Source organism: Hibiscus syriacus, unplaced genomic scaffold (genome assembly GCF_006381635.1).
Source record: "Hibiscus syriacus cultivar Baekdansim isolate YM2019G1 unplaced genomic scaffold, ASM638163v2 tig00002919_pilon, whole genome shotgun sequence".
NCBI classification, from domain to species: domain Eukaryota; kingdom Viridiplantae; phylum Streptophyta; class Magnoliopsida; order Malvales; family Malvaceae; genus Hibiscus; species Hibiscus syriacus.
In genome coordinates this window covers 42,719-103,686 of record NW_024061957.1, presented here as the reverse complement: position 1 = coordinate 103,686, position 60,968 = coordinate 42,719, and the positions used below count along the sequence as shown (strand labels likewise).

Genomic DNA, 60,968 nt, shown 5'->3' with positions numbered 1-60,968 from the left:
GGTTTAAATGAAGAGCAACTTTTATAACATGGCCACACGGATAACCAGATGTTTGCCATTTCATACAACTACACGTCTTTGCATTTAGATCGACTAGCCCATTTAAGTTATTATCCAGTACTTGAAACAAAGTGTTTGAACATGGTTCAACTCTCCATGACGTTGACTTCACAACACGTTTCGTTATCTTTTTTTCAGTCCATGGTGTAACACGATGTTCCAATGTTCCTGTAAATTTAAATAAACAATACTTAGTAAAATATAAATATGATAAGTTACGAATTCAAAGAAATAATACCTGCATGGTTTCTTTTCTTGTAGTACCACTGTTGAATAGAGGCTCGAAAAAACTCCATTAACATAGTAATGGGTAATTTCCGGGAATGACGACTTAGAGCGTTGATTGATTCTGCACTATTAGACGTCATGAAACCATATCTTGCTCCAAGTTGATGTACTCTTGACCATCTTTCAAACCCGACATCTTCTAGTGTTTGAGCACACTGAGGCAAAACACGTCTTAAACAATTATATGCTTATTGAAATCCACTTCCCGATAAGCTTTTACAGCCTTCCAGTATGTCCATTTGTGCTTTTTTATACCAGCAGACCTTGATTTTAGATTTCTATACAAATGAACACCACAAAGTCCATGAAAAGCATCTGGGAAACACCTTCTAACAGCGTTGTCAATTGAGTTTGCCCTATCGGATATGATTGTCAGATTGCTAATAGGACCTATGTAATCCCTAAGATGCCCATAAACCATGTCCATGAATCAGAGGTTTCAGATTTGCCAACCCCGTAAGCTATTGGCAATATCCCATTGTTAGCATCCATGGCTACTGCTAATAAGTTTACTCCAAGGTATCGACCTTTCAAATGTGCTCCGTCAACTATAATAACTGGGCGCATGCAAGTAATAAACGAACGAATCTACAAAAAATATACACAAGAATATAATCATTTAAATGTGAAATGCATGTAACTAACAAAAATGAGTCAACAAAATTATATTGATTTACTAACCGTAGCACCAATGGCGATAAACAGCAACTCAAAGCGTCCATCTCTATCTGTTTTGATATGAGTTACCGACCCAGGATTTTTCAGCTTTAAATTGTGACAATAAGCCGGCAGTTGGGCAAACGATGCTTCTGGCGACCCCCTCAACAATTCCAAGGCATAACATTGGCTCTCCAAGCTTGAGAATATGATATACTAATCTTGAACCGAGCATTCATGTCAGTCATAATTTCATGTCCCCGATATACCTGCCATTCAAAAACATTAACTCAGCCAGAAAACCACCCAACACCTTTTTGTTTGCCTGTCTATGGTGAGGAAAAACTTGGGTTCTTGAACATGTATGTTTATCAATAAAAGTCCTAACTTGAAACATTTCGCAATCTTTTATTCTCTTTGCAATCATTCGCCACATACAGTTTTTGTCAATCATACACCTTGTTCGAAACGATCTTTGCTTGATTTGTTAACTTTTAGTTGATAGCCATATTCCACACATTTCGTATACAAAGCTATCTTCAAGTCTTCCTTTGTATCAAAACAATCATCTTTCTTGATACGAATAACTTTTGTGTAACAATCAACTGCTTTCTTTACCAACTCTTCTTTCGGTATCTGAAGTAATTCTGGCATATTCCAGTTATACGCCCGTGGCATTTTCTTTTCTTCGGGGATTTTTTCTTCTTCTTTTTCTTCTTCAGGATTATATGAATTACAGAATGGATGTTCAACATGTTCATTCACAGTCGTAACTTCCTCCTCATTATCATCAACATACATTCTTCGGCAACGGCTGTTTCATCATCAAAATTCGGGTATTGACCAATATCAAAATCATTACACGCAGGGTCTGTTTCTTCTTCTGAAACATCATCAAATCCGTGTATTGACCAATATCAAAGTCCGGATATTGACCAAGACCAAATTTCGAATACTGACTAGTACTCACAATTTTTTCTGTTGGCTCATCATCGTCTAACTGGTCAATACGAAAACCGGAATTTGGTGCTGAAAGTTGATTGGGATTTGGATTAGAGAAAGGTTGTGGGTTTTGAGAAAAACTTAGTTGATTACTACCCGCTACTGACCCAACAATACTACTTCTAGGTTCAACAACATACAATGTAACATCATCTTGTGAAACACTAATGTAAGCAATGAATCGTTCAACATCTTCATTGTCGGTTAACAAATAAACTTTACAATTTCTCTGATAAGATAGCCTAAATCCACTTAGGGGCTCTAAATTCAATTTATTTGAAACACGTAGCATTAGAGTTTCATAAGTTAACTTTTGTAAAGACAATTTTAGTTGAAGATTCATGGGTAAAGGCATATATTGTAAAACACCATGAACATTATCCCATGACCCTCCAAAACACAAATCTATCCAAACATGATCAACATTAGATGATTTCATGGTTGTAAATTAATTTACTAAACAGACGAGCTGCGAAACTAAAACCTGTTGCCGGATTTGGAAGGATGTCGTTGGATATAGGAACGGATGTCGCCTGAGAGAGTGATAGATGGAGATGGAATGAGTTGCGATTTAGGGATTTAGTTTATGATTTCAGTGTTATATACCCAAAATTTCAGTGTTGTGATTTACAGATTCTCGTTGCGATTTACGGATTATCGTTGCGATTTACAGATTCTCGTTGCGATTTACGGATTATCGTTGCGATTTACAGATTCTCGTTGCGATTTACGGATTATCGTTGCGATTTACGGATACGCGTTGCGATATACGGATACGCATTGCGATTTACGGATACGCGTTGCGATATACGGATACACGTTGCGATTTACGGATACGCGTTGCGATTTATGTGTTCGCGTTGCGATTTTCATATTCGCGTTGCGATTTTGGAAAATCGCAATGCGAATTTGTACTATCGCATTGCGATTTTCAAGAATCGCGTTGCGATTTTGGAAACTGATTTGCGATTCTGGGGATCGCGTTGCGATTTTTATTTCGCGTTGCGATTTGTTTGGTCATTTTGGCAAATCCAAAAAAAGTTGGTTAAAATCGTATATTATAACTTTTTTTTTGTCACTGAGGCGATTTTCTCTAACAAAAATGCTAAATTACTCGGCCCTACTCCACGAGAAACCACCTTTCATAAGTACACACAACTAGGGTGTTTGAAAATATCCGATCCGTCGATCTGCCGACCTGTAATTTCTTTTTTAGATTTTTATATTAAGTTTAGATCACAAAATATCATTTAATTGGGTACTTGTCGACTTGATATTCAATTTTTTTATATATTTGAACTTTTATTCATAATTTTCAAATTATTTCATTCTAACCTTCTAAATTTCTAATTCCTTAAATTATTTCACCACAACAATTTAAATTATTTTTCAAAATATTTTTTAACTTCAAAATGGTTTATATTTAATTGTTTTTATTTAATTTTATTTTTAATAATTTTATCTTTAATTATATAATTTAGTTTTTAAAATTTTATGGGTGGTTTATGTATTATAGATTTTTAAATTTAAATTTGAGATTCTTTTATGAATTTTTTAAAATAATATAGTTTAAAAAATAAAAATATATATAAATCAGATAGCTGTCATCCAAAAATATAGGTACTCGAATTTTAAAGTTACCCAAACTTAACAGGTCAAGACACATCAATATTTTTGATATCTGATACTTCAAATACCTAAAAATTCATGTATCCAATTTTAAACAACTCTACACATAATACAATAAAATGTTATTTTGACGAGATATGACGTTTCAATTTGATAAAACAAACATTTTTAGAATTTGACTTTTTAGTGCACAAACCAACTTATCTCAATGGTTAAAGGAACTGTTGTTGTTTCTAAAGGACATGAGTTAGAGCACCGGCGATTGAAAATATAATTGGACGTTCATTGTCAAATGATTGAGAGTATTTAGAACATGTTCTACTTTGTAATCAACTTAGCCTAATTAAAAAAGAATTTAATTTTTAATTGAAATTTTAAATATTTTATAAACAGGTAACGTGATCGTTGATTCCAACTTAGATTTTTAAATATTTCGATATGAATTCGATTATCTCCTTTTCAAAACCCATCTGTACTTAAACTTGAGTTTCATGGGAGAAAACTAAACCTTATAATATCATGTCAAATCAAAAACTCATCGAGCTCTGAGTCCCATATTAATATAAAATGAGAGTTAGTAATCATGTATATAAATTCATCAAGTGATTTCATTAATATTTTAACAATCATGTCTATGAATTCATCAAGTGATTTTAGTAATTAAAGAAATTATTATTTCTTAAAATCCTATGTTCGAACAACTACACATGTAAGATGTACGCGTGTTGTCAATAATTAAAAAAATTCTAAACATATATTATTTTTATAATCGTCTCGTGTTATAAAAAAAATACAATCATATCTATAAATATAATTAATAAGTGTACATCGAAATTACGGTAGAATAGTACACGAACAAATGGAAAGGACAATTACAACACTATATTCCTAAACAATGGAAACAGAACAGGTTGGAACCTTGTTGTCCTCAAAATCTTTGACAGTGATACTTCGGTTGCTTCGTTTACATATTTTTAGGGTTTCAGAATTCATTGTCCATGTCTGGTTTTTGTTTTTGCCTTGAAAATCAGTATGCTTATTCTATTAAAAGTTTCAGATTTTTATCTAAATTATTCTAAAATAATTTTTTTCTTAGCATAAAAATCAAATAAAGGAAAAATAAGTGAAGACGGATGAAATAATATATTTATTTATATTGCAAAAAACTTTTTTCTTCGGTGCAAAAGGTTTCAAGAAATTTTAAAATGTAATGGATTTCATCATCTTAATTCTAATTTTTCTTTGGGTTAATGTACATATGACCCCTGGTTTTGACTTTGATATACGATTCGAACCATGACCATTTTGGGTGCAATTTGGCCCCTGACTTTGTCTTTGAGCTGCAATCGGGCTCCTAACTTTTTGTGGGTGCAATTTGGCTCTCGAGTTTCGTTTGATATGCAATTTGGTCCATGACTTTTTCTGTAAAATTTTGAAATAATGATTAAGTTTTTTATTTATAAAGTAAAAGTTATCTGACGTGTTAAGATTAACATTACAAGTTTTAATTTAATAAAAATTTAGATATTTGATTAAGGATAAATTTATATTAAAAAGTTTAGGAGTCAAATTGCATATCAAAAATAGAATCAAGAGTCAAATTGTATCCAACAAAAAATCAGGGGCCAAATTAAGAAAAATGAAAACAAAATTTAGAGATTAACTTATAATTTCGTAGTAAACTTGAATTTCCCTTTAGCCCTTTGGGCCGTAAGAGAAAAATCTATCATTTCTATAACTCGGTATGCTTAAATCTGATTCGCTAACTTGAATAATTATTTGGGCTTTTAATGTATAAAACCATTGCTATTTCATGTTAAGACATTTATGCTTTTCCAAAGTAGAAGCTAAATTTATTCACGTGTTGAGTAAGTTTTCTATTAAAATAATTTAATTTATGAAAGTATAAGCTAATAATATATCGAAATCAACGGGATTGATTCAAGTGGTAAGCATTTTTATATCACTTAAATATAAAAACATAGATTTTGTTCGTTCTCTGTGATTTCTCACCAATCCCACTACATATTACACTCAAATCTCACAACTAAAGTTTTTAACAGGTAAAAGCACGTTATATGTGAATTCATCGAATAGTTTCATGAGAAAATTATATGTTATCTTGTAACCATTTAGATTATTTAAAAGAAAAATATTGTTACCTCAATTGTTATTGAACGGGTAAAATTTTGATAAAATATTTTTTAAAATACCTAATTTGATTTATATAAATATGAAAAAATAGTCAAAAAGAGAGGATTACTTGGTTTAGAGTCGTATTTTTGAAATAAAGAACGTAAAAAAGTGTTGAAAACGAGATTCGAAGATGGTGGTCTGTCAGTCTCTCCCGAACAGTGATCGCACCGTAGCTGTGTCGCAAAGCTGATGAAACCTTAAGGGTCGGACATGAAATTAATACAATGCCCACAGTGCTTGCTTAATGAATTATCTACTTTTCTATTCTATAATTTCGTATCAAAGCTTTAGAATATTATTATACAAGGTCATTTAGCTTTAGAACCAAGAAATAATATCAATTTTTACATTATAAAAAGTCGTAAATTTGGATTTAATTCATTAGGGTTTAGATACGATGTCCTTTTGTTTATTGGTACTGTATACCAACTCTTCTACGTATATTCCCAATTATACTCTCTCTTCCCTACATAGATCATTATATTCATATACGATTTCGTCGTAAAATGTTTTCAAATGTTAAACAATTAATTGCCACAGTTTGAATAATCATTAAAAAATTCCTTGCTGACATTTGTAGTATCATACAAATTCCTTTGGAATCGGACAATACATATACTTAGGTAGATGTAGAAAGTGGACCAGTTTTACTTACTTGGAAGACAAGGCTGTAGGTAACATCAGACAAAAGTAAGCAAAACCCTATATTTACATTGCTCTTCAAGCAATAAAATCAATGGTAAAAAAATGTAAATAAAAACCAGTAAAAAATATGAATGTATCGTTCTATTAATACAAGAAAACATTCTATAAAACATAAAATACCGAATCTACGTTGAAATTGAAACAAAAGCAAAAATAGACATACAAAAATATTTGATGAATTAGAGCATTCCCAAAGTGGCATGCCACGTTTGCCTCATTGATATACACGTGTAATAGCCGAGACAAAAAGTAATAGTATTTAAATAAATAAATAAATAAAGTGGGCAGAGCTCAGGGGCAGGGGGTATGGGGATGAATCGTTTATAATATAAAGGTGGAAACTTGGTATTGTTATCACTAACTTGAAAGAGAGTTCCTTTCGTTTTGAGTTGATTTAATAATCAAAGATGGGAAGGCAACCCTGTTGTGATAAGGTTGGGTTGAAGAAAGGTCCATGGACTGCTGAAGAAGATAAGAAGCTTATTAACTTCATCCTCACCAATGGCCAATGCTGCTGGAGAGCCGTCCCTAAGCTTGCAGGGCTGTTAAGGTGTGGCAAGAGTTGCAGGCTGAGATGGACTAATTATCTCAGACCAGATTTGAAGAGAGGACTTTTGTCTGAATTTGAAGAGAAAATGGTGATCGATCTCCATGCTCAACTCGGCAACAGGTGAAAAACAAACATTTTTTTTTCATTTGTAAAGTTGCTTTCTTTTTGTTCTTTTGGGAGTATTTGTCTTGTTTTACCAGGTGGTCTAAGATAGCTTCTCATCTCCCCGGAAGAACTGATAACGAGATCAAGAACCATTGGAATACACACATCAAGAAAAAGCTGAGGAAAACGGGGATCGATCCTCTCACGCATAAGCCATTATCCCCTGCCGAGGAACATCATCGTCCCCAACAGCAAGAGCAAAAGAAACAAGATGACAAAACAAAGGAACCTGAAACATCATCATCCTTAAAGTCCACAATAACTAAACCAAAGGAGGAGGAGGAAAACCACCCAATGGTGAAAGACGTTGAAATCAATGGTTTTTGCACCGATGAGGTTCCTTTGATGGAACCCCATGAAATTTTGGTTCCTAATTGTCCACCATCAACATCTTCATCCTCACCGTCTTCGTCTTCCTGTCACTCTTCCATGTTCCTTGAAGAACTACAGCACTTCCCTGGTTTTGACTGGCCATCTGATGATTACAACGCAAGCAACGGATTGAGCTTGTGGAATGATGATTTCAACATCTGGGATTTGCTAATCAATGAGGAAAGTGACAAAAGGCTACCTCTTGATCATTCATTATCGTCTCCTCAAATGGGATTTGATCAAGATTCTCGCCAACATGAACTTTTCTGATTAATTTCCACTGTTTTTTTCCCTTTTAATTTCAATGTGGCTATTATTTGTTGTAATATTCCTTTTCGGTTGTCACGCCTTGTAAAAGAGAGGAAAATAACAAGTTGCGAAAAAACCATCGCTTCTTTTTAGTTATATATATATATATATATATACATATACACACACAATTTGTATGTGATGAATGGAAGAGAAGCATAAATCAATATTCATGTGATTTGAGTTCAAATCTTGTCCTATTTAAATAAGACTGAGATTTTGTGATGAAATTGATTTTAATGATCTATAAGATTATTTTTGAAATATAGGTTGTGTCCAAAAAAAAAATTCTCCACCAACTTAAATTTTTTGATGAACTTTGCTTTGATTTCTTGAATTTTTACTTGTAATAATAGTAAGTTGCTTTAGAATAACATTCTAAGATTTAAAATGTACTAGAAGAATCATTAACCGTATCTGATTCAGATTAATTAATCAATAAATCATTATTAAGTTCCTAAATAATACTTAAAATTTAAATATCAATGTTATGAATAAAGTAAAATATTTAAAATAAAAATCACTATCATAATAGACATATGTAGTATTCGATCTTGATGTAGATAATTATCATAATATTCATCGGCTAATAGATAAGCATTAATTTTTTTTTATATAAATTATGCATAAAGTTTGTAATTAGTTGGAACTCATCAAGTCTCCTCAATAGTAAAAAAGAGAATAATGTTATCTCTAGAGGTTCTGGGTTTGAGCAGTTGTATCTGCAGGGTATGTACGTTGTCAATTGGTTACGAAAGTTTCAAACATGCATTACCTTATAATCATACTTAGACTATCAAAAAAATTGTAATAAATTAACTTATTGATTATTCAATTCAAGTAGTTACAAAAAATAAAAGGTAAAAATTTTGTAAAAGTATTCTCAAACTTTTTTTAAGTGTAAATTATACATTTTATCATTCATTTTTTTCTTACTCATATTTTGATCATTAAAGTCTAAATTTTTTTATTTACTCATAATTTGATCACTCTATCGTTAAATACTTAACAACGTTATGACTAGGCATTTATCTTTTAAATTTTTTGAAATGGCCCCAAAACTTTCTTCATTTTGTATAAAAAAATATTGGTTCCAAATTCCTTTGATTTCTCGATGATTGAGCATCTTCTTCCAAATCCCAACAGTGGAGAGGTGAAAAAGGAGAAAGCAAGATGTATATCTTGAGTACACATTGATTAGATGCTGGAAGTTGTACCACTTACTGGTTTGGAGTTTCATGATTTTTTAGATTTTGGGTTGAGTTTCACAAATTTTAAAGTAATTTTGAGAAAATCTAAACTAAAAGAACGGTAGGAGATGATGAGACAAGTTCATTAGTGTCTAAAAAAATGTCAGAGAATGGTGATTCCAATGTCAATGTGATACAAGAATAAAACAATAAAACATTTTTCTTTGAAGGAAGAAGATAAAAGATAGAGAGAGAGGAAAAAAAGAAAATAACGTGAACGACGGGTGAATGACATTTCAACAAAAAACAGTTCATGTTAGTACATGTGACTATCATGTCAACATTTAATTTTGTATTTAACACCTAAATGACCAACTTAGGAATAAATCAAAAGTTTAAAGAATAAACTAAAAAATTTAAAATTTTAATGGTTAAATTAAGAATAAGAACAAAATTAGGTGATAAATTTGTAATTTATCTTAAGATATAATCTCACTCCTTCCTTAACGCTCTCGTTTTCACTTCCTTTTCCAAAATGAAATTGCATATACGATAATTAATGTAAGTCCGTACTATTTGTATTGCATTTATCACTTTGGCTTAACTTGGCAACTACTATTTTAAAACATTGCTTTGTCGTGTAACCCAAAACCGTAGACTATTAGTAACAATGACGACGGTCCAATCGTATTTATCATTAAATAATATACACACGTGTCAAAATCTATCATTTAACTTCAATATTCCTCTCACTGTAATCAATTATCTCTTCTTTTAAGCCTGCAACCCACCTCCTTTTAAGATCATTATAGTTTACATTAAACTATTACTCGATATATTAATAATAAAGTGCTTTTTATCAAAGTTTGGAGTGAATTTCATCGGCCAATAGTTTGGAGTATTGTGGCCAATGAGCACCGTATTTGTTGCACTATATATTTCAACATCAATCTCATTATCTTCAATCCAAATCACTTCGGACCAAACTAAGAACATTCACTTTACCTGTCTTGTAAGATATTTCATAATATAAGGTTACCACATAATAATATTTTTTGTTTTATTAGAAATATGAATAATTTTATTCCTGGACTTGAAATGATATTGAACCTTAATTAATTCCGCGATTATTTTTTTTGAAAATGCTGATATTTAATATTTTGAAAATATAATGAGGAGGAGCGATATGGAGGCGCGTGGAGATACCGATCACGAATCACGATTGTCTGGATAACAATGATTAGAACGAAATGACATTGAATTGAACAAAAGTCTCATATAGAACCTTCATTTGTCCAGTCGCTGATGAACTCGTGGAATGGCGCAACGAAACATTAAATTGACTAAAGCACAGGTGTCGACTTAGCAGCAATAAATTCATAATAAAAGTCAACAAACTCTTTTTTTTTGGATATTCATAATAAAAGTCAACAAACTCTTTTTTTTGGATAAGTAAAATTTTATTTATCCAAGTAAATGTCAATACAAAGAACCCAGTCAAGGATCAAAGAAAGCTATGTACAACAAAAGAATGCTAACCTATACCCTAATTGTTACAAAGTAAAGAGTTAACATGATCGATCTATTGAGGTCTCTATTGCTAAGTTGAGCACCTACAATGTCTTTGATGGAGCTTAATAATTCTTCAATAGTTCTTGCTCTTCCTTGAAAAATCATGCGATTTCTTTCCTCCCATATAGTGTAGATGAAGGAACACCAAGCAATCTTCAATATGGTAGTATGAAGGGATTTACCTTTCCAAGATGAAGAAGCCCATGAAAGCATTTCATCCCATGACATTTGAGACTTGGATAGGTGATTGAGAGTTAAGATATCTTTCCACAAGTTGGTTGCTATTGAATAATCAGCAAATAGATGGTTTCTGGATTCATTTGAATCAGTACAAAGAACACAAGAGACCGTAGTGGTAATTCCCATGCGAGAGAGTTTGTCTCTAGTTGGAAGTCTATCAAGGATAGTCATCCAAGAAATAAGCCTTAGTTTAGGAATGTGAAGGGGAAACCAGATAAGCTTGTGACATGGGACCTTAGTATGTTTAATTCTTATCACCTCCCAAATGTGTTTAGTAGTCAGTGCACCTGCATCAAGAATAAGGATAGCCTCTGCTTTTAATTTTAAGAATCTTTTGAAGCTCCAACTAGCAGTGTGAATTTCAGTCATAACTCTAAAGTCTTTGTCTTTTATAACATAGCTGTAGATCCAAGCTATCCATAAAGAACCTTCACCAGCAAGAAGGTTTCTAATGAGCTGAATCATAGTGGCTTTATTCCAAGATTTGAGGTTCTTTAATCCCATACCACCTTCAGACTTTAGACAACAGATCTTCTCCCAGCTAACTCTTGCACCAGAAGTTGCAGAATCGGAACCCTTCTAAAGAAAGCGAGAGCATAACTGATTAATATTATTAATGACAGTCTGAGGGAGAAGAAACTTCATACACCAGAAATTTGCAGTGTTAAGAAGGACTGTTTTAATCAGTTCAAGTCTTTATGTGTAACTTAGATGTTTCCCAGACCACTGATAAATTATGGATTTAATTTTGTCAATGAGGCCAGAGTAGTCTTTAGCATTAAGCTTTCTAGTGACAAGAGGTACATCAAGATATCGGACAGGGAGAAGACCATGAGAAAAACCAGTAGAAAGCTTGATAATCTCGATAGTTCTATTAGGAATACCAACAGTAAACAGTTCGAATTTAGCTGCATTAATTTTTAGTCCAGACATGTCATAAAACTTTTCAAGCACTATAATCACACCAGTCACAGATTCAAGATTCCTTTACAAAAAATAAGCAGGTCATCAGTAAAAGAGAGATGTGTGAGACCAAGTTTTTTACATTTTGGATGAAATCCAAACACACCTCTTATTGCAGCAATATTAAGAAGATTAGAGAGGATGTTCATAGCAAAGACAAATAAGATAGGGGATATAGGGTCTCCTTGTCTTATGCCTCTTTCTCCTTTGAAATATCCGATCAAAGAGCCATTAAAAGAAATAGAATATCTTGCTTCAGAGAAACAAGTTTCTATCCATTTAATAAACTTAGTAGGCAGCTCAATAGCCTTGAGAATATAAGATATGAATCCCCAATGGAGCGAGTCAAAAGCCTTATGAAGATCTATCTTAATAGCACATCTAAGGGATAAAGAATTCCTCTCATAACCTTTAACAAGTTCTTGGGCAAGAAGGGTATTATCAATAATGGATCTACCTTTGACAAAGGCAGATTGGTTGGGAGTAATTATGTCAGCCAGCAGAATAGAGAGTCTCTTCACAATGATTTTAGTGATAGCTTTATAAACCACTGAACAACAGGAAATTAGTCTATAATCAGTAACCTTGCTAGGATTAGTGATCTTAGGAACCAAGGTTATAATGGTGGAGTTAAAAGCATGAGAGGTGAAAGAGTTTTGAAAAAAGAATTGAACAGCTTTACTAACATCTTCCCCAATAACAACCCAAGACTTCTTGAAGAATAAAGGAGAATAGCCATCCGGGCCAGGAGCTTTGTCATTACCTTGAGTAAAGATAGCTTCTTTTATCTCCTCATCATTAATGTCTTTGTCTAAATCTGCTAGAATTTCTTTAGTCAAATTAAGATTAAACAGATTTGTCAGAGTAGCCGGGTCTGTGTCTTTAACATTTGTGTCGGCAGTACCCAATTATTTTTTGAAGAAACCAGTGATTTCATAAGCCATATCATCAAAGTTTTCAAGTATGGTTCCTTGATCATTAGTAAGACTCTAATGGGTTCTCTCTTGTACTTTGAAGCAATTATAGAGTGGAAAAACTTAGAACATTTATCCCCCTCTTTGAGCCACTGAATTTTGGATTTTTGCTTAAGGAACATGTTTTCAGCAGTTTCAAGGGTTAATAGCTCAGACTGAATTCTCAGTTCAGTTTCGATGGGCTGCTACCCTTAAGGGTTAAAAGTTGAACATGCTCTAGCTCTTCTTTCTTTTTCTTCACCCTATCAGAAATGTTGTTAAAGTTTTCCTTGTTGAAATCCCTTAAGAAAGATTTAAGACGTTTAAGTTTAAGGAAAAGAAATTTCATATGGTTGCCTTAAACAGGCTGCTGCCAGGACTGGTGGATTTCATGCAGAAAATTTGGATGAGTAGTCCAGAAGTTAAAAAACTTAAAAGGCTTTGGTCGGTTAATGGGAGGATCTTTATTAAGCCAGGTAAGAATCATACAATGGTATGAAGACCAGGAGCAAGAAATTTAACAAAAGAATTATGGAAAGAGTTTACCCAAGCAGAGTTTATAAGAACTCTATCAAGTTTCCTGGCAAGAAATGAATCTTTTTGTTTGTTGCTCCAAGTATAAGTTGACCCAAAGAACGGATGATCTTGAAGAAGGAGATCATTGAGAATTTCCTGAAAGTCTTTCATTTCAATATAAGAATAAGGTCCAAGCATATCATGATCATATCTTTCAAGAGAGTGAAGGAAAATGTTAAAATCTCCCCCAAGAATCCAAGGAAAAGAACCATAGATAGAATCAAGGTCTCTAAGATGCTACCAGAGAAGTCTTCTTTGAATTCCATCATTTTTCCCATAGATAGCAAATAAGATAAAAGGGGAACCTTTATAGTAACCTTTGACTGAGATACATTGATCAGAAGCATGACAAAAGGAGAAATCAAGTTATTTTTTTTCGAAAGGATCCAAATTCGACCATTGGGAGCAAAATCATAATTAGAAAAGATATTTCAATCCCTGGACTTGTTATTGAAAATGACTTCAGCATTTTCGTTTTTGACTCTAGTCTCCATCAAACAAAGGACATCGATCTTATAGAGATTAGCTCTAAGAAGAATTTTATTTTGTTTCTAAGGATTATTTAATCCTCTAACATTCCAAAAACATATAATCATTAAGAAGAAGAAGATCAACCACCTCCAATAACTCTATCAGAGTTACTTTTAACTTTAATTAAATGTTTCTTCTTTTTGGCTTTATGGTCTTTGAGTAGCAAAGTCACACCTGAGGCAGCAACCCGAGGTTTTTTGCAATGGTCCTCTAGAGATGGAGAGTTCTCATCAACTGTGTTTAATATTTCAAATCTGTTAGCAGAACCTTTAATTGCATATTTGGTTTTAATCTTTACAGGTCTTTCTCTGCCTCTTTTTGAAATAATTGGATCTTTGTTATCTTTGACTTTAGAGTCTGAGTGAAGATGGATAGATGGAAGACCTTCTACAGGGGGTTCATAGGGAATTAATGGAGAAGGAGAGTCATTGCACACAACATTTGAAGATTCAGGCTCCAAGATCACATTTGGAATATTTGAGATAAGGTTTGTAGAGTCCTCTTTACAAGGAGATGCAATGATTTCAAGAGAAGAGTATGAATTGTTAGTATCATTAAGAGAATTATCAGCACTTTTAGAAGAGTCACTCTTTTTCCTCTAAATCTGTGTAGAAACAGATTTAGCAGTCGATTTAAGGAGACATCCTTTTTCATTATGTCCAAACGAGTTGCAATTCTTACAGCACTTTGGAAACCAAGGGACTTCCACATAAATTGTAGTAGACTGACCATTAGCCATAACAACTTCTATAGTTTGGGGAATATCATCGTTAACTCCTACCTCAACATATATTTCTGCAAATTCTAGTCTAGTTCTAGAGGCAATAACAGAGTCCATAGTTAAAGGATTTCCAATGGCGCTAGCTATATAACTTAATCCTTTTCTCGAAAATAATTTGAGAGGTACATTATAAATATGCACCCATAATGGAATTTTAGACAAATCGAAATGTAATCTTTGAAGGTTAGGCTCCCATTTTCTTAAGATTAACGGCTTGTTAAGAATGTGCCACAGACCATTTTCCAATACCCAATCCCTAGCTGTATCAGAATTGAATGAAAATAGATAGAGGTTGTTACCAGCGAAACTGACCTGGACACGAGCTCCCTTAGAAGGGTTATTCCACAGGTTTTCCACTATTTTCTGTATTGTGGAAAAGTTTGGAGCTGCCCCGAGGAATTGCCCCACCAAAGAAGATTTCCAATCAACGATTCCAGCTTTGAAGACTTCTGGGAGAGGATGAACAATCGAGTTAGGGTTCTTAGATTTAGGGGGAATTTAGCTCTTGTCCAGAATAACAGACGGATAGCTTCCTCCAATCCATGCTTCGGAGAAGCGAAACCCAGATGAAAAGAACCGTAAGGAGAATAGACCAAGTAAAACGAAATACTGAAAGTCACCGGAGGAACACCATAGAGTCTCCATTTCGTTAGACCAACTAACGTACGCCTAGAGAAAACCGCTATCGTGCGCCTCGAGAGAAAACCTTACTCCCTTGGTCTTTGCATACGTTAATCCGTTTCTTTTTCTTGTTTTGTCAACAAACTCTTGGTGTCTGTAACAGTATAATAGTTGGAATGTGTCTTCTCTGTTATTTATTTATGGGTAAACTACTAGAATGGTCATTTACCTTTTATGTTTGTACATTTTTCTACTAAATTCAAAACAGTTAAATTTTGGTCACTAATATTATCGTCTCATTAAGTTTTGACATGATTTGTCAGTAAAAGAATTTAATTTTTATATCAACCCTGAATTTTAAATAAAATGCTAATTATAAAACTTTTTGTAAACTCAAAATAATTTAAGAACAATTTTTAATTTACATATTTTTTTCAATATGCTCTCCTCACTCATGCCACGTATCCAAAATTCATATTGTTCATTTTTTTTTGTCGTCAATCATCTATATCTGACAAACATAAAGCAAGATGTATGCTTCGAGAAATTATTTCATTTTTAACTGATTTTTTTTATGAAAATCCAGTTGCAAATATTGACATCACATTTTAAATTACTTAATAATCAAATAAATAATAATAACGACGTGAAAATTAGGCATGGGGCGGTCGGAGAATAGCCCCACGCGCATGTGTGTAGTGGAAAATAGGCCATTTTTGCCTTCCACTTTTATTTTAAATATTCTTTTTTTTTCTTTTAGTTTTGGGATCATATTGTAATTTATGAATCAATGATCCAATGAGTGCATCATATATTCTGTCCATTTCATGCAATTATTATGTTTCAATTTTCTCAATTCAACCAATGCTAACATTACAGGTCATTGTTTTGTAACGCTTTTGTCATATTACGTAAAATAAACTAAAAATTAAAGTTCTCAAATAAATAAAAATTAAGTATTAGGATGGAAATCATAGTTTAATTTGTTTTACTTGAACTTATTTGATCAAGCTAATGATTTAAATTTGTAATCCAAATAAAGAGATACCCATCACTCGATCAAATTAATTTTATATTAAAAACTAATGTTACAATCTTTATCATATTTATGTTACGGATAAAAGGGAATTAGTTTATATAAAAATAATTATTAGATTTAGTTAAAAATAATTTTAATTTGAATGATTTTTTTTTAAATTTATTAGTCTTATGTTTAATCATTAATTAATGATTATTATTTTATTTTAAAATTATATAAAAATATATCAATATAGTAACATTAATTGTAATTCAAAGTAAGGATAATTTTATAATTTTCAATTGAGTTAGTGTTCGATTTTAAATATAGTCTAGATAAAACCCTCAATTAATTTAGTATTATGAGTTAATCATATATCGTTTCGATTGTCAAATAACTTAAAAATTCTCTTTGTAAATCGTAATCAATGTTATTATAATAACATTTTTTATGGATAATCAATTTCATTACCCAAGAAAGCAGGAGATTTGCTACAAAAACCAAATTAATACATTACTGCAAATTAGCTACTGACTGAACTCAAACCATAGAAACGGGAAGTAGAATACAACAATGCTTACTAAAAGCCCCAACTTACACAAAGGGCAGTATTCCTCAAGTACGGTCTACTATTCCTCTCCTTCCAGACGTTGTAAACATACCCAGCCAGCGCTAGCTTCAACACTCGCACAATAAGTGATTTACCTTTAAAACAGTGGTTAGCCCAAGCCAGCTCCCCATTCCAGCTACTCGCACCTTTGTTGATACCGCATAGGGAAAGAACAACCTCCCATAAAGCTTTAGCCTGTCCACACTCAAAGAAAATATGATTTCTAGTTTCAGGCTCAATGTCACAAAGCAAGCACTTATCGCTTTCAATAGCTAATCCCATCAGCATAAGTCTAGCTCGAGTAGGGAGCCTATCCAAGACAGTCATCCATAGGATAAGACTATGCTTTGGAATGCGACCAGAAAACCATACCAACGGTGCCACAAGACTTTCGAAGCCGCAATGTGCATATCTTCCCAGACTTTCCTCGTGCTAAGCTCTCTGTATGGATCATCAAACAAGTGAGAAATGGTTGGTCTCAAATTTAATAAGCATTTAAAACTCCAGCTAGCATTAATAGGAGTGCTCATCTGCCAGAAGTCAGCCCCCTTGATCACTAGGAATGGGTCCAAGCCACCATAAGGATCCATCCTCGGCCAGCAAATTTCTTATCAACTTCACTAAGCAAGCTTTGTTCCAGTCACCTAGATCAAAAACACCCAGGCCACCCTCAGATTTTAATAAACAGATCTGCCTCTAACTGACTCGGGCTCCCTTTGCAGACACATCAGCTCCTTTCCAGAAGAATCGAGAACAAAGTTGCTTGATTTTCTTTATCACCACTCGAGGAAGCATAACCTGCCTACACCAATAATTTGCAATGCTGAATAAAATAGCGCGAATCAACTGCAACCTGCCAGCAAAGCTTAGGTGTCTGTTAACCCACAAATTCAGTTTGTCCCTTATCTTCTCAATGAGAGAGCGACAGTCCTTTTCTGTCAGCTTCTTAGTCACCAAGGGAATACCCAAATATCTCACAGGCAGTTTCTCAATCTTGAATCCAGTGGTCTCTCTTATATCATCACACAATGCACTCGAAATTCCATCAATATATAGCTCGCATTTACTAGCATTAAGCCTCAAACCCGAGAGAGAGTAAAACATGTCTAAAACAGATTGGACACACATGATGGAATCAAGATATCCTTTGCAAAAGATGAGCAAGTCATCAGCAAAACAAAGGTGGGTGAAGCCAATTTTCCTATACTTGGGATGAAATCTGAAAATCCCTTGCTGAGCAGCTATATTTAATAAGCTAGACAGAACATTCATGACAAGGATAAAAAGGTAGGGAGATAGGGGGTCTCCTTGCCTTACCCCTCTGGAACCTCTATAGTACCCCACTAAGCTGTCATTAAGTACAATAGAGTAGCTAGGTTTAGTGAAGCAAGCCCAGGTCCAACCAACGAATTTCTCAGGCAAGCCTAAAGCATACAATACAATATCAATAAAATCCCAATTCAAGGAGTCAAATGCCTTTTGGAAATCTATTTTCATGGCACACCTATGGGAGATGTTCTTTCTATTATAACCCCTGACAAGCTCTTGGGCAAGCAAAGTGTTATCAACAATGCTTCTTCCTTTAACAAAAGCAGTTTGGTTTTTTAAAATCATACTGGGGAAAACATCATAGAGACGCTTAACTAAAATCCGAGTAACTGTCTTGTAAATCACAGTGCAGCAAGAAATAGGCCTGTAGTCCTTTACCATGTTAGGATTAGGAATCTTAGGCACAAGAACAATAGCAGTAGTATTGAAAGCAGAGAGGATAAATGAGTTTTCAAAACAGTACCTAATACCAGCTTTGAAATCTTCAGCAATAATAGGCCAAGCTGCTTTGAAAAAGAATGGGTTATAACCATCAGGACCAGGAGCCTTTTCATTCTCTTGTCCCCAAATGGTCTCCCTTATCTCCATATCAGACACTCCCCTACATAAATCTTCAGCAGCCCCAGTGGGAAGAGTATACTTCAGGAGTCTTTAACAGTGGCAACATTACAACCAGAAACATTCGAATCAACAACCCTAATTGCATCTGAAAGAACTGGACCACCTCATTAGACATATCTTTAAATGAGTCAAGTCTAGCTCCAGCCTGATTGTAAAGTACCCTAATAGTGTTATTTTTCCTATTCCTTGTCACCATAGAGTGAAAGAATCTGGTCCCTTGGTCTCCCTCAGTAATCCAGCTTACTTTGTCTTTTAGCTTGTAGAAAAATAGCTCAGCTTCTTCAAGAGCTTGCAGCTCCTTTTCAACATCCAGTTCAGAAATGATGTTCATACCAGTATGAGCAAGCTTAAATTTGCCAGCTGAATGGTTGAAAATTCCTCCCTTTTTTGCTTTACGCGATTAGAAATATCATTAAAACAAGTTCTATTAAGATCTCTGAGGTAACCCTTCAATCTCTTAAGCTTATTGAAGAGAGCTTGTGCAGGATTGCCAACAACTGCAGACTGCCATGATTTCTCAACAATGGACAGAAACTCAGCATGCTTCGCCCAAAAATGGTCAGAGCTGAACAATGGTCAGAGAAGTCCCCAGGAGTTTGGAACTCCACCTCTGATTCAATAAAGTATCAAGCCAGTTTGAGTTCATTAGTACACGATCCAACTTGCGTGCAAGGTAAGTACCCTGTTGTTTATTCGGCCAGGAAAGAAAGGACCAGAAAATGGGTGATAAAAACCCCCAAATCCCCTATACAATTTTGAAAGTAAAAAATGTCAGCACTAACAACCACGCTAACAGTAGCTGAGCTTTCCTCAGCCTTCAAAATAACGTTAAAATCTCCTCCAATTAGCCAAGATAGATTCCCTATTGCACATCCCACATAATTCAGTTGATTCCACAGCTTCCTCCGTGTGCAGCTATCATTAGAACCATAGACTGCAGAAATTATGAAATCCTAACCCCAGAAAGCCCCTTTCATAGAGATGCACTGATCAAAAATAGAAAGAACCATACAACTCAAACTTTTGTGCCATAACATCCAAATACGACCGTTGATTGAGTAACTGTAGTTGCAGCAATAATTCCAGTCACTAAAGAACTAATGTAAAATTCCCCCAGCGTTGTTCTCCTTTACTCTAGTTTCAAGTAGGCACAGAATGCTGATTTGAATATTTGCAACCCATCTCAGCACTTTATTTTATTTTAGAGGGTTGTTGAACCCTCTAATGTTCCAGAAACATACTAGCATGGAAGAATGGATGAGGATGAGGCACCACCTCTATCATATGCTTTCTTTACCTTTTCGATATGCTCCTTCTTTTTTAACTTTAAATCTTGAACTATCTTAGCCACACCAAGGGAAGCAGCTCTTCTGCCTGAATCCTCAGCAGGTAATAAGCTTTCAGGATCAATAGAGCTTAAGATTTCAAATTTGTTTTTGGAACCTCCCATAGCATTTTTACCACCAACTTTTATTGGCTTTCCTTTCCCTCTTTTTATGGGAGGGTTGCTACCACTCTTATTTACAACTTCCTTGTTAGGCAGAACTTTATCCTCTTCCTCACAACCCTGAACAACCACTTCCATATTTAGAATATCCTGTTCAGACTGAACATCAACAGAGCTCTCAGTATTTTTAACAGCACTGGATACTTCCATATTACTTAGTCCTTTCTGTTCAATAGAAACATTGTCAGTAATCCCTACAGTGACAACCTTACTAATACTACCAGTAATAGTCTGCACCCAAAATCCTGTAGACCCCTTGACCTCCAAACTTGCTCCACTTTCTTACCCTGTGGGCAATACTTTATAGAATGGCCAAACCTACTACACTGGTCACAAGAGATCGGTTTCCAAGGCACAAAGACCCTGATCCTGATAGTCGATCCGTCACACAACAAAACATCAACATATTCTGGAATCCTAGAGTCCACAGAAATTTCTACACAGACTCGAGCATACTCAAGCTTTTCCCTAGATGTCGTTATTGAATCCATGTGTAAAGGCTTGACAATTGTACTTGCAATATAGCTAAGTCCTTTTTGCGAGAATAATTCTAAGGGAACGTTGTACAATTGAACCCAAATCGGCATACAAATCAGATCAAAGCACAACTCCTTCAAATTCGGTTCCCATTTTCTAAGAAATAAAGGCTTGTGTTGAACATGCCAGGGACCATTCTCTAAAACCCAGTCCCTGGCAGAAGAATTGGCAAAGAAAACACAAATAAATTCGAACCTGCCAAACTGACCTTCGTCGGAGCAGCTCTTCACCACATCAACTCGACTGCTTTTGCAATGCACCAATAGTCGGAGTTGAACCAATAAACTGCCCACTAACGCAAATCGCCACTCCAGGATCCCTTCCTCAACATAATTTTCGGAGGCTTTACAATACAGGAGCCATCCACCTCTGACGGGGAAAAAATAAAGTCCTGCTCGCTCCCCGCCGCGAAGAGCTTTCTCTAGTCGTCGCTGCCTCAGCAGACATAGCCCGATGTACCCCTCAAAAACAACCAGAATCCAGAAAGAATGAGACAAATAATCAAGAAAATAAGGGTTCATCTTCAATCGCTGTTAGGCCTGCTAACATGCACCGAGAGAGAAGACGGTTTCCTTTTTTAGTTTTCAATCGTCAACAATAAGAGATAATAACATTTTTATCTTTTCATATTATATAATAATCTTTTGACTAACAACTCGTAATTACTTTATTAACTTCCACCCTGAAATTAAAATCATTGATATGCCAATGTGAACATGATTTAAACCTCTCTTTGGAATAGAACTATAATAGGAAAAAGGTATATGTTTTTTATTAGATCCAAAAGGTGGAATTATAAATATATATATATTGCTTAAGCATTTTCTTGACACCACGTCTTGAAATTTAGAGATGAATGGTTATCAAGGAACCCCACTACAAAGGGGATGGGATTAGTGTTTAGGTGCCAAAAACCAATCCTTTTCATTATGTCTTTGACATTATAATGATTGGATTATAATACATAAGAATTATTATTAGTTATATTGTCATTTTTCACAAAAAATAAAATAAATATATTTAAATGAAATATATCATCTTGTAAATTATATTTGTAACATTTTACTGATAGTATATTGAATAATAAGATACATATAATATCTTTGAAATCATAGCTTCAAGTCACATGATGTCAACACATGTTCATATAGTGAATCAAACTAGGTCAAATCTAAAATTATTTCATTTCCTTTTTCTTTTTCTTTTTTGTAATTTACTCCAGATCAATTAACATAATTTATTATTTTATAAAAATGAATTTAGTTATAAAAATAATTTCAATAAAAAATTTAGTATTCATAATATATCTAATCCAAAATTCCATCCATTTTTATTCATGAATACACAAAAAGCTTCCACATTGTTCTTGAATGGAGTAGAGTTGATATCATATTTTAGGGAATGGGGAGGAGACATGATGTTTTTGGGGACTAAATATTATTTTGTGGTTTTATTACGATTAGGATGAGACAATTCACCCATTTTGTATTTGGGCTGTTTCTCATCGGTCTTTGAACTAATCAATGGATTTTGCCGGCAGCTCTACCTGTATCAATCATCTTGCAACGCATTCTTTTTTCTTTTTCTTTGCAATACATATACATTTGGTTTTGCCGGCGATTTTAACCTAATCGATTTCTCTTTCTTTTTGGAACAAGCCTCAGTCGTGTCACAGTTCCTTTATTGAAGCTCAAATATGTACTAATTAATAAGCAATCAAAAGAAAAAGAAAACTGATAATGCCACGTGTTCTTGGTTAATGTTACAAAATAATCATTTAAAAAACTATAATTAAAAAATTATTTAACACATTGACTATATAGTTGTATCATAATTAAAAAATTGGCAAAATAATAATTGTCCCTGTAATAGACTCAACTTATCACTTTTACCTCTGTTGAATTTTCGCATCAATTCAACCGTCGAATTTTTGCATTGATTTAAATATCAAAATTGCTCACTTACATCATTTTATAATCTACCCCACTTAAAACCCTAAATTGAAAATTTTAAATTAGAAATTAAGATTTAGGATTTAGTGGTTACGATTTAAGGTTATCAATTTAGGTTTTAAGTAGAACGCAAGACTCTTAACCTTGTGGTCGTGAGATCGAGTCCCATGAGAAACAATTCATAATTCTGACTGCCGGAGGTCTCCCACGAAAGCTGCTCTCAACCTGACGTTGAGAGCAACCTACTATCCTACCTCTCCCTTATCCCATTACATATGGGAATAGGGTCAGTTAATTTTTAATTTAGGGTTTTAGGTATAGAATTTAGGGTTTACTCCTGTTGAAGTCCAAGGCCCAACCCGTATTTTAAACGGGTCACGTACTTTTATCAAAATCCGTTTTCCAGACCTGTTTGCTATTTTTGAAGTTTGGAGCAGACCTTCGAGTTTAGGAGTAAAAGCAAGATGCCAAAAAGGACCCTAAGACACAGACTATTTGGATTGGAACCCTAATATCTACGTATGTGGTAGAAGGTTTCCTCCCTCATCATTTTTGCACAACTGATAAACCAGAAAAACTAAACCCTATCCGTTTGGCAACCTAGAAAAGCAAAGCATGGGAAATATAACAGCTACAACAACATTACGAGAGATGCATTTGCAAAGTCAATATCCAAATTATAGTAAAATTATAAACAGGAAGATTCATGTTTCTATTCCTACATTACATATTAAACCAAAAAGCATCCTACTGTGTTTGTATCAGTGTCTCTGCCTAAACCTAATAACTTGCACCTCAACTTTACAAAAAGAGGAGAGTTAAAATTTATTAGTTAAATGAAGGCATAGCGTAGACAAGAAAACCGGAGGATTCACAATTTCCTACCTTGCTGATTCCATGACATGACCTATTCTGAGAGAGACAAAAAACTGGGGTTTGAGCTCATTCCTTGATTGCGTAAAAGCTTTAAAAGTTCTCTTTTTGCATGGAAAATATTTCATGTTCTAGGGTCAAACCTCTAATCAAAGCTCGTGTTTAATCTCTGTATTCACACCATCCTGTTCATTGACATCCTCTACGGGACAGCTTGAGACGATAGTTCCACTGTTATATGCATCTACCAGCAGCTTTCCTATTTTTGATCTCCATTCCGACATGTCACTTTCGTTTTTTCGATCATGGACAACTCTGTCACAGTAATTGAGCAGTGTTCCCAAGCCAGTATTCGGAACCCAACCATACTGCATCAACACCTTTGCCTCACCTTCACTCAAGTCTTCTCCAATCTGAACAAAAAAAAGATGAAAATACGCAGGTGAACATCTCATTATATCAATTGAAATAGAGATGCACTCAGTGCAGCTTCCCTACTCTCCAAATTGTACCAAAAAACTGTTTGAAATTTTACATCACATACAAATAAAACTATAATCATGAGTTTACACATAGAAGAAAGGAAAATAAACAAGCAAACAAAAATACAGCCCAATTATCCATGAAGAGTTATGACTAAAAAAAATACAAGAATTACTTACACATTTGACCACTTAATAGTGTTAAAACTTGTCCCCTTTTCATAATTATGATAGTAAATTACAAATTGCTCTAAAAACAAGCAAAATTTATAAAATGAATAAATGAATTTGCCAAGATATCCAACTATTCTGACCTAAACACTAGCAACCATCTAAATAAAAGGAATTAAATATTACCGATAATGGTTTGTTCTCAATCAGCGTTATCCTGCCACAGCTAGTAAGCTTCATGGCAGTCACCAATCTCATGACCTGCCAGCCAACGGTTAAGGAATCTAACAGCTCAAAAAAGTATGTTGCAAAACCATATTCTGGACGTTCAAGTACAATTCTACATTAAAGAAAAAATTAAATATTTCATCAGCCAAAATAATAAATGGGAATTGCAGACTTATAAGCATCATTCATGTTGAAGATCATTCACCTATGATGTCTTTTAAAGACAAATATAAAAGATTGAAGATCTCGGCACCAACCCCATTCAACTGGCCATTTACGAAACTGCAGATAACGGGTCTGAAAGAATAGGGAAAATAAAGAAAATCATTATTCAACAGAGATGCGAGACATTGACGTAGTACAAAGCTTTTTACCTGCTCCACAAGTGAGAATAGGCAAGCCAAGCAATAACTAGGTCTTGGGCCCTTTGGGCATCGTATAGAGGCGAACTTAAAAAGATGGCTGCGCTGAGAGAATAACTGTAACATCCCAAACTATGGGTTAGTGACTTAATTGTAAAGTTTTAGAATTTGGTGATTAAAGTAGAAGAATGGATTAGTTCAATGATTTATCTGGAAATAAATCCTAAAAGATGTTAGTAATTATAAAAGGTATTAAAGGGCAAAAGGGTCATTTGACCAAGAGATGAATTAAATAATGATATATATATATGGATAAGGATGAGAGATTTTTCAGAAATCTCTTCTCTCTTTTCTTCTTCATTTTCTTTTTCCTCCCGTGAAAGCTCCAAGGCAAAGGTAAGATTCCTTGTTAGCTGATGATTTGTTGATTTTAAGAGTGGAAAGCTTAGGTTGTCCTAAAATCAAAAGATAAAGGAGATAGAGAAGATTAAAGATTAGTGGTTCTTGAATGAAATCTTGAAATAGAGTTTATAATAAGAATTGGAAGTTGGATTTGACTTGTCATCAATCTAAGTAAGAGATATGAAGTAATATAATTGGATTTGAAACATATTGCAAAATTGATGTAATTATTGAATTACATATGGAAGATAGGATTTTGAGGTTTAAGATGAAATAAATGAGTATAGATTGTTTTAAGTATGTGTACTAGAGTTAAGAATGAAAAAGGGGATGAAACATGAAGGATTTAATCCAAAATGAATGATTTTTGGGTTCAAAAAGAAGATTCTGGGCAGAGTGCATCGATGCATATTCATTGTGCATCGATGCATCAAGGTTAAAACCCAGAAATTTGTTTGAAGGTGTATCGATGCACAGGTAGTGCATCGATGCACTCTTTTAAAATAGAAACATCGAATGCAATTAGTGCATCGATGCATAAGGCATGCATCGATGCATCCCAATAATAATACAACATCGAATGTATTTTATGCACCGATGCATCAGTAGTGCATCGATGCATACCCTTATTGAAAGAAGAAATTGACATTTATCTTAATCTAAAGAGTGAACCGTTAGAGTATATTAGTTATAATACTAATATAGATCTATGTATGATTATGTAGATATAGAACGTGATCCCATTCAGAAACAATTGAAGGATTAGAATCGAATCAAAGCAAAGCTAAGGTGAGTGCATCTTATTTTATAGAATTATATGGAAATTGGACTTGTGATAAGTTTATTTCCTATAGTTATAGTGCATGAAGTCTTGATTATAAGTATGTGAATGACATGAAATGTATGTATGCTTGATTATATGTGTTGACATGTTTTTGTATGTAATGATATGATGACAAGATATAAGATATGCGACAAGATATCTGTAATACATAAAACGGTGATATAAGTTGTGTAATAAACCATGTGAATTGATATAAATAATTTGGAGAATAAATAGAAAGGTGGGATAAAATAAGTAGTATTTACTTATAAGGTAAAAGGAGATTATATGAACAGATAGTATTGATAGGTCATATAAGACTACATGTCCATCTTTTAATGTAATAAAAGTGTATATGTGAAATGACATGATAGGTGATAAAAATCGTGAGCCTATATGAATATGTGATATATGTGATGTATGGGAAACATATGAGAACAAGATATGACAATGATTTACATGTCATATGAACACCAGAGAAGTGTTATTTCCTATAATTATAGTACATGAAGTAATAAATATAAATATGTGAATGACATGATTTTTATCATGTATGAATTCATGAGTAAAAGCATGTGTGAATATGATTTGTATGCATTATGTCATGTGAACATAAGAGGACAGAGCATAAATTATATGATATGAGATATATGAGAAAAGGTACATGTAATATGTGAATTATATGTTTATGTGAATATGTGATATGATATGAGATTCATAAATACATGTTTATGAGATATATGTTTACACACATATGGTATGTGACAGAAGAGAATGAACATGTGATTATAAGATCAATGATTACACGTACATTTGGTACGCGACTGAAAAGAAAAGATATATGTTCATAAGAAAAATGATATGAATAAGTAAATTGACTGTTATAAATGATAATGCCCATGTTATATGATAAGAGAGCTAGTGGTATAGTTGGCATCACAAGAGTTGAGGGTATACCTATATTCTACGGAACATATGGACAGAATTACATATGTCTTTCGAGACATATGGACAGTATACCTATGTTCTAAGGAACATATGGACAGAATTACCTATGTCTTTCGAGACATATGGACAGTATACCTATGTTCTAAGGAACATATGGACATAATTACCTATGTCTTTCGAGACATATGGACAATATACCTATGTTCTAAGGAACATATGGACAATTTACCTAGGTTCTTCGGAACCTATGGACAGTTGCCGAGGATCTTTATGACCTCTGGATAGTTACCGAGGATCTTTATGACCTCTGGATAGGTCCTTCGGACATTGATCGAGCTGTGGTGACAGCATATGTGTGCATAACCTCAATGTACTCACATACCTTAAGTTCTCACTAGTGTACATGGACTAATAAAGAGATTAAACAAACATACTGAATGTGATATGTATACGATGGATTTATAAATGGTTATCAAAAGTAAGTGATTTACACGTAGGTATCATGGGCGAATAAAAAGACAATAACAAATACAATATATGTGATGTATATACTTTTGGTGATATAACATGTGTTCCCTGAATTATAATGATGTTGATAAAGATAATAATATACATGGGCAATGCAATTGAAAGACAAATGAAAGTAAAAGTAATACAAGAAGGTATGTTGCATGTGTGTATGACATGATTATATATTGTTATCATGCAATAGATACATGCATATTGAAATGTCATGATTCAATGGTATGAATGCACATTCATGAATTTATTGTTATATGTTTATTTATTGCCTCACTAAGTCAACGACTTAGCGTGTGATTGTTTCACACGTAGGTTTCGAGAAGAGTAAAGAGTAATACGGAGCAAGACAGGTCAGTTCTCCTTACCAAATATCAGATCAGAAAATATATGTACTATATATAGAGTGTAGTTGGCATGTAGTCTAAAGATATAAATTGTATGAACTCTGATATATTTTGTAAACGTTTTGAATAAGTTAAATGTTATAAAAGTTTTTAAATTACTCATTATTTTATACGAATAAATGTTTGAAAAATCAATGTGACACTTCGGACTCGTATCCGGGTCGGATACGGGTTAGGGGTGTTACAATAACTGTCCCAAACATTATAAAAGGGCCAACATCAGAAGCGCTTTGGAAGGAAAGCATTTTCAAGCCAAAGTGGTAAATGGAAGAACACTTGAAACCCAGAGAAATCTCAGTTTATTGGATAATTAACATCCCTGCTCCATGTTAATTGAAAAGGGCAGCAGGGAGCATTGTAATTTTCATAGTTGTAGAGAAACTCAACGTTGGCAAGGGCACAAGGGGCATTTTAGGAGCTAGAACCCTTATGATGCCTCAGGCACAATATGTGTGTGTATATGTATAAAAGCTTAAGATGTATAACTATCATAATAAACTGCAGTTCAGTTTACCTACAAAACATGCAATGTTTCTGGTTAGCCAATATGAATGATTTCCTTATGGTCCTAGCTCTATTGTTGAATATTCCAACATTGAAAACTAGAAAGTTGTTAACATGGAATAACCTAAATAGTCTAAAATAGCCTAAACAAGTAGAAATATTACAACCAAATCCATCAAAATAAAATTAAATCCTAGACGACTCTCTTAACAAGTGTATCCCAAATTCTCCATCATAAACTCTAGCTCCAGTTGTTAATCAAATGAAGAGAACTTTTACTTGTTAGCTTATGCATGAATAAACCAAACATAGGCATTTAGTTTTTCAACTTTTTGTAACTATCTAGAGAAAATTGATCCGACAGATTCTTTTGAAATAAAGCATCAAAGCACATTAGAAAGTGACAAAACAAAACTGCAATAAATTAGTGAAAAAACCAACAATAAAATGAATTTTCACTCTCATAACCCTTGAACCTTTGTCATTACAGCTTCAAGCTCTGAGAAGCTGTCTTCGCTGAATGATTCATCTATAGGATCACCATTCTCAGACTCCCCATAAAGCTTAATTTCATTAACCGACACACCTTTATCAAGCAAAACCTGCAACCGAAATATATTAGAAACCAGAAGATGGCAATGCTGCTCTAGTAGCTTCAAAGTACGTAAACAACCAGCCATCTGATATTCCCATAGAAAACCAACCCAAGCCCATAAAGAGAAAAGTATAGTAAATAAAGTACCTTGAGAAGTCCAGGTGCATCTTCTTCTAATGCTGTTGCAACCGAATCCCTGCAAATTTTCACGAGCAATAGATTCCTGAGGTACCTACACAGACTCAATTTAAGAACTTAAAAGGGTAACTAAAAGGCATGACAGATCCTACGTGGCAGTCTTCTTTCTACTCCTTCGATGGATTAACATTATAGGTTTGGCAGGTTCAGAAACAAAAGGGCTATATCCAAAGGCGGCAGGCTCACTTTTCGACAAGCCCTCACAATTTGTGGAAGAATTCAATTCAAAATCCTCAAATAATATTGGCAGCTTCATCCGATCTCGTAGAAGCATATGGTCTATTACGTCATAGATGTCCTCTTCACACTTCATTGATACCATGTTATTGAAAGTTCTCCTTGTGGGATTTTGCAAGTTATTATAATGCAATGGTTCATCTTTCACTTTGACAGAAGTATTCAAACTTGAATTGCACATATTATTTGTATTTGCAGATACAAAATCATCTCCATCACGCAATTTGAATTCTGTTGATATTCTCTCAGAGGTACATATTATGTTGCTTTCTCCCTTTCGTTTTCCTGATCTATCAGATTCAGTCCCTACACAACAACCAGGAAAAAGTTAATATTGTTACCTGTAGAAGACAACCCATGAAGAATATAACTTGATGTACCAGTGGCAGAAGTCCTTTGAAGATTAGAAGCACTTCTGTTAGGTATCACATTAAATTCATTTTCACCTGACCAGGATTTTCCATCAACATATTGAAGCTTTCTTTTGTTCCTCCAAGCATAGCATTCCGAACTAGATGAACCATCTGCTGAACAACTTGAAAGATAAGCAGCATTTCTTGAAGGAATGTCATTAAATGGATTTTGAGCAGTTAAACATTCACCATCAATAGGCTGAAACTTTTGTTTAATTCTCTTGGTAGAGTAATCTATAGTATCTTCTGTCAACCCCACAGGAGTACCCTGCGTACCGTTATTTGACATAAACGAACTTAATAAAATGAAAAAATTAATTCAAAAAAGGAGAACGAACATTCTTGATTACAAGAATACACCATTAAGCTAAAAAAAGAAAAAGAAAAACAAAGTTCAGACTACCAAATAATATTATTACCTCCAATTCCACCACAACAGGTAGTGGATAAATCTTATCAAACACCTACTCGATTATTGTAAAAAGGGAACTAAAACAAGCAATTGACAAAAACCAAAACAAAGTTTTCCTACAAAACAGGTACTGGCCGTGTACAAGAACTACCATGTAGTAAGAAGGTCAAGAACTCTTTGAAGACAAGCAGAGGCTTTACTTCCAAAAACAATAAAAACAAAAGAAAAATTACTTCTATAACAGGTTTTGCCAATTCCAGCAAGGCAAGAGAAGAGAAAGGAGAGCGAAAAAAAAAACCAGATTCAACTTCTATTCCCGTTTTCATCCTTGTCTCCATAGAGGTAGTGAATATATAAAACACACAAGTATAACACGTAAAAACTGAAAATGACATTTCCCACCAAAATGGTGTGTAACAACTACTGCATTCTGCATGATAATACTTCCAACTTCAGAAAAGTAAGAGAAATTACCTCTGGAGCTGGCTTTTCCAATTCCAAAAATTTCCTGCAAATTCACACATGGATTAACAATTTTTCACCTAGGCCAAAGTTCTGAAAAATTATAAACAAGAACAGTAGCAAAGGGATATTTCAAAAAGTATATTGTATTAACCCAAAGCCTAACTAGAAATAAGCAATAATCACCAGAGAGAAGCACCTTTTTAGAAGCAATTTTCTTCTTTCTTTCAATACAATGTGGTCAAGTTCACCAAATGTACATTCACTGAGCTTTTTATCCATCTTATTCACAGCTATAACACCAATACTGGTAGAATTATTTGTATCACCTTTTGATAAACTCAACGGCATGTTATCAGCACAATCAACTTTTTCATTAGGAGAAACATCTGAAGGCACAAGATTTAAAGGGACGCACACACCAGAATTGATTTCCTCCAGTTCGGAAGCATCAGCTTCACTTCCTTGGCTGTTTCCATTTATAGGCAAATCTACATCTTGGCAGGAAGCTAAAACACCAGCAGTGGCAGAACTATCAGTATTATTTTTTGATAAACTCCGCATCATGTTATAAAAGACAACCTTGATAGAATCAGAAACATCTGAAGGCACTCAATTTGGAGGAAGAAAGACAATAAGCATCAGATTAGCTTCAGTACCTAAGGCTGTCAGCTCGTCTGATTGATGTCCTTGACTGTTGCCATTTATTGGCAAACCTACATCATGGAAAGAAGATACCTGCAGATAACCTCGAGAAACTGCAGAAGAACCTATCAGATCTTCACCAGTTGCAACTTCAAAAGCACCAGCAGTAACATTGCAATTAGGACTATCGCTTGGCAATTGTTGATCCACCTGATCTCGAGCAGAGCAAGGAGGGAGGGAAAGAGGGCCCTGCATATGTCAATCTCTAATAAATTAACATGGGAAAGAAAATAAGAAACAAGCAAACAAGAAAGACAGACAAAATATAAATACACACAAAATAGTTGCCATTTTCTCGTTCTACAAATAGTTGCTAATTTGGAATTTAGATAAAATGACAATACTTCTAGTTTTATCTTCATTTGGCATCCAACTTACATTCAAGTTTTGTTTCAACTGCTGAAGATGGAGCTCAGGTGTACTTACAGCCAGATGTCCTAATCAAAATTCGCTCTATCTCAACAGGTCTATTGCACCAAACATGATAAGCCATAAGACTAAATATACTAAACAACCGGATAAAATATAACTAATTTTCTTTTTCCTTTTTTTTTTTTAAAAAGATGAACTAAGAAGTTCCATTTTGAAGTTACCCTTTGGACTTGATATTGATCCGTACTAAGTTATGAAACTATGTCATTGGGAAATGGCGGTTATGGTACAATGGTAGATCTTTCCCTTCTTACCAACCTATCAATAATATGGCAGTTATGGTACAATGGTAGATCTTTTCCTTCTTACCAATCTATCACTAATATGGCAGTTATGGTACAATGGCAGATCTTTTCCTTCTTACCAAACTATCAATAACTCAAGGGACAGGGAAAGAGTGGGAAAAATAGACTACTTAATTTCAAATCCTGGATGACTAAGGAGCACATTTAAGTTCCAATTACAATCCCAGTCACTAGAATTAGGGAGTTGGAGAAAAGGACATGTACCTGCATAAAATAATTAAAAGAGAACAACTACACATCTCTCTCTATGGATCTTACCCCTCTTTTCATGTTCTAACTTCTAACATAAAAAACTTCTTTTTGCATTTTTCCTCAAAGCCTAAAACGTATTCAGGTCACTCACCTCCAACGTTCAAGACTAACATCATAAGTAAACAACAACCAGTTCTTGAACGAGTTGAAGCTTTGATAGGCATTCAAGGGCGAGAAAAGTAATTTTTCCAAAATAAACAATATCTAAGAAAAAGATGTCTAATAACCCCAAAAAATCTAAGTCTCTAAAACCAAAATTCTTATTCACTCGTGACATTCCCATTTGTTGTTTCCATTAACAAAGCATACACCACAATTTGTCATTGCTTCAATTTATGATGTCTATATTAAAGTATCATAGGTGAAGTGAACAAATAACTTTCGATCACAAATAGAAGTAAAGATGAACTCAGTAGTTAATGTCATGAACTCGAAAACCACATTTCCATACAGCAAATAACAGTAATAATAATGATAACAAAGCCGGAACCAGAACAACTAATAATTCAAATAAATACTTATGTAAATAGTCACCAGTAAATTGGAGGTTTCGTGTTGGTTCTCGTACGAAACGGTGGGAGAAAGTAATAACGTTCGCCTCGTTGATAAAGGAACATGTTCAAGCAGCTCGTCAATTTCACCCTCCGGAACGCAAAGGCTTAGACAAGCCATGGATTTCAGTTTTGGTACATGAAAAAATATAAATTGGTTATCGGATTAAAAGGGGAGAAAAACTTTAATTCGTGGGTTCCATAAATATAGGTTCTAAAAGAAGAAAAGCAAACAAAATGGCGCTCCAGCGTCGAAACTTACAACTTTTTTTTTTTTGGCAGGAAAGGAGAAGTTGCAGGGTGGGATATAGTAGAATAAATTCATTGCGTGAAATTAAATTTGTTTTACCAACTGTATGGGCCGGGCTGTCCTTGCCGATTCGCTGCCTCGTCCAATATTTACGAGAATATGAATATTTATATTTGACCCGAAACTGGGCTTAAATTTAGACCCGATTAAAATATGAATACATTTTAGGGTTGTAGAATAAATTAGCTCATATTAAATTAATAAGTGGTCAAATAATTTTTTTAACGAAGTATTGTTTTAATTATTTTTAAAATTTTATAATTAAATAATTTTTAAAGTTGAAAAATCATTTCTATTGAATTATTACTTGAAAATTATATAATTAAATTTCAGAATTTATTTGATGGTAAACTATTAAATAAAAGTTTAGTTGATATAATAATCATTAAAGATGAACATATTGATTCTGTGTTGTCAAAGACATATCATAATACATATACTTGATTAAATTTAAATCTTGAATTTTGTCATGCGTTATCTTATAAAATATAGACATGTATTTAACGGCTAAAAACCAGTATGTTTGACGTGAGTCTCTCAAATATCGCATTTTGTAGATACATTTTTAAGTGTTTAAATATAATCTTTTAAATATATATTGATTGAGTTATTGAATATAAAACTTAAACATGTGTGTTGTCGTTGTTTGGCTTGTTCAATTATGTGTCTTTAAAATATACTGTGTGTGATTGTTCTTTTTAGACAAAATTTATATAATTTTATATTTTTTTCTCTCTTTTATTTTGGCATAACCTTTAAAAGCTCTTATTGATTTTTATCACATAAGACTATTCTTATCAAAAGCACATTTGGTGGGCTAATTTTCTCAAATAATGCAGTTGAAAAAAAAATTGTTCGAATAGGGTACTCTCGAAATTATTTCACGAAATAGAGTGAATGCAACAGTAAACCTAAAGACGCATTGGAGTTCAAGCGACTTACATATAAATTTGGGGGAGACACATGTAGTGCAATGCATATCCCATATTTTTTTCACCAATTTTATTACTATGTAAATGTACAAAGGGTAAATTACACAATTAATCATTCAACTTTACTCTCTCTCCAAATTCACTCACTGTACTTTTAATTTTTTCAATTTAATCACTCAACTTTTATTTTACTCCTATTTTGATCACTATACAATGACATGGATTGTTTTACTCCTATTTTGATCACTCATCGACCATTGTTCAAGTTGTTATATGGAAGCCAATTTGATCCATCAGCTCTAGCATTGAATTTGTGTACTAAAGAAACCAACATCATGCTCACATAATTTCTAATTAAAATTGGGTTTAGGTGGGAGTTATGACCCCACTAATTTATAGTATAATAAAACTAAATTAATTAAATGCAACTGCACTGTTTTGGACAACAATTTCAATTAGAAATTATGTAAGCACGATGTTGGTTTCTTTAGTACACAAATTCAATGCTAGAGTTGATGGATGAAATTGGCTTCCATATAACAACTTGAACAATGGTCGATGAGTGATCAAAATAGGAGTAAAACAAAAGTTGAGTGATTAAATTGAAAAAATTAAAAGTACATTGAGTGAATTTGGAGAGAGAGTAAAGTTAAATGATAAATTGTGTAATTTACCCTTTGTACATTTACATAGCAATGAAAACATATGGGAGACGCATTGCACTCCATGCGTCTCCCCTAAATTTATATGTAAGTCGCTTGGAGTCCAATGCGTCTTTGGGTTTACTGTAGCAATATCCTATTTGAACAAAAAAAATTCAACTGCATTATTTGAAAAATTAGCCCATTTGGTGAGGTGCGCTTCTTAACAAAAGAACTTGAATAAAGATAGATACGAATAGATCTGATTACATCGATAAATGAATGACAAAATATGATTTAACTATAGAAAGATCGTAAAAAAAATCACAAATCAGAGTCGAGTGATGTGAGAAAATTATTCATGAATGCAATCTCATATCTAAATCCAATTCGAGAGTTCAAAATACGAAAAATCATCATGATAATAAATAAATGATATATTGACCACTCGATGCGACGTCGAATCAAACCCTAAAAAAAAGAAACGAAAAGAGCAAAAACTATTATTTTTATTTCGAATCAAATATTTAAAAAATTATTTTTTATTGAATTGAGATGATTACAATGATCATTCTAAAGGTTCTAAATCATAAACGTTAAAAAATCTATGCATATGACGGTGTTCAGACCCGAGACCCCTTGAGACAACTTAAAAAACAATTACTATTATATATATTTGAATAATATTATATATTGAAACATGCAAAAGGGGATATAAATGTAATATTAGATCAGCAACGGCTAAATCCAAATACCCAAAAAGAAAAAGGAAGTTGCAGTGCATCCCTGGCCTTTGTGTTTTGTTCTTTGTTTCATAATGTAAAAAGTGTTTAAGATATTGTCCTGCATGCAACTGCGTAAAATGTTGCAGATGATATCTTAGCCGTTAATCTACTAACGTGATTTTTTACTTCACTTTATTTTCTTTTGTTTTTCTTCTCATCTATTTATATTCTATTATTTTCCACATTTACTCCTCAGTCGTCTTCTCTCTCTCTCTCTCCTTTCTCTTATTTTCTTTCAACTTAGACCCACATCGCCTTTCTACTCGTTTCCAGTTGTTTCCAGTTTCCTCAGCTCACCCTCTTCTCTCTGGCTTTTGTTTGTTTCGTGAGAAAAATTCGAGGGTGTTTTTTCTCCCTATGGCTTGGCTTCACGTTTTTGTTCTTCTTCTAGCCGTTTCTCAACCAACAGCTGACGAAGGTAAAGCTTTTTATGTCCGACTCTTCCATTTCCCAAATCTTTGCTTAATACTTCATTTAAAGGGAACTTGCTCTCTTTTCGATAAGCTTTCTGGGTTTTCTTTTCTTCCATTTGTTTGTTCTTCAAGTCATTTGAATGCTAGAAATCTGATGAAACATGTACTGTTTAAAACGTGTTTGAGGGAGAGTGTTTTGACTGTAATGAAATTCTTTTACGTTTTTTTTACTTTGCTTTGGGGGATTTTAGTAGGTCTAAAGCATTAAATTGGGGAATAAGTGAGGACAGAAGGGAGGTTGGGGGTATTAAAAGATCATATATATATATATATGATATGGCCTACATGTCAGCTAATGAGAACGTAATTGATAACTCTCCTGGGAAGAAAGGTATATAACCGGTTATAATGGGGATACTCTGTGTACAATGTGGAATCCAGCTTTCATGCTGAAGATAGGGTAGATTAAAGGAATAGTTTTTTCCCCTCATTTTGTTCTTATTTTCCCACTATAGCATTCTTTTGCTGAAACTGAATACAAGGAAAAGGAAAATGGAAACCCAAAACCATGATCTTTAGTGTAAAAACATTGGTTAAACAGGTTTTTAACTGATTCAACTATCATGCCATTTTTTATATATTTGCCAGACTCGAAACATTTGTCGGTTTCCTGTTGAACGGATCCCATTTTTTATTATTTAATAATCAAGGTAGCTCTAATATTGTTCAGCAGGGTAGATCCTAGAGGTAGTTCCGTTGGTTCATTTTAGTCCTTCACTGCATTTTCTTTAAGAAAAAGAGAAAAATCTCGGGCAGTGGCATTTCCACTTACCTCGGTAATGAAATAAAATGGTCAAAAGATTACTGGATTTAGGAAATGTTGCTGGCTTTGGAGCAGGGAACATACCAGCATTATTATATATATGTTCATGTCTCAATGCTTTTGATGTAGCTAGCATGCACCCATGTTTGTATAATTTTTATAGAAATTTTCACAATGGATAAGTTTATTTGTTGGAACTCTACTTATCATGGTGGGGTTTCTATTTTAGTGGACCGACTATCTTGCTGGTTGCATTCCATATCCGACGCTTTCACCTAAGTCCGAGTAACATAGGGTTGTCACACTGTCTTTAATTCGATATCAGAATCGGACATTCTCATCTTATTTTAAAGTTATTTGAAATTTTTAAGGAACATGATTAATCGACTTTAAAGCATTTGCTCTGTAGAGAGATCTGTTTTAACTATTTTGGCCTAATTTTGTTGTTGCAGATCCATATATTGGAGTGAATATAGGGACAGATCTATCAATCATGCCACACCCAACTCAAGTAGTTGCTCTTCTTAAAGCTCAGAAAATCCAACATGTTAGGTTGTACGACGCAGACCGAGGCATGCTAGTTGCTCTTGCAAATACTGGGATTCGAGTTATGGTTTCTATTCCCAACGAGCAACTTCTTGGCATTGGACAATCGAATTCTACTGCAGCTAATTGGGTCTCTCGGAACATCGTTGCACATTATCCAGCAACCAGCATCACTGCAATTTGTGTTGGTTCCGAGATTTTCACTACTCTTCCTAATGCGGCACCAGTGCTTGTGAATGCCATGAAGTTTGTTCACGCTGCCCTCGTGGCATCGAATTTAGACAACCAAATCAAAGTTTCATCGCCTCTTGCTTCATCTATAATCCTTGATTCTTTCCCACCTTCCCAGGCCTTTTTCAATCGGTCGTGGAATCCGGTTATGGTCCCTATGCTTAAGTTCTTTCAGTCGACAGGATCGCCGCTCATGCTTAATATATACCCTTACTATGACTACATGCAATCAAATGGCGTGATTCCACTAGACTATGCACTTTTCAAGCCTCTTCCTCCGACCAAGGAAGCCGTCGACTCTAACACACTAGTCCACTACTCCAATGTCTTCGATGCAATAGTCGATGCTACATATTTTGCCATGGCTTTTCTGAACTTCACTAACATCCCTGTTATAGTGACCGAAACCGGTTGGCCATCGAAAGGTGATTCCAATGAACCAGATGCCACAATAGAGAACGCCAACACATACAACAGCAACTTGATCCGCCATATGATAAACAAAACCGGAACTCCCAAGCGCCCTGGAATTGCTGTCAGCACTTACATCTATGAGCTCTATAATGAAGACCAGAAACCCGGGCCAATCTCAGAGAAGAACTGGGGTTTGTTTGATGCAAATGGTGACCCTATTTACATACTACGCTTGACAGATTCAGGGTCATTGTTAGCAAACGACACCAGTAATCAAACTTATTGTACCGCAAAGGAAGGTGCTGATCCGAAGATGTTGCAGGCTGCTTTAGATTGGGCATGTGGACCAGGAAAAGTAGATTGTTCAGCATTGTTGCAGGGAAAACCATGTTATGAGCCCGACAACGTGATCGCACATGCAACTTACGCATTTGACACTTACTATCACCGTATGGGGAAGACTCCCGACGCATGCGACTTTAATGGGGTTGCAGATATTACAACAACAGATCCAAGTAAGATGAACATATACTGATATAATAACATTATTGCTTACATGAAAAGGAAACTAATGCAAATTTGTTTCTTTCACAGGTCATGGTTCTTGTACTTTTCCAGGAAGGTAAAAAAGAAATAACAACTTTTACCCTTTGGCTTAGTTTTTTCTTTTCTTTTCACTTGTCCTCGTTTGATATGTTATTTGTTGACGCAGCCTTGGAAGGAATGGAACTATGGGAAATAGAACAGCACTGTCGATGAACTCAACGAGTTCGGATTCGCCGGGTCGGAATTTTTACAGTGGGGGAGGTTTCGCTACCGTGTTAGTGGTAATCAAAGTTATGCTGTGGAGTGTAATCTTCATGTAGGATGGTGGTTTCGTCTGAGTAGCATCTCTCTATGATCCCCAGTGTTTTCTATAACACTAGAGAATACCAAAAGATGCGATATCAAAGGGTACTTCTGGATACGCGGTTTCCAGAATTCTAATTTATTTGTTTATTTATTTTCCCGTGAATTCTTGCGCTTTTTTTTTTTTGCTCGATGATGATTGATATTTGCTTTAACCACACTGAAAGTAGAGATTTCGAAGGATTCAGTTTTTTCCTTCTTTGGTTTAGTGCAAAGTTGCTATGCTTGTTGTGTATGGTTTTAGCTTAATGATTCTGTTTTCTAGGAGCTTGAGGATAATGTCCCTTTCTTTTAGATTATGGAAGAGAGCTTTTGTCATGCGCTTGAAGTTTTGTCTGTTTTATTTGCCCTGATTTTCTGAGGTAAAATGCTTCCCTTCTTTGTCTTTGATGTGGAAAAACCTTGGCCTTTCAACTGAGAGCAATTAAAGTTAATTTCATTTCCCTCCTTTTCATATAAATTCTGTCTCTCTATTTTTTCTTCTTAAATCCTTGATGATTTTGGCTTACAAGAAGGGTTAAAGTTAGAGAATGCAAATATTAGCAGAAAAAAGTTTCCATTAGTTGTTGAATATAACCGGTTTAAATCTAAATATTGATGTCCCTAAATGGTTGCATATACTACACTTAAACAAGCTTAAGTCATACGCAGTGCACTGGCTTGAGAAAAGAAGTAAAGCATTTGAAACAACTTATCTCTAATCTTTGTTAAAGAGTTCATTCTTGTTGACTGAAACGGCTAAGTCTCAGCTTAACATACACGTACGATTACTATCTGCATATTAGCTCGACATCCCTATTTTGGGAACATGTGGCAGCAGCTTCTCATCAATAGATTTATTGGGTAGGACACTGTTACGATGATTAGTTTATTTCATCAGCCTGGTCAAGGTTATCATTATAATGTCAGACCAAGGAATTCTATAATCTTAGTTATGCACAAGAATTGTCGGTTGGTTCTGCAAAACTTGGAGACTATCTTATCACGAAGTGTGATGTGCTCATGATGTCTTTGTACTTGTTTTTCACAACCACCATGTTTATATCATTTACACTGAGGGAAACTCAAGACTCACATGCTTTTCACAGGTTTGTTAACTTGCATTTTTTTTGGCAGGGCATATGACTGCGCAAGCAGTGCAAGTTTGTGCAGCCATAGGATTGCATTCTTTTTAATTTGTTTAGACTCTCGGAGTCATTCAATCAGATTATTTGGTGGATGAAACTGTGGCTAGAGTGAGACGGCAGCGCTTTGACATTGTTAAAATGCATCATTTTTCCTTTAGTCCTCAAATATGAATTGGATTTTCTCAAATTATTGCAATGCAGCTTCAACATATCATGCTCGACATTGGCTTTTGACATTTTAGTTTATATTTATTTACGTAATTGAATCTTATTCGATTTATCACATAACAAATACGCTCAAAAGTCTTTTTATTGATTTAAAGTATCTCTTGGCTTTTCGTTCGGACTTCCAAGCATTTGCCATTAACGTTAAAGGATGTTGTTTCCTTTGCAAATTATGATTGGCATCCTAGTTTTTCTATTTGAGGTCCACAATGATTAGTGCCGGCCCAGTACATGTGTCAGATGGGCCTTAGCTCAGGCAGCATGTTTGAGGGGCATCAGACTGTCGGGGTTATAATAAACATTCGTGAAATACAAAGGCTAAATAATAAATATGCATGTTTTGACTCGGGGGCCAAAAGGTATTAATTTAAAAACAAGCATGACTCACTCAATAATAAACCCATTCGCCCGACAATGAAATACCTTGGACCCTTATTAAACGACACCGTTTTATTAAAGTTAAATAACACCTTAAATTAACAAAACCTAATTTCTGCCACACTCAACCTATTACCCTTCTTCTCTTCCTCACCCTCGCATGGCCGAAAGCAATGGCTCCTCAAGCCAGATAAAATCCGACCGACCACCATATTTTGTTGGCCACTCCTCACTCCGTTCACTGCCAACGACAGCCCGAGGGGCCAAACGACTCCCTAATCGACCTAAACCGCTCGAAACGATTCTCCTAACCTCTCATCTTCTCGACTGAATAATCCCCAAACCCATGGACGCCATTTGCTAACCATAGATCGGTGAAGCTCCACCTCTTGACCACCATCCACGACAATGGATCAAACCCAAAGCCGCTTCTAAAACGAACCTGACCGATCACACCTTCACTCCCGACAATAACCCCGACGCTCGGCCAAGGTAAGTTCTCTCTTTTCTTTTTGCTTCCTTTTTTTTGTTTTTCACTCGAACTGATCCACTTTCCCTGTTTTTTATTCTTTAGATTTAGTTTTGTTTCAAAAATTTTATAAAGCTTAATCTCATCTACAACAAAACCCGTACAGAGTATGGATGGAACCAACAAGACCCTTTTTGCGTTCGAACTGCCCGGGTAAATCCCCCAATCCCTCTCAATTTAGGTTTTAAATAACAATCGCATACACAAAAAAAGGGGAAAAAAACGAACTGGAAAATAAAAAAATCGAAGAAGAATTTTTCGAAATACATGTACCACTATAGCTTTTCTATTTTTGAATTTGAGATTACACCATTGTTCCTTTTCGTATCCCCTTTTACACTGTAAAATTGCAGATCCTTCTTCTTTTGTTGATCTTTCTGTGTTTGGTTGATTTCTGGTTCTCTAGTCGATCGTTTCTGTTTTTCTCTTTTTTGCAGATTCCGACAATTGGAGCAACAACTTGACTAGGATGTGGTCCCATTCCGACATGAACAAACAATGTTGCTGTTCTGTAGGCCTTTGACCTATCTGCGTTTGCTCTTTTCTCAAATCGAGTATTGTACATTTGTACTAGGGAATATCTGTAGATGCTGGGGCGTAAACCAGCCTTTCACTGCCCTCCATACCAAAATTTAGGTTCAAATTGGCCCTTTTATTTGACTACTTGGTTTAACTGGGTAATTGTATTCGGCTTATTGGATTAAATAGGTTAAATAAGTACCGAATTAAACGAAGAGCATTCATGTGACAATGTTAAAGGGACTTTTTTTTACTATATGCTTTAAAATTTCACTGCTAGATAAGGATAGCAGCGGAGTGATGAACGTTGCTCGTTGTAGTTTTTTGCAAAGTTTTGATTATCGTAAAATAATAGAGGTTTTTGCTTCAAAAAATGTACGAAATCATCGTTTTAGGTGATATTTGTAACTTTGTAGGTTTTGGATGAATTTATTGGCTTTCGTGGTTCTAATTCTTGTCTGGCTTCGTGAGCTATTTAAAGTTAAACTGATAAGTGTTCGGAAACCAATATCAATGAAGTGCTGTCCTCGCTCTCTTCGCTCTACTTTTTGTTATTTATTTCTTTTTCCATGCATATGGTTTTTCATATTTGGCTCTCTCTCTACTGCCACAACATTCATGCAGCTCCTTACTCTGTTCTTCTGGAATCGTTGTGAGGTATCAGCAGTTCACAGGTTTATTCAATGGGCGAATCCAGACTTCCATATCACCTCATACAGTGATGAACCAAGGCGGGGTGGGTGCCCTTAAAATTTTCAAAATTTTATATATTTTAAATATTTTATATTAAAAATCTCTTTCCTTTCTCTCTTATAATTTTTATAAGTTTATCACCCCTTCAAATTATATAAAATCGCTCTCCTAACATAAATTTTATCCGTATGTGAATTCAACCATGCTTGCATCTACTTTACACATTAGAAGTTTGAACACTCTAAATCTAGGCCCGGCTAATACGAATCCTTCTTATAGGCTTGATTCAAGAACTGGATCCAACCAAGTGTGTCGACAAAGGGAACTTTTTTCGACGTTAGATGTGTATGAATGAGTGATAACAGTACAAACGAAACAATACAAATAGAAGAAGAAGAAGAAGTTGGCATGCAACGAAGAGAGATAAAGAAAGACCATTAAATGCACTCATTAAACTTAAGTTTTTTTTCTCATTCGGAAAGAAAGATGAAAAAGGAGAAGGGTTTATTAAAAAAATATTTTTTAAAAGTTAAAGTATTATCAACATGGCAGTAAAGTGCTACATTAACATTCTCTTATGTTTAATAACGGTTGCTAACGATGAGTGACTAGTTTGTTATAAATAAATAATGTCAATGATCAATTGTTAATTTGAAAATTTACGTTACGTGAGTAAAATTAAGCATGATTTAAATACTAAATGCGTTTTGGTACCTAGATTTTCATTTTTATCAAAACTTAACAGTTGGTACTAAAATGAAATAAAAAATAAACTTTAGATATGATTTTAAAAATTGAAAATTTAAATACCAAAACGAATTAAAATTGATAGTTTAAGTACTAAATGCATAGTTTATGCTATTTTATTTTAACTCAACGTCAACCACTTAAATCCGTTGCAAAATCTAATGTTGTCGCCCTTCATTTTTTTTCCGTTTGCACCACCAATCGTCCTTCATTCTGGACCAATCATATAAAGATGTTTGACTTAAACGGCAACAAATGAGATTTGAAGATTGGTGACTATAAGTTTTTTAAGAATTTAGGAATTTTAAGGTGTTTAAAAAATTAATAATTTTAAATTTACTTAAAATATTAATAGAAATTAAAAATCAGATAACGTGTCCTGTATTTATCGTTTTTATAGATATCAAATACCGACTGTTCATCTTTAGAATAATAATTAGATAAAACATTAAATACTTATTTAATAATTTAAAAAAAATTAAACAAAAAGTAATTTAAATATTCAGTTTTAATTAAACTCAAATTTGTTTAAAAAATAATTATTCCTCTTAAATTTTAATGATATTATATTTTTCTATCACGTGATATATCCATGTGTTTGATAAATATATTTTGAAACTTAATTAGTATATTTTTTAGTATATTTTATATTGGACTTATTAAAATTTAATATAATATTAATTCAATGAATTTTTTAATTAATATAATATTAATTTTTAAAAATTAATTAAACTATTTTGATGTTTATGAAAATATAAAACTGAATCTTTTGATAGAATTAACCATATATATATATATATATGTCGGAATTTCGGAAAGTAGTAATCCTTGAAAATCTTTAAGACAAGCACCAAAATGTCACTCCACCTACTCGAGCATTTTAGAAGCTGAAGCCTGGATTCCTTTCCTAAAAAATAACATTTTTTGTGAGATATCATCATCTCCACCTACTCGATTTACCTCTCTGTCCCGAATCTTCTTTTGAGTTTCCAGCCCACTTCTTTTTCTTTATCCTCTTTCCCCTTTTCTCTGTTTTTCAGTATAAGCATCAATAAACTCTGTTACCCTCTTCTCTCATCCCATCATAAAATGTCACTCTCTTGCGGTGTCGAGTGCGTGCTCTTGCTGGGCTGTTCGCGTTGGGCATGGAAGCGCTGCACCCACGTTGGTTCTGACGACAGTGAAACCTGGCCATTAGCTACCCCCGATGAATTCGAACCTGTCCCCAGAGTCTGTCGTTTAATCCTAGCTGTCTACGAGCCCGATCTCAGACACCCCCAGTTCCCTCCCGACGGTGGATATCGGCTCAACCCGGACTGGGTCTTGAAACGCGTCACCTATGAAAACACCCAAGGTCGTTCTCCGCCTTATCTTATCTACGCCGACCATGATCGGAAGGAAATCGTGATGGCAATCAGGGGACTCAACTTGGCCAAAGAGAGTGACTATAAATTGCTATTGGATAATCGGTTGGGGATGCAGATGTTTGACGGAGGATATGTCCACCACGGGCTGTTGAAATCGGCTGTTTGGTTGCTGAATGAGGAGAGCGAGACGTTGAAGAGGGTTTGGGAAGAGACCGGGAGGGAATATCAGTTGATATTCGCCGGCCATTCGTTGGGGTCGGGGGTGGCGGCGTTGATGGCGGTGGTGGTTGTTAATCACAGGGATAGATTGGGCGGGATTCCCCGGAACAAGATTCGGTGCTATGCGGTGGCGCCGGCCAGGTGTATGTCACTTAACTTAGCTGTCAAGTATGCTGATGTTATTCACTCTATTGTGTTGCAGGTGAGAGTCGTTTATTTTTTATACCCAAATGTCATATTGTTCCTGTGTCACTTGTATGAATATTAGACTCGTTACTCGTGTCGTGTGTGTGAATATCGGATATGAATATTAAACTTGATTTAAGACATGAATATTTAACAAAATATTAAGCCGGAACAACATATCCCTATGATTTCTTTCCAGGATGATTTCTTGCCAAGGACTGCCACACCCTTGGAAGATATCTTCAAGTCAATATTCTGGTACTTTTTCCCCCTTCTTCTCTTATTTGCTTATGCATCTTCTCATTTACCATTCTCATTGAGCTTTTCTATTTCGACCATTTTGTGATGCTTTGGACAGCTTGCCTTGCTTGTTGTTTCTTGTTTGCTTGAGGGACACCTTCATACCAGAAGGTAGAAAACTTAAAGATCCCAGGAGACTTTATGCTCCCGGACGAATGTATCATATCGTCGAGAGAAAATTTTGCAGGTACCTAAGTTTCTAGAACTCTTGCTTCTTCTTCATCTTTACATCAACTTATGCAGTTATTATGCAATTCGAGTCCACAGATGTGGGAGGTTTCCCCCACAAGTCCGAACGGCCATTCCTGTCAATGGGAGGTTTGAACATATTGTATTATCATGTAATGCAACATCCGATCACGGGATAATTTGGATCGAAAAGGAAGCAGAGAAGGCTTTGGAGGTGAGTGCTTTTCGTTTTTTTAATATTTAAAGCTTCATTGCTTTTCCATGGATTATCAGCAATAGCTTAATTTGTTGGTTCCGACAGGTTATGAGACGGGACAAATCCGAGACGATAACCGTTCCACCAAAAGTACAAAAACTGGAGAGGTTGCAGACCATTGAGAAAGAACACAAAGATGCATTGCAAAAGGCTGTCGGTTTGAATATCCCTCATGCCGTATCTGCATCCGATGAAAAAATCGAGAATGAGGAAACCGAAACAGAGGCTGCCGGAGCCGACATCGGAGATAGCCCAAAACCCAAATCGGAGTTGAGCCCTGGAGGGACTAACTGGGATCAGTTGGTTGAGAAACTTTTCAAGAGGAGTGAGTCAGGGAAACTGGTTCTAAACAAGGAATCAGATATTCCTGGGATCCAATAGCTGCAACCTTACTCTCTCTCTCTTTTTCCTCTTCAAATTCCTCGGCATTGCGGTGAATGTACAATTTGAGGTTAAATTGATAATGTATATACAAATTCTTTAAAGTTTTAAACATTACGATTATTTCAAACTACGTATATCCAATATGACATGATTTTTTTTTTTAATTTCGAAACCCATCTTTATTGTCCTTTAATAAAGAGAATAAAACATAATTCATAATACAATATCATAATTTTTGTACTTTGACCCAAGACTGACAGCTCCCATCTATCTATCCCTTCCACACTCTCCTCTTCTATCATGGCTGGTGAACGTTTATTTAATTAAATCCGTTTTATCAAGTAAAATACATGTCAAATGGTTTGATTATTTATAATAATAAATACATATTAAGATAATAAATAATTGAGCAAACAATACAAATTTCGAATTTGATTGTTTTATTTATATATCACAATAAAAATATATGTTATATATATATTAAAATATAAATAAAGAAAGAATAAATGTGTGTAAAATATTTATTTTACGTGGAAAATCCCGAGTAGCTGAAACTCCAAGACAAGCACCAAAAGCAACGACTAGAAAGGGTACAGGTTGTTCAGAGTTGAAACGTTTTCGTGGATGTCGGAATTTCACATTTCTATGTAATTTGATCTTTCTCTTCTGTCGAATCTTTTTCTTCCCTGTTTCCATGTGCTTTCTTCTCTCTTCTCTCTCTGTTTCCATCGATTATCCCCTCCTTTTTTCATTACAAACATCGGTTAAAATCTTTTATCCGATTCCTCCTTCCCACCATAAATGTCTGTACCTTGCGGTGTCGAGTGCGCGCTCGTGTTTGGCTGTTTGCGTTGGGCATGGAAACGCTGCACCCGCGTCGGTTCAGACGACAGTGAAACCTGGCCATTAGCTACCCACGACGAGTTTCCAGCCTGTCCCAAGACTGTCGTTTAATCCTAGCTGTCTACGAAACCGATCTCAGAAACCCGCAGTGCCCTCCAGACGGCGGATACCGACTCAACCCAGACTGGGTCTTGAAACACGCCGACTATGAACAAACCCTCGGTCGTTCTCCGCCGTACCTTATCTACGCCGACCACGACAGGAAGGAAATCGTGATGGCAATTAGGGGACTCAACTTGGTCAAAGACAGTGACTATAAATTGCTTCTGGATAATCGGTTGGGGATGCAGATGTTTGATGGAGGATATGTTCATCACGGGCTGTTGAAATCCGCGGTTTGGCTGTTGAATGAGGAGAGCCAGACGTTGAAGGGGGTTTGGGAGGGAATATCAGCTGATTCTTGCCGGACATTCGTTGGGGTCGGGCGTGGCATCGTTGATGACGGTGGTGCTGGTTAATCACAGGGATAGATTGGGTGGGATTCCCCGGAATAAGATTCGGTGCTATGCGTTGGCGCCGGCGAGGTGTATGTCACTTAACTTGGCTGTCAAGTATGCTGATGTTATTCACTCCATTGTCTTGCAGGTGAGATTATCTATTTTTTCTCCTCGAATTGTTCTCTATTCGAATACGGTATGTGCCTAATACAGTCTGGTTAGAGTTTTCTAAGCTTTAATGGAAGTATACCCTCATGTCAATGTCTGCAAATAAAGTTGAGTAACATTGTTCGAGTCTATGCCGGTATATATTCGGAGCAGAGAAAGTAGCAAAATAGTATATGGAAAGGAATATGTGATGACTGCCTCTAAAGCAAGGAAGAATGGAATGAATAAGAACCATGCTCTTTTGAGTCCATTACTATCTGATACAAGTTTAATCATTATTTATAACTGCGATTTTCACAATTCATGCATGGATTCTTCGTATTTGGATCGCAATGCTCGATGCATTGGAAAGTAACGAACCCTATGTTAGCATTCGAACATTTTGTAGCAGAGTGGAAGATTGGTTTCTTTCTTGCTTTATCATCGATATTCGATGTTTTCGACCTGCATTTATATTAGTAATGTTGCTTAATCACTTTCATTCAGTGAATTTAGATTATATGTAATTGTTTCTCAGGATGATTTCTTGCCAAGGACAGCCACACCCCTGGAAGATATCTTCAAGTCAATATTCTGGTAGTTTTTTCTTCTCTTATTTGCTTTTGCATCTTTTCATTTATTTTTCTCTTGCTTACAGATTTCATGTTTCTACTGTTATTTGATGCATTGGGCAGCTTGCCCTGCTTGATATTTCTTGTTTGCTTGAGGGATACTTTCATGCCAGAAGGTAGGAAACTTAAAGATCCGAGACGACTTTATGCTCCCGGACGAATGTATCATATAGTCGAGAGAAAATTTTGCAGGTGCCGGCATTTTCAGACTCTTGCTTCTTTTTCATGTTTACATTGACTAATGCATTTTGTGTATACTTGTTCCTTGAATGATATGTAACCAATATAGTTACAATTCTATCTTTAGATTATGGTGAGGTTGTCTGTTTATTTGATATTGAGTTTACCATGTGATTCGAGTTGTTAGATGTGGGAGGTTTCCTCCAAAAGTCCGAACAGCCATTCCTGTCAATGAGAGGTGAGTGAGTGCTCTTCCTTTGATATTGAGCACATCGTGTTATCGTGTAACGCAACATCGGATCATGGAATAATTTGGATCGAAAGGGAATCAGAGAAGGCTTTGGAGGTGAGTGCTCTTCCTTTAGGTTTAATATTTAAGCTTCGTTGTCGGGCCTTGTATTATCTGCGTAGCTTAATTGTTGGTTCCTGCAGATTATGAGGGAGAACAAATCCGAGACAATAACTGTTCCTCCGAAAATACAGAAACAGGAGAGGTTGAAGACCCTTGAGAAAGAACACAAAGATGCATTGCAAAAAGCTGTTAGTTTGAATATCCCTCATGCCGTACCCGTAGCTGGTGAACCGATTGAAATTGAGATCGAGGAAACAGAAACAGAGGCTGCCGAAGCCTACAAGGCAGATAACCCAAAAGCTAAACCGGAGTTGAGCTCTAGAGGGACAAACTGGGATGAGACGGTTGAGAAACTTTTCGAGAGGAGCGAGTCAGGGAAACTAATTCTAAACAAGGAATTAACTACCCGTCAAATCTAATAGCCAAACCATTTTGCTTTCAGTTTTCTCAAATTAATTGATTCTTTCATATTGTAGACACTTATTTTCGTCCGGATTTATTTTTTTATATATTTTTATAATAATATAATATAATTTTTGAAAATATTTTTTAAAAATATATATATATATATATTATATAGTTTCGAAAACATTTCGAAAATATATATATTATATAGTTTTTGAAAAATTTTGAAAACATATATAATGTATAGTTTTTGAAAATACTTTTGAAAATATATAATATATAGTTTTAAAATCATTTTGAAAAAATATATATAATATATAGTTTTGAAAACATTTTTTGAAATCTTATATAATATTTTTAAATTATTTTTGAAAACTATATAATATATAGTTTTGTAAAATTTTTAAGAATATAATATATAGTTTTAAAAAAATATTTTTAATATATATATATTATATAATTTATATTATATTATATTTTCGTTTCATTTTATTCATTTCATTTAATTTAATCGATTTTTTTTTGGGGTCCAGATCCAGTCCAACAAGTCTCAGTTCGGTTTGGAAGGCCTGAATCAGCCCAGTAAACGTTAGGGTTTGGAACCCTAAAAATGATGTCAGTCAATGCGCCGCATGGGGGAGTCAAGGGGACACGCATGGCCAACAGTCAACACCGAAACGCCCGGTCGGGATCCCGGGACTGACCCATCCCGGGATAGCCGGTCAACCACGAACCTGAGTCGCCAAGCTGTCGCAACCGTCTTTCGGTTGGGCCCCCGGAATTGGGCTTCGACTTAGGTAAATGGATTGGAGTCGCCACCGATCATTTATTTAAAACAAATGGGTTGATCGGATACCCTATTTTTTATCTGATCTGCGTCTTACCAGAAATATGTCGGGCTCGGGAGTCGGTTACGGTCAAGGAAGGATTAACACCCTTGAACCGCCCTTTCGGTACTACGTAATTTTCAGTTGTTTTAATTAATAAAATTATAATTTTAAATTAAAAGGTAAAAATAACGATCTAAAACTTACCTATGTTCGATTGAAAATGTATCCTTAAAGAGTTGAGAAACATGTTAGATATAATAAAATAAAATAAAAAAAAATTTAACCAAAATAAAAAGAAATAAAATAAATAAATAAATAAAGCATAGAAAAATGATAGTAAATAATAATATAAATATAAAATAAAAAAGGTAATATATATAAATAAATAAAATACACATAAAGAAAATGAAGCAATAAATATAATATATATAATAATGATAAAAGGTAATATACGTAAATAGATATTAGAATGAAACACTAAAATACATATATGTAGTTATATATACATAATATATATATACGAATAAAAAAGAAGAGGAAACAAATAATAATATATAAAAAATATATAGATTTAATTGTTAGTGAAAATAATAACAAATAAAATATAGTATAATAGGTAAAAAATGCGAAATCAAGAAAAGAAATTAAAACATGAAGGGATTAAATTGGAACAAAAAAATATCAGGGGTCAAATTTCGAAGTAATTGGGGGAATATTAAATACTTTAAAAAAATGAATATGCCTCGGGAGTAGATCTAGGTTCGAAACTTCGAAACCCCACCCCTTTTTGGTCATCGGCGCAACCCACGTTTTAGGTTATTCGAACCAAATCTCAAGAAAAATAACGTGCACATGCAAAAAAAATGCTACCTTTTATTTCCTTTTCGAATCGTTTACAATAGCTTTGCCTTTGTATCTTCTGTGTTTTGTGCGTAAATCGTGTCTTACAATGGTGAGTTACAATGGCTATTTATAGTGCTTGTGGATCCTATCTTTAGGAATTTAAATCTTAGTAGAACTCTATCATATTTTTAGGAGTTTGAATCATAGCAAAATGTTATCCTATTTTTAGGAGTTTGAATCCTAAAATTATATCCTATTTTTAGGAATTTGAATCCTAGTAGGACGAAAAATGTGTGTTGAAAGCTGCCCCTCTTTGCCCATAGTCGTGTAACGGGGATAGGGCAAAGATTAAAAAACACACTTTTCGATCAGTAGAGTTGAAAATTAACTCTGATGTTTCAATAACTCCCTGTCGAATTGAGTTACGGATGACTCCTCCATCGTGAAGTCGAGTTCATCTTGAAATGATATGAAATTAAAGCCGTAGTTCGGAATTTGAATCAGGACGTGGCTTCCCGTTACCCTTCGGTCTTCTTCTCGGTTTAAAGACCTTGGATCGGAATCGAACTCAGAAATCTTCATTGACAGATAGCTTTTTCTTGACTTAAGCTATGTTGTTTGAAAATGGTTGCTTTTCACTAAGGCACGGCTAACCAGGTCCTCTTCTCGACTTGAAAACCTCGACTGCAACAGGAAAGTAGTGCGATTGATGTGTCATCGAGCTGAATGGAGTCGAACTTGACAATTTTGATGGCAGATAATCCTTCTTTGAGTTGGATATCCTTCGTCGTGAAGTTGAAATCCATGTAAGTAGCATTGTTCCAAGTCCAATATCCTCCGTCGTGAAGTTGAAATTGGCTCTGGAACCGGGAAATTGTTTGTTGACAACCAGACGTCCCTTCGTTGTGAAGTTGAACTTGTGTTGTCTCGAGTCCAATATCCTTCGTTGTGAAGTTGAAATTGAATCTGAATGAAATTTTGTTGACAAGCAGCGGTCCCTTCGTCGTGAAATTGAACTTGCGTTGTCTGGAGTCTAATATCCTTCGTTGTGAAGTTGAAATTGGCTCTGAGATTGGGAAGTTGTTGTTGACAAGCAGCGGTCCTTTCGTCGTGAAGTTGAACTTGCATTGTCTGAAGTTGACAAGCTCCGGATTTATTTTTTCTATATTTCTATATTTATATAATTGGCCCAGTAAGTGTTAGGGTTTGGAACCCTAAAAATGATGTCAGTCAATACGCTGCATGGGGGAGTCAAGGGGACACGCATGGCCAACAGTCAACACCGAAACGGCCAGCCGGGATCCCGGGACTGACCCATCCCGGGATAGCCAGTCAACCACGAACCCATGACCCCAAAATATCCAGGATTGTCCCAGAAATCACCGGAAATAGCCTCCCAACGGGCTATATAAATACTAGAGGAGAACGGTATCAAAGGGGATGAGAGAACCCATCAGGAACCAATACCCAAACAGAGAACAAAAGATCACAACACGAAACCACCATCATCAAGGCTGCATCGAACAGAAAAAACATCAACACAACCAATATCATCGACACAGAAACCACAACCGAGGCACCACACAGAACCCATAGAAAGCCAACAACATCAACAGTACCTACGGCAAACTACGAAACCAACCAAAGACGAAACAAAAACATTTCAAAACCCACATACGAGGAGAGCAAAACTAGTAAATAACCAGATCACGCCGGAACCGGGAGGAACACGACGAGAAGGCGAAGAGTTTCATCGGCGAAGGTAAAGAGTCGAGTATATTTTTGCAGATCTACTACAATCTAGGGGTTGTTTTGTGGATTGGTGGCTAGATCTGAGTTCTCGGGGTGGAGAGAACTGTTCTGAGTGGCTCGGGTTTTTTCCAGCCGCCGCGAGCGACGACCGAGGCGGCAACGGCACGGCGGGGAAGCTCCGGCTGGTGGCCGGCCATCAGGGAATGGAGAGTGTTATCTCTCTCGTTTAAGAAGATAACATTCTGAAGAAATGGTGAGAGTGAGCTGAAAATGAGTCTTTTGGCCAATTTATATACGAGGGACCATTGTGCAATTAGGGGACTTTTAAATCCTCTCCGCGGTCCCCGTAGGTTTGAATCGCAATTCGATTCAGTCACCAGTTGTATTTTGGCCCCCGAATTTTCAGTTTAATCGATTTAATCCTGGTTTTTATTTTTACATTTTTCGTGAATTGATCCCCTAATTTCTTTTTTTCTCTCTTTTGCAGTTCATTTTTAAATACCGATTGAATCCATTAATTCCAATTTACTTCAATTTGGTCCTCTAATTTTATTTTGTTTTATTTTATCATTATTATTTTTTTCCTTTCTTCATATCATTATTTTATTACTTAAAAACTTTAACCATTTCTTATTTATTTACCTTTTTTATTTTTTTTATTTTTTTTCCTTTTTTATTATTTTATTACTATTATTTTTTAAATATTGGCTTATTATTATTATTATTATTATTATTATTATTATTATTTATCTAATATTTTCGATTTTTTTAGAAGAGGTCCAACTAATCAAAGGTAAGTAACTCGAATCGAATTTTTAAATTTCAATTTTCGCAATTAAAGACAACCGACAAATTAATTGGTACCGAAAGGGCGGTTCAAGGGTGCTAATCCTTCCTTGACTGTAATCGACTCCCGAACCCGACACGTTTCTGGTACAACACAGATCAAGTAAGATGGTGTCCGACCCACCTAAATTCGTTTTAAAGTGGTCGGTGGCGACTCCAACCCAATTATTCAAGTCGAAGCCCAATTCCGGGCCCAACCGAAATAGACGGTTCCGACAGCTTGGCGACTCCGCTAGGGACCGGTAAGTGAGTTAGGCCGAAATTAATTTTCGGTTGTCTTTTTATGCGAAAATGGTAAATTTAAATTTAAATTTATTTATTCGATTCCAGTTATTTACCTTTGATTATTTTTCAAATAAATAGTTGTACTAACATTTTTTAATGATTTCAGATTTTTCAAAGTTTTCATCTCAGGCTCTATACCCGAGCTCCAAACCCTATTTAAGTGGGGGTGAAAGCGACGCCTTCGTGTGAATTTATTCACCGTGCGGGCCTAGCAAGTAGCCTTCGGGATTCATATACCTTATGTCTTCGTGTGGATTTATTCATCGTGCGGGCATAAGGGAATGTGTCCTCTCGAGTTTAACTTAGTTCACACAAGCCTGTGATGGGCTTAGGACTAAGGGTCTGGCAAGCCCAAGGGGGCACCGAAAGGATAACTCGAGTACCTTTTTAGAACCTAAACCGGGAGAGTGTAGGGAATTAGAGCCCACCCCAAGACCTCATTCCAAACCCTATGATACTTTGTTTCCTGCTTTATTTTCTGTTCAAAGCATGCGAACTAGACAAATATGCGGTTAGGATTTGTTTGAAATTAGCATGCGGGATAGAGATCATGTCCGGGTAGGAATTAAAGCATGCGGGGTAGATATCATGTGGGGTAGGATTTTTCTTTTTTTTTTTGTTTTGATTTACCTCACTAACCCTTTTATTTTTTTTTCTCTTTTATTTTGTGTTCATCGTTTGCATCATTTAAAACGATGTGTTGATCCACCAAAAATATGTTTGTTAAACATGAATAATTTGTATTAATGGACAAAGGGGTTACAATACAAAGAGATAAAAAGCTCAGAAGTCCAGCCGTGGTCAAAGAATACTCAGAGGCAAAGGTTGCAGGGGCAAGACGAGGAAAATGTTGCTGACCCAGACGCTCCTTTTGAAAACTACGATAACAAGTGGCGAAACCCCAACTAAGCTGCAGACCATTGTTGACGAATTCTAGAAACAAGTCGTTAAACTTCGGATAGAGGGCTCCAATGGAATTTTTGTTTGGATCAAGCTCGACATAGAGTGAAAGCCGGAGATGCAGTCTTTCGAGACCCCTTTTGGGGCAAGCAGCCCATCACCTACACAAGTTTAGCCAAAGGAGCCGGAATGGTTCGACAGGATATTCAACCAGTGAAAAAGACGAATCAACTTGTCAAAAGCTGTGCAGGATTTGTACCATCAAAAAAGTTTTTGTCTCTTCAGACGTAACACTTTTGTCACCAATAAGGGTTATTCAGAATAACAATCACATTTTTTGGATCAATGCCTCGGACAATTCATGCATCATATATTTAGACATTTTGCATTTTTTATTTTCTTTGCATTTTGTTATTTTCTTTGCATTCACATTAACTAACATAAACATGTCTCATCAAAGGGAGCAAATACTGGATACACCGCCTCAAGCATTGGACACAGCCCATCCGCATAACACTCGTTTGAAGAAGAAGAGGATGGAAGCCAGAATTACACAAATCGAGGAGAATATGTTGAAACTACAGAGAGAGTTAGAAGAAAAGATAAATCAGAGTAGCAAGAGTACCCTAGATGCAATCACGAAAGGCCAAGAGTCCTTGATCGATCAGATCGTTGCCAAGTTAGTTGGCTTACGTCAGACAAGTGTGCCTGGGGCAGGCTCATCGGAAGGGGTAACCATGCCACCTACCCGTAAGTGGTTGTCTCACCCAGAATCTTACCAGGACTTCAAGATAATTCGGATAGTTATCGTATTCCGAAATTTGAAGAAGAGGTCAAAATAACGAGGGTAGAAGTTACCATTAACCCAGGAGGTAGAACGGGTGGAAAACCTCCCCTGAAGAAGAAAGAAAGAGAGATCATCAACATTTCAAAGTCGTTTCCAGTCGTACCCTTTTGTAGGCAAAACCCAAGGAAGGAAAAAGAACATTTTGATCCCATTCCCATGACATACAAGGAGCTCTACCAACAACTGTTTGACGCACATGTGGTGTCACCCTATCCCTAGATACCTCTAAAGCCCCCATACCCCAGGTGGTATGACAAAAATGTGCATTGTGAATATCATGGCAGTGTTCCAGGGCATGCTATCGAAAATTGCCTCCCCTTTAAAGGGTTATCCAAAGAATGCGCAACAGGGGTTGGATTCATTTTAATAATTCAGAATCACTCCACGTTGCATAGAACCCCCAACCAAATCATGAAGAGAATAAGGAAAGTGCAGTTACCGAGGAAAAAGGTAAAAAGGCCAAAACCAGAGTTTCCGAAGTGAAGTTACCTCTTGCTTGGGTATGGAGGCAAATGATAAATGAGGGATTTCTTACACCACATCTTAGCACATCAGATTCCAAAAGTGACAGTTATTGTTGTTATCACAATGAAGATGGACATGATGTACAAGAATGTGCCGAATTTAGAGCATTGATCCAACTAATGATGGACAGAAAGAGCTGGAATTTTACGATGAAAGCAATGACACTCCTAAAGCAGAAAGAGTCATGGCAAGTGGGGCATCCTGATGAGGCCTTATTCAATTTTGAGACATCTTGTTTGAATTTGTTTTTGATTTTTTGGGACTTGTTTTTGAACTTTCTTTGGATATTTGAATAAATTTATGCTACTTTAAAGAATATCATCGGAATTAAGAAACTCTGTAAATGGTTAAAAGTTACAGATCTTTGACGAAGTAACATGATTTAAAAACAAGGACTTTGACCTTACCCAGAATATACACTCAAACACCATACCCTGCTCTTGCAATTAATCAATAAAACATTTTCCTTTCATATGGTGCGGACAACATGGGGCATCCTTCTGCATATGACATTACTATGCTTTTTATTTAAGACGTTCAATGATGATCACGATCTTCACATGTGGAATAGTCGAGTGGGCAAATCTAGTTTAGGTCAGTTGCTTGGAAATTGAACTCTAAAGATTAGATTCCTTGACTTTCAAAAACACCTAGACTATAACAAGTTCTTCTTAACAATCTTAAGAAATTAAATCCGTAAAAACTGAGCTATTCCACTAAGGCAATTGGTTATAGAGGAAACTTCAAAGCTCTGACCTTATGAGTAGATTACGTTCAAACCATGACGTTGCTCGGACACTTGGTAATTCAGTGTTTGCTCCACTGCTTTTGTCAGGCTGAAGACTTTGTGATGAGATGAACCCTTCAGTTAAACATGATAAAACTGATTATAATGTTAAAGTTGTCCCTCTAAAGCAATTGGTTAAACGCCCCAGCTTTATGGATTCAGCTAGCCAGATAACGACAAATTAAATCAAATTTATCTAAGCAAGAAATTTTCGGTAATGATGGACTAAGGGAGTTGAGGAACACCTGTTATAGTCAATTTTCACACGAGCACTCAAGGATTTCAATTTTAGACTGATATTTCTGCATTACCTTTGTTAGAGGAGCTTACAAAACTTGAACAAATGGAAGATTTCGGAGAACCGAAATAGAAGGTCTAGTAATCGATAATGCTAGTTGCGTCATTTTGTCCGCATCCAATTAAAAAGCCAAGCCAAGGAAAAGAGTCTGTTACAATGACAAAAAAAATGACATTTTTTTTTCTTTTTGCCAGAACCTTAGAAAATAGGAGGCCAACCTAAAGCCGAGTCATCCCTTTGAACATTTGTCAAAGAGCTGTAACTCTGAAATCATAAAGGAGCTATTGCTTCCTTTGATATACTTTGAACTCATTTTGATTCAATTACGAACAATATTTTACAGAATTTTCATCTTTTTCCCTCCTAAAACAAGAAAAAAGGAGAAAAACATTTTCAAACAGGACAGTCTCAGGTATGAAAGGTCTGTAAAGCCAAAGCCCGGAAAAGAGAATGGGGCACGATCGATTCCAAGGACCAGATTGGCAGACAAAGCACGAGACTCCATCCAAGAAATAACACATAATTTATTCATGTTGCATGCATCTTAGACATACTTAGGTGCATCACATTCATCATTTTAGCATACATAATTTTGCAGCTTTCAGAGTCAAGCTTCGACTTCAGGATGAAGGTTACTCGACTTGCAAGCACCTTTAAAGAATGATGGTGTAACTCAGCAGCAAGAAGCTACACCTCAACCAACTTTACATAACTACAGATCTCAGAACCAATTTCAGATGGGTTCGAGAACCAATTCAGATCAAATTCAGTTCAGCGCAACTCAACAATGAGCAACATGTTTCCAGTTTATGTCTTCAAGCCAGATTTCAATTCCACAACGGAAGATATTTGGCTGTCAGAATTCATCAACGGGCTTTCCCATAAAATGGGAGTCATCCAAAGATTGTCTTGCTTGGTTCTCGCTCAGAGGAACCACCTGAAGAATCATGACCGGCTTCGGCCCGTTAAGGGAAGCCATTTTTTTTAAACAAACTATTTGTAGCATAGTTTAAGCCGAGAAGGGCTATCTGACAAAGACCTTCGAGTTCGATTACACTCAGCTTCGAGGGCACATCATTTGCAGCATAACTTAAGTCGAGAAGGGTTATCTGCCAACCAAAGACCTTTGAGTTCGACTACGCTCAGCTCAACGGCACATCATTTGCAGTATAGCTTAAGTCGAGAAGGGCTATCTGCCAAAGACCCCCGAGTTCGATTACACTCAGCTTCGAGGGCACATCATTTACAGCATAACTCAAGGCTAGAAGGGTTATCTGTCACAAAAGACCTTCGAGTTCGATTACACTCAGCTTCGAGGGCACATCATTTGCAACATAACTTAAATCGAAAAGGGTTATCTGCCAACCAAAGACCTTCGAGTTCGACCACGCTCAGCTCCAAGGCACATCATTTGCAGCATAGCTTAAGTCGAGAAGGGCTATCTGCCAAAGACCCCCGAGTTCGATTACACTCAGCTTCGAGGGCATATCATCTACAGCATAACTCAAGGTTAGAAGGGTTATCTGTCACCAAAGACCTTCGAGTTCGACTACGCTCAGCTCCAAGGCATATCATTTGCAGCATAACTTAAGTCGAGAAGGGTTATCTGACAACAAAAGACCTTTGAGTTCGACTACGCTCAGCTCAACGGCATATCATTTGCAGCACAACTTAAGTCTAGAAAGGTTGTCTGCCAACAAAAGACCTTTGAGTTCGACTACGCTCAGCTCAACGGCACATCATTTGAAATTTGCAGTATAGCTTAAGTCGAGAAGGACTATCTACCAAAGACCCCCGAGTTCGATTACACTCAGCTTCGAGGGCACATTATTTACAACATAACTCAAGGCTATAAGGGTTATCTGTGACCAAAAGACCTTTGAGTTCGACTACGCTCAGCTCCAAGGCACATCATTTGCAGCATAGCTTAAGCCGAGAAAAGCTATCTGTCAACGAAGACCTTTCGAGTTTGATCACATTCAGCTCGAGTACCTATCAACAACATGGTGGAGTCAAGAAACTACTTGCCAGTCGAACTTTTAACCAAGGTCTTTAAACCGAGAAGAAGACCGAAGTGGACTACATTCCGATTCAAATTCTAAACTACGGTTCCAATTTTATCATTTCAAGGTGGACTCGACCTCGCGACGAGGGAGCCAACCACAACTCAATTCGACAGGGAGTTATTCTTCAACTCCACCGAACGAAAATTTGTGTCTTTTTATCTTTGTCCTATTTTTCGTTCCACGAAAAAGGACAAAGAGGGGCAGCTGTAGACACTTATTTTCGTCTGGATTTATTTTTTCTATATTTATATAATAATATAATATAATTTTTGAATATGTTTTTTAATATATATATATATATATATATATTATATAGTTTCGAAAACATTTCGAAAATATATATATTATATAATTTTTGAAAAATTTTGAAAACATATATAATGTATAGTTTTTGAAAATACTTTTGAAAATATATAATATATAGTTTTAAAATCATTTTGAAAAAATATATATAGTATATAGTTTTGAAAATATTTTTTGAAATCTTATATAATATTTTTAAATTATTTTTGAAAACTATATAATATATAGTTTTGTAAATTTTTTAAGAATATAATATATAGTTTTAAAAAAATATTTTTAAAATATATATATTATATAGTTTATATTATATTTTCGTTTCATTTTATTCATTTCATTTAATTTAATCAATTTTTTTTTGGGGTCCAGATCCAGTCCAACAAGTCTCAGTTCGATTTGTAAGGCCTGAACCAGCCCAGTAAGCGTTAGGGTTTGGAACCCTAAAAATGATGCCAGTCAATGCGCCGCATGGGGGAGTCAAGGGGACACGCATGGCCAACAATCAACACCGAAACGGCCGGCCGGGATCCCGGGACTGACCCATCCCGGGATAGCCGGTCAACCACGAACCCATGACCCCGAAATATCCGGGATCGTCCCAGAAATCACCGGAAACAGCCTCCCAACGGGCTATATAAATACTAGAGGAGAACGGTATCAAAGGGGAGGAGAGAACCCATCAGGAACCAATACCCAAACAGAGAACAAAAGATCACAACACGAAACCACCATCATCAAGGCTGCATCGAACAGAAAAAACATCAACACAACCAATATCATCGACACAGAAACCACAACCGAGGCACCACACAGAACCCATAGAAAGCTAACAACATCAACAGTACCTACGGCAAACTACGAAACCAACCAAAGACGAAACAAAAACATTTCAAAACCCACATACGAGGAGAGCAAAACTAGTAAATAACCAGATCATGCCGGAACCGGGAGGAACACGACGAGAAGGCGAAGAGTTTCATCGGCGAAGGTAAAGGGTCGAGTATATTTTTGCAGATCTACTACAATCTAGGGGTTGTTTTGTGGATTGGTGGCTAGATCCGAGTTCCGGGGTGGAGAGAAGTGTTCTGAGTGGCTCGGGTTTTTCCCGGCCGCCGCGAGCGACGACCGTGGCGGCAGCGGCACGGCGGGGAAGCTTCGGCTGGTGGCCGGCCATCGGGGAAGGGAGAGTGTTCTCTCTCGTTTAAGAAGATAACATTCTGAAGAAATGGTGAGAGTGAGCTGAAAATGAGTCTTTTGGCCAATTTATATACGAGGGACCATTGTGCAATTAGGGG

At 35.4% G+C, this 60,968-nt stretch overlaps 5 protein-coding genes, 1 long non-coding RNA gene and 2 pseudogenes across 6 annotated transcripts; 6 read left to right on the top strand and 2 right to left on the bottom strand.

Moving 5' to 3' along the window:
- The first annotated feature begins 6,915 nt into the window (after window positions 1-6,915).
- Window positions 6,916-8,001, top strand: LOC120162927 (transcription factor MYB20-like). Its single transcript, XM_039172975.1, has 2 exons — window positions 6,916-7,207; window positions 7,288-8,001. The coding sequence occupies exons 1-2, from the start codon at window positions 6,945-6,947 to the stop codon at window positions 7,892-7,894; spliced, it is 870 nt and encodes a 289-aa protein (XP_039028906.1). The 5' UTR covers window positions 6,916-6,944; the 3' UTR covers window positions 7,895-8,001.
- Window positions 8,002-17,684: 9,683 nt separating this feature from the next.
- LOC120163190 lies at window positions 17,685-21,503 on the bottom strand. The gene is made up of 7 exons (XM_039173187.1): window positions 20,667-21,503; window positions 20,236-20,610; window positions 19,721-19,891; window positions 19,547-19,620; window positions 19,335-19,503; window positions 19,042-19,236; window positions 17,685-18,956 (listed from the first exon to the last, which is right to left on the bottom strand). Exons 1-7 carry the CDS (start codon window positions 21,501-21,503, stop codon window positions 17,685-17,687), a joined length of 3,093 nt encoding a protein of 1,030 aa, XP_039029118.1.
- Window positions 21,504-23,840: 2,337 nt separating this feature from the next.
- Window positions 23,841-33,486, bottom strand: LOC120163942. Its single transcript, XM_039173743.1, has 14 exons — window positions 33,199-33,486; window positions 31,630-31,864; window positions 31,170-31,479; window positions 30,983-31,016; window positions 30,286-30,364; window positions 30,130-30,210; window positions 29,539-29,989; window positions 29,396-29,444; window positions 29,130-29,255; window positions 25,063-25,167; window positions 24,894-24,985; window positions 24,647-24,800; window positions 23,956-24,220; window positions 23,841-23,892 (listed from the first exon to the last, which is right to left on the bottom strand). The coding sequence occupies exons 1-13, from the start codon at window positions 33,334-33,336 to the stop codon at window positions 23,957-23,959; spliced, it is 2,118 nt and encodes a 705-aa protein (XP_039029674.1). The 5' UTR covers window positions 33,337-33,486; the 3' UTR covers window positions 23,841-23,892; window position 23,956.
- A 2,617-nt stretch (window positions 33,487-36,103) lies between these two features.
- On the top strand, window positions 36,104-39,547 carry LOC120163925 (glucan endo-1,3-beta-glucosidase 2-like). The gene is made up of 4 exons (XM_039173731.1): window positions 36,104-36,301; window positions 37,572-38,825; window positions 38,905-38,932; window positions 39,023-39,547. The coding sequence occupies exons 1-4, from the start codon at window positions 36,241-36,243 to the stop codon at window positions 39,174-39,176; spliced, it is 1,497 nt and encodes a 498-aa protein (XP_039029662.1). The 5' UTR covers window positions 36,104-36,240; the 3' UTR covers window positions 39,177-39,547.
- A 202-nt stretch (window positions 39,548-39,749) lies between these two features.
- LOC120163181 lies at window positions 39,750-43,045 on the top strand (annotated as a pseudogene).
- Window positions 41,081-41,948, top strand: LOC120163935. The gene is made up of 3 exons (XR_005519692.1): window positions 41,081-41,441; window positions 41,524-41,631; window positions 41,916-41,948. It is a non-coding gene; the product is annotated as an uncharacterized LOC120163935 (long non-coding RNA).
- A 1,356-nt stretch (window positions 43,046-44,401) lies between the features above and the next one.
- On the top strand, window positions 44,402-46,367 carry LOC120163915. Its single transcript, XM_039173720.1, has 5 exons — window positions 44,402-45,225; window positions 45,409-45,467; window positions 45,568-45,696; window positions 45,777-45,912; window positions 46,000-46,367. Exons 1-5 carry the CDS (start codon window positions 44,527-44,529, stop codon window positions 46,333-46,335), a joined length of 1,359 nt encoding a protein of 452 aa, XP_039029651.1. The 5' UTR covers window positions 44,402-44,526; the 3' UTR covers window positions 46,336-46,367.
- A 529-nt stretch (window positions 46,368-46,896) lies between these two features.
- Window positions 46,897-49,451, top strand: LOC120163903 (annotated as a pseudogene).
- Window positions 49,452-60,968: the final 11,517 nt, after the last annotated feature.

Coding starts and splice junctions, on each gene's coding strand:
- LOC120163915 (XM_039173720.1), top strand. CDS start 44,527: ATGTCACTCTCTTGCGGTGTCGAGTGCGTGCTCTTGCTGGGCTGTTCG. Junction 45,697..45,776: donor GTCGAGAGAAAATTTTGCAG/GTACCTAAGTTT, acceptor TCGAGTCCACAG/ATGTGGGAGGTTTCCCCCAC. Junction 45,913..45,999: donor AAGCAGAGAAGGCTTTGGAG/GTGAGTGCTTTT, acceptor TGGTTCCGACAG/GTTATGAGACGGGACAAATC.
- LOC120163190 (XM_039173187.1), bottom strand. CDS start 21,503: ATGAACCCTTATTTTCTTGATTATTTGTCTCATTCTTTCTGGATTCTG. Junction 19,504..19,546: donor GATACTTTATTGAATCAGAG/GTGGAGTTCCAA, acceptor ACCATTGTTCAG/CTCTGACCATTTTTGGGCGA. Junction 19,237..19,334: donor TTAATGATATTTCTAATCGC/GTAAAGCAAAAA, acceptor GATGTTGAAAAG/GAGCTGCAAGCTCTTGAAGA.
- LOC120163942 (XM_039173743.1), bottom strand. CDS start 33,336: ATGGCTTGTCTAAGCCTTTGCGTTCCGGAGGGTGAAATTGACGAGCTG. Junction 31,017..31,169: donor AGAAAATTGCTTCTAAAAAG/GTGCTTCTCTCT, acceptor GTGAATTTGCAG/GAAATTTTTGGAATTGGAAA. Junction 24,986..25,062: donor TATTCTCACTTGTGGAGCAG/GTAAAAAGCTTT, acceptor CTATTCTTTCAG/ACCCGTTATCTGCAGTTTCG.
- LOC120162927 (XM_039172975.1), top strand. CDS start 6,945: ATGGGAAGGCAACCCTGTTGTGATAAGGTTGGGTTGAAGAAAGGTCCA. Junction 7,208..7,287: donor CATGCTCAACTCGGCAACAG/GTGAAAAACAAA, acceptor TTGTTTTACCAG/GTGGTCTAAGATAGCTTCTC.
- LOC120163925 (XM_039173731.1), top strand. CDS start 36,241: ATGGCTTGGCTTCACGTTTTTGTTCTTCTTCTAGCCGTTTCTCAACCA. Junction 38,826..38,904: donor TATTACAACAACAGATCCAA/GTAAGATGAACA, acceptor TTTCTTTCACAG/GTCATGGTTCTTGTACTTTT. Junction 38,933..39,022: donor TCTTGTACTTTTCCAGGAAG/GTAAAAAAGAAA, acceptor TTGTTGACGCAG/CCTTGGAAGGAATGGAACTA.